This window comes from Heterodontus francisci, chromosome X (assembly GCF_036365525.1).
Source record: "Heterodontus francisci isolate sHetFra1 chromosome X, sHetFra1.hap1, whole genome shotgun sequence".
NCBI classification, from domain to species: Eukaryota; Metazoa; Chordata; class Chondrichthyes; order Heterodontiformes; family Heterodontidae; genus Heterodontus; species Heterodontus francisci.
The window spans coordinates 858-72597 of NC_090421.1; the positions used below are offsets into that span (position 1 = coordinate 858).

A 71740-nucleotide genomic window follows, 5' to 3' on the forward strand; every position below is an offset into this window, starting at 1 on the left:
AGAGAGGGAAGGAGAGAGAGTCAGAGAGAGGGAAGGAGAGAGAGTCAGAGAGAGGGAAGGAGAGAGAGTCAGAGAGAGGGAAGGAGAGAGAGTCAGAGAGAGGGAAGGAGAGAGAGTCAGAGAGAGGGAAGGAGAGAGAGTCAGAGAGAGGGAAGGAGAGAGAGTCAGAGAGAGGGAAGGAGAGAGTCAGAGAGAGGGAAGGAGAGAGAGTCAGAGAGAGGGAAGGAGAGAGAGTCAGAGAGAGGGAAGGAGAGAGAGTCAGAGAGAGGAAGGAGAGAGAGTCAGAGAGAGGGAAGGAGAGAGAGTCAGAGAGAGGAAGGAGAGAGTCAGAGAGAGGGAAGGAGAGAGAGTCAGAGAGAGGGAAGAGAGAGAGTCAGAGAGAGGGAAGGAGAGAGAGTCAGAGAGAGGGAAGGAGAGAGAGTCAGAGAGAGGGAAGAGAGAGAGTCAGAGAGAGGGAAGGAGAGAGAGTCAGAGAGAGGGAAGGAGAGAGAGTCAGAGAGAGGGAAGGAGAGAGAGTCAGAGAGAGGGAAGGAGAGAGAGTCAGAGAGAGGGAAGGAGAGAGCGTCAGAGAGAGACAGTGAGACGGAGAGAGAGACAGAGAGAGGGAAGGAGAGACAGACGGAAAGAGAGACAGAGAGAGGGAAGGAGAGACAGATTGAGAGAGAGAGACAGAGAGTGGGAAGTAGAGCTGAGCTGCTGGTGAAGACGCTCAGAGCCTGGACCTGTAATTGCTCTGTGCTGCCACTAGATAGCGGCAAATCACCACAAAACAGACTGAGATTCCCCCATTGCAAAATACTGTCTGGAGCTGAGACTGAATCCACCAGGACCCCATTAACCCTGAGAGAGTCCCCATTAACCCTGAGAGAGTCCCCATTAACCCTGAGAGAGTCCCCATTAACCCTGAGAGAGTCCCATTAACCCCGAGAGGGACCCCATTAACCCTGAGAGAGTCCCCATTAACCCTGAGAGAGTCCCCATTAACCCTGAGAGAGTCCCCATTAACCCTGAGAGAGTCCCCATTAACCCCGAGAGAGTCCCCATTAACCCCGAGAGAGTCCCCATTAACCCGAGAGGGTCCCCATTAACCCGAGAGGGTCCCCATTAACCCCGAGAGAGTCCCCATTAACCCCGAGAGAGTCCCCATTAACCCCGAGAGGGACCCCATTAACCCGAGAGGGACCCCATTAACCCGAGAGAGTCCCCATTAACCCCGAGAGAGTCCCCATTAACCCCGAGAGAGTCCCCATTAACCCCGAGAGAGTCCCCATTAACCCCGAGAGGGTCCCCATTAACCCCGAGAGGGTCCCCATTAATCCCGAGAGGGTCCCCATTGACCCCGAGAGTGTCCCCATTGACCCCCAAGAGTGTCCCTATTACAAAGAACAGTACAGCACAGGAACAGGCCATTCGGCCCTCCAAGCCTGTGCCGATCTTGATGCCTGCCGAAACTAACACCTTCTGCACTTCCGGGTCCGTATCCCTCTATTCCCTTCCTATTCATATATTTGTCAAGATGTCTCTTAACGTCTCTATGGTACCTGCTTCCACCACCTCCCCCGGCAACAAGTTCCAGGCACTCACCACCCTCTGTGTAAAGAACTTGCCTCGCACATCCCCTCTAAACTTTGCCCCTCACCTTAAACCTATGTCCCCTAGTAACTGACTCTTCCACCCTGGGAAAAAGCTTCTGACTATCCACTCTGTCCAAGCCACTCATAACTTTGTAAACCTCTATCATGTCACCCCTCCACCTCCATCGTTCCAGTGAAAACAATCCGAGTTTATCCAACCTCTCCTCATAGCTAATGCCCTCCAGACCAGGCAACATCCTGGTAAACCTCTTCTGTACCCTCTCCAAAGCCTCCACGTCCTTCTGGTAGTGTGGCGACCAGAATTGCATGCAATATTCTAAGTGTGGCCTAATTAAGGTTCTGTACAGCTGCAACATGACTTGCCAATTTTGATACTCTATGCCCCGACCGATGAAGGCAAGCATGCCGTATGCCTTCTTGACTAGATTATCCACCTGCGTTGCCACTTTCAGTGACCTGTGGACCTGTACGCCCAGATCTCTCTGCCTGTCAATACTCCTAAGGGTTCTGCCATTTACTGTATACCTCCCACCTGCATTAGACCTTCCAAAATGCATTACCTCACATTTGTCCAGATTAAACTCCATCTGTCATTTCTCCGCCCAAGTCTCCAACCGATCTATATCCTGCTGTATCCTCTGACAATCCTCATCACTATCCGCAACTCCACCAACCTTTGTGTCGTCCGCAAACTTACTAATCAGACCAGCTACATTTTCCCTGAGAGTGTCCCCTTTAACCCTGAGAGGGTCCCTATTAACCCCCTGGAGGGACAGGATTAACTCTCTCCCTAGAGGGGCAGTTTTAACCCCTTAGATCCAGTGTGTCCACACGGATGCACATCCACAAACACACACATACCGAGTTGAGGTGAACGGCGTAGATGCGTTTAAGGGGGGGGGGGGGTAGCTGGATAAACACACGAGGGGGAAAGGAATAGAGGGATATGGTGATGGGGGGGGGGGTGGAGTTGAAGTAGAGGGTGTGAGGAGGCTTGTGTGGAGAATCGCATGTTTATGTGCTGTAAATTATGCTTCATATCAGTGCAGACAACAGGAGGAATAAACTTAACCTGGATTAAAAATATTACACAGCGCAGAAACAGGCCATTCGTCCCATCTACTACGTGCCAGTGTTTCTGCTCCACACGAGCATCTTCCCACCCCCTACTTCATCTCCCCGTCCCCCATCACCATATCCCTCTACCCATTTCTCCCTCATGTGTTTATCCAGCTTCCCCCCGTCTTAAATGCATCTCAACCCACTCCCTGTGTTCGCGAGTCCCACGTTCTCACCGTTCTCTGGGTGAATTAGGTATTAACATTAGCGACATTATTGTCAGTCTTCCCCTCTCGTTCCGAGTCCCTCTCTGTCCCTGTCTCCTCCCCCATCGCCTCCGTCCCCTATAGCCTTCACCCCGCTCCCCGGCCTATTGGCCGGAGTTTTTTGATTGGATGGTGAGAGGCTACAAAATAGGGGCAGCGATGGAGGTGCATCTATCCCAGAATGCATGGCAGCAGTGAAAGCCCTCCATTCAGTCCATTGACCCTCAGGGTTGCATAGAGGCCTTTCACTAACTGCAGGAATGCTGGGAGTGCCAGCCGCCATTGCTGCTGCCAAGTGGCTCACAGTGACAAGGCATTGACATTGCAACTTCCATGCCTGCCTGGTTCACTTCATTCACCCCGAGGCTATCTGTGGGATCTTGCTGTGCGCCGGTTTGTCTTCCCTCTATGATCCTCGCTTTCAGCTGTTGGCTCAGTTGGTCGCGCCCCCTTCCCAGAGCCACAAGATCACACGGGGGGAGGAGGGCGTAAGACCCCAGTCCGGAGAATCGTGCACAGAATCCATGCTGACTTTCCCTGCACCAGTACTGAGGGAGCGCCGCGCTGTCGGAGGGTCAGTACTGAGGGAGCGCCGCGCTGTCGGAGGGTCAGTACTGAGGGAGCGCCGCGCTGTCGGAGGGTCAGTACTGAGGGAGCGCCGCACTGTCGGAGGGTCAGTACTGAGGGAGCGCCGCGCTGTCGGAGGGTCAGTACTGAGGGAGCGCCGCGCTGTCGGAGGGTCGGTGCTGAGGGAGCGCTGCGCTGTCGGAGGGTCAGTACTGAGGGAGCGCCACACTGTCGGAGGGTCAGCGCTGAGGGAGCGCCGCACTGTCGGAGGGTCAGTACTGAGGGAGTGCCGCACTGTCGGAGGGTCAGTACTGAGGGAGCGCCGCGCTGTCGGAGGGTCAGTACTGAGGGAGCGCCGCGCTGTCGGAGGGTCAGTACTGAGGGAGTGCGGCACTGTCAGAGGGTCAGCACTGAGGGAGCACCGCACTGTCGGAGGGTCAGTACCAAGGGAGTGCAAGCGAACTGGGGAAAGGAGGTGCGAGGAAAGAATTAAGTTGCTTTATTGTGTCTCAGACAACTTGTTTAGTTTTCTCTCTCTCTCTCTCTCTCTCTCTCTCTCTCTCTCTCCCGCACCTCTGACAGCGTGGAGCTCCCTCGACACTGGGGGAAAGAGCAGGGGGTCTGAATTGCGCTGTTCATCCTGAGGGCTACCACAGGAGGTATGGGCTGAATGGCCTCTCTCTATTTTTTTTATTTGTTCCTGGGATGTGGGCGTCGCTGGCCAGGCCAGCATTTATTGCCCTTGAGAAGGTGGTGGTGAGCTGCCTTCTTGAATCGCTGCAGTCCATGTGGGGTAGGTGACACCCACAGTGCTGTTAGGAAGGGAGTTCCAGGATTTTGACCCAGCGACAGTGAAGGAACGGCCGATATAGTTCCAAGTCAGGATGGTGTGTGACTCGGAGGGGAACTTGCAGATGGTGGTGTTCCCATGCATTTGCTGCCCTTGTCCTTCTATTTGGTAGAGGTCGCGGGTTTGGAAGGTGCTGTCTAAGGAGCCTTGGTGCATTGCTGCAGTGCATCTTGTAGATGGTACACACGGCTGTCACTGTGTGTCGGTGGTGGAGGGAGTGAATGTTTGTGGATGGGGTGCCAATCAAGCGGGCTGCTTTGTCCTGGATGGCGTCGAGCTTCTTGAGTGTTGTTGGGGCTGCACCCATCCAGGCAAGTGGAGAGTATTCCATCGCACTCCTGACTTGTGCCTTGTAGATGGTGGACAGGCTTTGGGGAGTCAGGAGGTGAGTTACTCGCCTCAGGATTCCCAGCCTCTGACCTGCTCTTGTCGCCACGGTATTTATATGGCTACTCCAGTTCAGTTTCTGGTCAATGGTAAACCCCGCAGGACGTTGATAGTGGGGGATTCGGCGATGGTAATGCCATTGAATGTCAAGGGGAGATGGTTAGAGTCTCTCTTGTTGGAGATGGTCATTGCCTGGCACTTGGGTGGCGCGAATGTTACTTGCCACTTATCAGCCCAAGCCTGGATATTGTCCAGGTCTTGCTGCATTTCTACACGGACTGCTTCAGTATCTGAGGAGTCGCGAATGGTGCTGAACATTGTGCAATCATCAGTGAACATCCCCACTTCTGACCTGATGATGGAGGGAAGGTCATTGATGAAGCAGCTGAAGATGGCTGGGCCTGGGACACTACCCTGAGGAACTCCTGCAGTGATGTCCTGGGGAGCTGAGGTGATTGACCTCCAACAACCGCGACCATCTTCCTTTGCGCTGGGTACGGTACCAACCAGCGCAGGGTCACCCCCCACCCGCTTCCCACTGACTCCAGTTTTGCGAGGGGCTCCTTGATGCCAGGCTTGGTCGGACGCTGCCGTGAAGTCGGGGTGGGGGGGGGGGGGTGGGCGGTGACCCTCACCCCCACCCCCACCCCTGGGGTTCGGTGTGTTTCTGAGTGAGCCTGTGCAAGTGGGCGGAGGGTGGTGAGTTGGGGGTGGGAGCTTGCAGGGTGCAGCTTCCCCCTCCCGGCCAGCGGTGGCGCTGCGGGAGAGGCGCCCGTAGCCGCGTGCGCCGGCGCGGGGGCCGGCTGCGAATGCCGTGCCCGCGACGCGCAGCAGCCGGGGGCACGCAGGCGCAGCACCGTCACCGCCGGGCGCCGCGCCAGCGCACTGGCCCCTCCCCGCGCCCTGGGCCGCGGCTCCGGGGACTACAACTCCCGGCAGCCCCCGCGCGCGCGTGTAGGCCTCAGGCTGTGGCAAATTGAGCAGGCCCCAGGCTTGAGGTGGGAGCCTGGAACTGCGCTGAAGGGAGGCGGTTAGAGGAGGGGGGGGGGGGGGTTCTGGGGGTTTTATTGGGGTTTTGGGGGTTTATTGAAGAGTCTGAGGGTTTATTGGAGGGTCTGAGGGTATATTGGGGGGTCTGGGGGTTATTGGGGGGTCTGGGGGTTTATTGGGGGGGGTCTGGGGGTTATTGAGGATCTGGGGGTTTATTGGGGGTCTGGGTGTTTTTTGGGGGTCTGGGGGTTTATTGGGGGGTCTGGGGGTTTATTGGGGGGTCTGGGGGTTTATTGAGGATCTGGGGGTTCATTGGGGGGTCTGGGGGTTTATTGGAGGATCTGGGGGTTCATTGGGGGGTTTGGGGGTTTATTGGAGGGTCTGGGGGTTCATTGGGGGGTCTGGGGGTTTATTGAAGAGTCTGAGGGTATATTGGGGGTTCTGGTGGTTTATTGGGGGGGGGGTCTGGTGGTTTATTGAGGATCTGGGGGTTATTGAGGATCTGGGGGTTTATTGGGGGTCTGGGTGTTTATTGGGGGGTCTGGGGGTTTATTGGGGGGTCTGGGGGTTTATTGAGGATCTGGGGGTTCATTGGGGGGTCTGGGGGTTTATTGGAGGGTCTGGGGGTTCATTGGGGGGTTTGGGGGTTTATTGGAGGGTCTGGGGGTTCATTGGGGGGTCTGGGGGTTTATTGAAGAGTCTGAGGGTATATTGGGGGTTCTGGTGGTTTATTGGGGGGTCTGGTGGTTTATTGAGGATCTGGGAGTTTATTATGGGGTCTGGGGGTTTATTGAGGATCTGGGGGTTCATTGGGGGGTCTGGGGGTTTATTGAGGGCTCTGGGGGTTTATTGTGGGGTCTGGGGGTTTATTGAGGATCTGGGGGTTTATTGGGGGGTCTGGGGGTTTATTGGGGGGTCTGGGGGTTTATTGGGGGGTCTGGGGGTTTATTGAGGATCTGGGGGTTTATTATGGGGTCTGGGGGTTTATTGTGGATCTGGGGGTTCATTGGGGGGTCTGGGGGTTTATTGAGGGCTCTGGGGGTTTATTGTGGGGTCTGGAGGTTTATTGGGGGTCTGGGGGTTTATTGAAGAGTCTGAGGGTATATTGGAGGGTCTGGGTTTATTTGGGGGGGGTCTGGGGGTTATTGAGGGATCTGGTGGTTTATTGGGGGGTTTGGTGGTTTATTGAGGATCTGGGGGTTTATTGTGGGGTCTGGGGGGTTTATTGTGGGGTTTGGGGGTTTATTGAGGATCTGGGGGTTCATTGGGGGGTCTGGGGGTTTATTGAAGAGTCTGAGGGTATATTGGGGGTTCTGGTGGTTTATTGGGGGGTCTGGGGGTTATTGAGGGGTCTGGTGGTTTATTGGGGGGTCTGGTGGTTTATTGAGGATCTGGGGGTTTATTATGGGGTCCGGGGGTTTATTGGGGGGTCTGGGGGTTATTGAGGGGTCTGGTGGTTTATTGGGGGGTCTGGTGGTTTATTGGGGGGTCTGGTGGTTTATTGAGGGGTCTGGTGGTTTATTGAGGATCTGGGGGTTTATTATGGGGTCTGAGGGTATATTGGGGGTTCTGGTGGTTTATTGTGGGGTCTGGGGGTTTATTGAGGATCTGGGGGTTCATTGGGGGGTCTGGGGGTTTTTTGAGGGCTCTGGGGGTTTATTGTGGGGTCTGGGGGTTTATTGGGGGGTCTGGGGGTTTATTGAGGATCTGGGGGTTTATTGGGGGGTCTGGGGGTTTATTGAGGGCTCTGGGGGTTTATTGTGGGGTCTGGGGGTTTATTGGGGGTTCTGGTGGTTTATTGGGGGTCTGGGAGTTTATTGGGGGGTCTGGGGGTTTATTGAGGATCTGGGTGTTTATTGGGGTGTCTGGGGCTTTATTGAGGGATCTGGGGGTTTATTGAGGGCTCTGGGGGTTTATTGTGGGGTCTGGGGGTTTATTGTGGGTTTTGGTGGTTTATTGGGGGGTCTGGGGGTTTATTGAGGATCTGGGGGTTTATTGGGGGCTCTGGGGGTTTATTGGAGGGTCTGGGTTTTTTTGGGGGGTTCTGGTGGTTTATTGGGGGTCTGGGGGTTTATTGTGGGGTCTGGGGGTTTATTGGGGGGTCTGGGGGTTTATTGGGGGGTCTGGGGGTTTATTGAGGATCTAGGGGTTTATTGGGGGGTCTGGGGGTTTATTGAGGATCTAGGGGTTTATTGGGGGGTCTGGGGGTTTATTGGAGGGTCGGGGTTTATTGGGGGGTCTGGGGGTTTATTGGGGGGTCGGGGTTTATTGGGGGGTCTGGGGGTTTATTGGGGGGTCTGGGGGTTTATTGTGGGATCTGGGGGTTTATTGGGGGGTCTGGGGGTTTATTGGGGGGTCTGGGGGTTTATTGAGGGCTCTGGGGGTTTATTGGGGGTTCTGGTGGTTTGTTGGGGGTCTGGGGGTTTATTGGGGGGTCTGGGGGTTTATTGAGGATCTGGGGGTTTATTGTGGGGTCTGGGGGTTTATTGGGGGTTCTGGTGGTTTATTGGGGGTTCTGGTGGTTTATTGTGGGGTCTGGGGGTTTATTGGGGGCTCGGGGTTTATTGTGGGGTCTGGGGGTTTATTGTGGGGTCTGGGTGTTTATTGGGGATCTGGGGGTTTATTGTGGGGTCTGGGGGTTTATTGGGGAGTCTGGGGGTTTATTGGGGGGTCTCGGGGTTTATTGGGGGGGTCTGGGGGTTTATTGTGGGGTCTAGGGGTTTATTGGGAAGGGTCTGGGGGTTTATTGGGGGGGTCTGGGGGTTTATTGGGGGTCTGGTGGTTTATTGAGGGATCTGGGGGTTTATTGGGGGGGTCTGGGGGTTTATTGTGGGGTATGGGGGGTTTATTGGGGGTCTGGGGGTTTATTGGGGATCTGGGGGTTTATTGTGGGGTCTAGGGGTTTATTGGGAAGGGTCTGGGGGTTTATTGGGGGGTCTGGGGGTTTATTGGAGGGTCTGGTGCTTTATTGAGGGATCTGGGGGTTTATTGTGGGGTCTAGGGGTTTATTGGGAAGGGTCTGGGGGTTTATTGAGGGATCTGGGGGTTTATTGAGGGATCTGGGGGTTTATTGAGGATCTGGGGGTTTATTGTGGGGTCTAGGGGTTTATTGGGAAGGGTCTGGGGGTTTATTGGGGGTCTGGGGGTTTATTGGAGGGTCTGGTGGTTTATTGAGGGATCTGGGGGTTTATTGAGGATCTGGGGGTTTATTGTGGGGTCTGGGGGTTTATTGGGGGGTCTGGGGGTTTATAGGGGGGTCTGGGGGTTTATTGGCGGTCTGATGGTTTATTGAGGGATCTGGGTGTTTATTGTGGGATCTGGGGGGGTTTATTGTGGGCTCTGGGGGTTCATTGGAGGGTCTGGGGGTTCATTGGAGGGACTGGGGGTTTATTGGGGGTCTGGGGATTTATTTGGGGGTCTGGGTTTTTTTTGGAGGGTCTGGGGGTTCATTGGAGGGACTGGGGGTTTATTCAGGGGTCTGGGGGTTTATTGGGGGATCTGGGGGTTTATTGGGAAGGGTCTGGGGGTTTATTGGGAAGGGTCTGGGGGTTTATTGGGAAGGGTCTGGGGGTTTATTGGGGGTCTGGGGGTTTATTGGAGGGTCTGGTGGTTTATTGAGGGATCTGGGGGTTTATTGAGGATCTGGGGGTTTATTGTGGGGTCTGGGGGTTTATTGGGGGGTCTGGGGGTTTATTGGGGGGTCTGGGGGTTTATTGGCGGTCTGATGGTTTATTGAGGGATCTGGGTGTTTATTGTGGGATCTGGGGGGTTTATTGGGGGCTCTGGGGGTTTATTGGGGAGTGTGGGTTTTTTTTGGAGGGTCTGGGGGTTCATTGGAGGGACTGGGGGTTTATTCAGGGGTCTGGGGGTTTATTGGGGGATCTGGGGGTTTATTGGGGGGTCTGGTTTTTTTTGGAGGGTCTGGGGGTTTATTCAGGGGTCTGGGGGTTTATTCAGGGGTCTGGGGGTTTATTCAGGGGTCTGGGGGTTTATTGGGGGATCTGGGGGTTTATTGAGGGGTCTGGGTGTTTATTGGGGGGTCTGGGTATTTATTGGGTGTGGGGTTTTATTGGGGGATCAGGGGATTTATCGGGGGTTGACTGGGTGTGTGGGGGTTTATTGGGGCTTTATTGAGGGGTTCTGGGGGTTTATTGGGGTACGATTTAACAATATTTGGGGTGATATTTCTTTCTCTCTCTCTCTCTCTCCGTCCCAGGTCACGAGCCGAGAGGGAGGAAGGCGGCGTTACGGGAAGAGGGGATGGAGTCTCGGGCGACGCCGCCCCCCTGGGCTGCCCAGGGCGACGGGTGCCCTCCCCAGGGGGAGGGCCTGGCCGACGCCTTCTTGCGACTGGAGCTGGAGCTCAACGCCCGCCTGAGGGAGTTGCCGTTCGCGCCGCCCGTCTGCTACGTGTACAGCCCGCTGGAGTACGCCTGGGAGCCACACCGGGCGTACGTGGAGATGTACTGCCAGGCCCCGAAGGAGGTGCTGTTCCTGGGGATGAACCCCGGCCCCTTTGGAATGGTGCAGACTGGGGTGAGAAGCTGCCGCGCGGCGTCCCGCTGTTTCCCCGGTCGTTAAGCTCTGCCCCTTCCCCTCCACCCCTCGCCACGTTCCGCCTCACACCCTCCCACCCCCTGCTACCGCTGCCTGTCAATGTGGGATGGTTGCTCGACTCTGGGGGCATCACGTCCCTCACTGTAACACTCTGATATATCCCACACCCCTCACTGTAACACTCTGATATATCCCACACCCCTCACTGTAACACTCTGATATATCCCACACCCCTCACTGTAACACTCTGATATATTCCACACCCCTCACTGTAACACACTGATATATCCCACACCCCTCACTGTAACACTCTGATATATCCCACACCCCTCACTGTAACACTCTGATATACCCCACACCCCTCACTGTAACACTCTGATATATCCCACACCCCTCACTGTAACACTCTGATATATCCCACACCCCTCACTGTAACACTCTGATATATCCCACACCCCTCACTGTAACACTCTGATATATCCCGCACCCCTCACTGTAACACTCTGATATATCCCGCACCCCTCAGTGTAACACTCTGATATATCCCGCACCCCTCACTGTAACACTCTGATATATCCCACACCCCTCACTGTAACACTCTGATATATCCCGCACCCCTCAGTGTAACACTCTGATATATTCCACACCCCTCACTGTAACACACTGATATATCCCACACTCCTCACTGTAACACACTGATATATCCCACACCCCTCACTGTAACACTCTGATATATCCCACACCCCTCACTGTAACACTCTGATATATCCCACACCCCTCACTGTAACACTCTGATATATCCCACACCCCTCACTGTAACACTCTGATATATCCCACACCACTCACTGTAACACACTGATATATCCCACACCCCTCACTGTAACACTCTGATATATCCCACACCCCTCACTGTAACACTCTGATATATCCCACACCCCTCACTGTAACACTCTGATATATCCCACACCCCTCACTGTAACACTCTGATATATCCCACACCCCTCACTGTAACACTCTGATATATCCCACACCCCTCACTGTAACACACTGATATATCCCACACCCCTCACTGTAACACTCTGATATATCCCACACCCCTCACTGTCACACTCTGATATATCCCACACCCCTCACTGTAACATTCTGATATACCCGACACCCCTCACTGTAACACTCTGATATACCCCACACCCCTCACTGTAACACTCTGATATATTCCACACCCCTCACTGTAACACTCTGATATATCCCACACCCCTCACTGTAACACACTGATATATCCCACACCCCTCACTGTAACACTCTGATATATCCCACACCCCTCACTGTAACACACTGATATATCCCACACCCTTTCACTGTAACACTCTGATATATCCCACACCCCTCACTGTAACACTCTGATATATCCCACACCCCTCACTGTAACACACTGATATATCCCACACCCCTCACTGTAACACTCTGATATATCCCACACCCCTCACTGTAACACACTGATATATCCCACACCCCTCACTGTAACACTCTGATATATCCCACACTCCTCACTGTAACACTCTGATATCCCACACTACGCACTGTAACACACTGATATATCCCACACTCCTCAGTGTAACACTCTGATATATCCCACACCCCTCACTGTAACACACTGATATATCCCACACCCCTCACTGTAACACTCTGATATATCCCACACTCCTCACTGTAACACTCTGATATCCCACACTACGCACTGTAACACACTGATATATCCCACACTCCTCAGTGTAACACTCTGATATATCCCACACTCCTCACTGTAACACTCTGATATATCCCACACTCCTCACTGTAACACTCTGATATCCCACACTACGCACTGTAACACACTGATATATCCCACACTCCTCAGTGTAACACTCTGATATATCCCACACTCCTCACTGTAACACACTGATATATCCCACACTCCTCAGTGTAACACTCTGATATATCCCACACTCCTCAGTGTAACATTCTGATATATCCCACACTCCTCACTGTAACACTCTGATATCCCACACTACGCACTGTAACACACTGATATATCCCACACTCCTCAGTGTAACACTCTGATATATCCCACACCCCTCAGTGTAACACTCTGATATATCCCACACCCCTCAGTGTAACACTCTGATATATTCCACACCCCTCACTGTAACACTCTGATATATCCCACACCCCTCACTGTAACACTCTGATATATCCCACACCCCTCAGTGTAACACTCTGATATATTCCACACTCCTCACTGTAACACTCTGATATCCCACACTACGCACTGTAACACACTGATATATCCCACACTCCTCAGTGTAACACTCTGATATATCCCACACCCCTCAGTGTAACACTCTGATATATCCCACACCCCTCAGTGTAACACTCTGATATATCCCACACTCCTCAGTGTAACACTCTGATATATCCCACACCCCTCAGTGTAACACTCTGATATATCCCACACCCCTCAGTGTAACACTCTGATATATTCCACACTCCTCACTGTAACACTCTGATATCCCACACTACGCACTGTAACACACTGATATATCCCACACTCCTCAGTGTAACATTCTGATATATCCCACACTCCTCACTGTAACACTCTGATATCCCACACTACGCACTGTAACACACTGATATATCCCACACCCCTCAGTGTAACACTCTGATATATCGCACACCCCTCACTGTAACACTCTGATATATCCCACACCCCTCACTGTAACACTCTGATATATCCCACACCCCTCAGTGTAACACTCTGATATATTCCACACCCCTCACTGTAACACTCTGATATATTCCACACCCCTCACTGTAACACTCTGATATATCCCACACCCCTCAGTGTAACACTCTGATATATTCCACACCCCTCACTGTAACACTCTGATATATCCCACACCCCTCACTGTAACACTCTGATATATCCCACACCCCTCAGTGTAACACTCTGATATATTCCACACCCCTCACTGTAACACTCTGATATATCCCACACCCCTCACTGTAACACTCTGATATATCGCACACCCCTCACTGTAACACTCTGATATATCGCACACCCCTCACTGTAACACTCTGATATATCCCACACCCCTCACTGTAACACTCTGATATATCCCACACCCCTCAGTGTAACACTCTGATATATTCCACACCCCTCACTGTAACACTCTGATATATTCCACACCCCTCACTGTAACACTCTGATATATCCCACACCCCTCAGTGTAACACACTGATATATCCCACACCCCTCAGTGTAACACTCTGATATATTCCACACCCCTCAGTGTAACACTCTGATATATCCCACACCCCTCAGTGTAACACTCTGATATATTCCACACCCCTCACTGTAACACTCTGATATATTCCACACCCCTCACTGTAACACTCTGATATATTCCACACCCCTCAGTGTAACACTCTGATATATCTCACACCCCTCACTGTAACACTCTGATATATCCCACACCCCTCAGTGTAACACTCTGATATATCCCACACCCCTCAGTGTAACACTCTGATATATTCCACACCCCTCACTGTAACACTCTGATATATTCCACACCCCTCACTGTAACACTCTGATATATTCCACACCCCTCACTGTAACACTCTGATATATCGCACACCCCTCACTGTAACACTCTGATATACCCCACACCCCTCACTGTAACACTCTGATATATCCCACACCCCTCAGTGTAACACTCTGATATATTCCACACCCCTCACTGTAACACTCTGATATATCCCACACCCCTCAGTGTAACACTCTGATATACCCCACACCCCTCACTGTAACACTCTGATATATCCCACACCCCTCAGTGTAACACTCTGATATATTCCACACCCCTCACTGTAACACTCTGATATATCCCACACCCCTCAGTGTAACACTCTGACATATTCCACATCCCTCACTGTAACACTCTGATATATCCCACACACCTCACTGTAACACTCTGATATATCCCACACCCCTCACTGTAACACTCTGATATCCCACACTACGCACTGTAACACACTGATATATCCCACACCCCTCACTGTAACACGCTGATATATCCCACACCCCTCAGTGTAACACTCTGATATATTCCACACCCCTCACTGTAACACTCTGATATACCCCACACTCCTCACTGTAACACTCTGATATATCCCACACCCCTCAGTGTAACACTCTGATATACTCCACACCCCTCACTGAAACACTGATATATCCCACACCCTTCACTGTAACACTCTGATATATTCCACACCCCTCACTGTAACACTGATATATCCCACACCCCTCACTGTTACTCTCTGAAATACCCCACACCCCTCACTGTAACACTCTGATATATCCCACATACCTCTCTGGAACACTCTGATATATCCCACACCCCTCACTGTTACTCTCTGAAATACCCCACACCCCTCACTGTCACACTCTGATATATTCCACACCCCTCACTGTAACACTCTGATATATCCCACACCCCTCACTGTTACTCTCTGAAATACCCCACACCCCTCACTGTCACACTCTGATATTTCCAACACCCCTCACTGAAACACTGATATATCCCACATCCCTCACTGCAACACACTGATATATCCCACACCCCTCACTGTTACTCTCTGATATATCCCACACCCCTCACTGTAACACTCTGATATATCCCACACCCCTCACTGTAACACTGATGTATCCCACACCCCTCACTGTAACACTCTGATATATCCCACACCCCTCACTGTAACACTCTGATATATCCCACACCCCTCACTGTAACACTGATATATCCCACACCCCTCACTGTAACACTCTGATATATCCCACACCCCTCACTGTAACACTCTGATATACCCCACACCCCTCACTGTAACACTGATGTATCCCACACCCCTCACTGTAACACTGATATATCCCACTCCCCTCTCTGTAACACTCTGATATATCCCACACCCCTCACTGTAACACTCTGATACATCCCACACCCCTCACTGTCACACTCTGATATATCCCACACCCCTCACTGTAACACACTGATATACCCCACACCCCTCACTGTAACACTCTGATATATCCCACACCCCTCACTGTCACACTCTGATATATCCCACACCCCTCATTGTAACACCCTGATATACCCCACACCCCTCACTGTAACACACTGATATATCCCACACCCCTCACTATCACACTCTGATATATCCCACACCCCTCACTGTCACACTCTGATATATCCCACACCCCTCACTGTAACACCCTGATATACCCCACACCCCTCACTGTAACACTCTGATATATCCCACACCCCTCACTGTCACACTCTGATATATCCCACACCCCTCACTGTAACACCCTGATATATCCCACACCCCTCACTGTAACACTCTGATATATCCCACACCCCTCACTGTCACACTCTGATGTATCCCACACCCCTCACTGTAACACCCTGATACATCCCACACCCCTCACTGTCACACTCTGATATATCCCACACCCCTCACTGTAACACTCTGATATATCCCACACCCCTCACTGTAACACTCTGATATATCCCACACTCCTCACTGTAACACTCTGATATATCCCACACCCCTCACTGTAACACTCTGATATATCCCACACCCCTCACTGACACTCTGATATATCCCACACCCCTCACTGTCACACTCTGATATATCCCACACCCCTCACTAACACTCTGATATATCCCACACCCCTCACTGTAACACTCTGATAAACTCCACACTCCTCACTGTAACACTCTGATATATCCCACACCCCTCACTGTAACACTCTGATATATCCCACACCCCTCTCTGTAACACTCTGATATATCCCACACCCCTCACTGTATCACACTGATATATCCCACACCCCTCACTGTAACACTCTGATATATCCCACACCCCTCACTGTAACACTCTGATATATTCCACACCCCTCACTGTAACACACTGATATATCCCACACCCCTCACTGTAACACACTGATATATCCCACACCCCTCACTGTCACACTCTGATATATCCCACACCCCTCACTAACACTCTGATATATCCCACACCCCTCACTGTAACACTCTGATAAACTCCACACTCCTCACTGTAACACTCTGATATATCCCACACCCCTCACTGTAACACTCTGATATATCCCACACCCCTCTCTGTAACACTCTGATATATCCCACACCCCTCACTGTATCACACTGATATATCCCACACCCCTCACTGTAACACTCTGATATATCCCACACCCCTCACTGTAACACTCTGATATATTCCACACCCCTCACTGTAACACACTGATATATCCCACACCCCTCACTGTAACACTCTGATATATCCCACACCCCTCACTGTAACACTCTGATATATCCCACACCCCTCACTGTAACACTCTGATATATTCCACACCCCTCACTGTAACACACTGATATATCCCACACCCCTCACTGTAACACTCTGATATATCCCACACCCCTCACTGTAACACTCTGATATATTCCACACCCCTCACTCTAACACACTGATATATCCCACACCCCTCACTGTAACACTCTGATATATTCCACACCCCTCACTGTAACACATTGATATATTCCACACCCCTCACTGTAACACACTGATATATCCCACACCCCTCACTGTAACATGGATGCATCTTTTGTTTCATTATTTCTCTTTCCTGTTCTCTTTCTTTCTCTTCCTCTCTCTCTCTCTCTCATGCTGTCACTCTCTCTATTTCTCTGGGTCTCCTTGCACCGGTGCTCACTCTTTCTGACTTCATCTCTGTCTCGGTCTCGTCTAAGTCTCTGTGCCTCCCTCTCCCTTTCTCTTTCTCTCTCTCTCTCTGCCTTGCTCACGCTCTGTCGCTCTCTCTATCACGCGCTCTCGCACTCTTGCTCTCTTTCTCTGTTGCACCTTCTCTCTCTGTCTAGCTCTCTGTCGCACTTGCTTTCGGCTCCCTCTGTGTTCTCTCTCTCTCTGTCTCCTTCTCTCTCTGTTTCCCTTTCTCTCTCCCTGTCTCCCTCTTTCTCTCTCTCTCTCTCCCTTTCTCTCTCTGTCCCACCCTCTCCCTCTTTCTCTCTCCCTCTGCCTCTCTGTCTCTCTCTCTGTCCCTCACTCTCTTGCTCTTTTTTGTCTCTCTCTCTCTGTCTGTCTTTCTCCCTCTGCCTTTCTGTCTCTCTCTGTCTCTCTCTCTGTCCCTCTCTCTTTCTGTCTCTCTCTCTCTGTCTGTCTTTCTCCCTCTGCCTTTCTGTCTCTCTCTGTCTCTCTCTCTGTCCCTCTCTCTGTCCCTCTCTCTTTCTTTCTCTCTCTCTCTCTGTCCCTCTGCCTTTCTGACCGTCTCTCTCTGTCTCTCTCTCCCACTCTGTCTCTCTCTCTCTCTCCCTCTCTCTGTCTCTCTCTGACTCTCTCTCCCTATCTCTTTCTCTGTCTGTGCCTCTCTCTCTCCTCCTCTGCCTTTCTGTCTCTCTTTCACTCTCCCTCTGTCTCCCTCTCCCTCTCTATCTCCCACTCTGTCTGTCTCTCTGTCTCTCTCTCCCAGTCTGTGTCTATCTCTCTGTCTCTTTCTCTCTTTGTCCCTCTCTCTCTCTCCCTCCCTCTATCTTTATGTCTCTCTCTCTCTCCTGCTGCCTTTCTGTTTCTCTCTCTCTCCCTCTGCCTTTCTGTCTCTCTCTCTCTCCCTCTGTCTTTATGTCTCTCTTTCTGTCTCACTCTCTGTCTCTCTCTGCCTTTCTGTCTCTCTCTCTCTACCTCTGTCTTTATGTCTCTCTTTATGTCTCACTCTCTGTCTCTCTCTCTCTCTGTCTCCCCCTCTCTCTGTCTCCCCGTCTCTCTCTGTCTCCCACTCCCTCTCTCTGTCTCCCTCGTTCTCTCTCTCCCTCTCTCTATCTTTCCCCACTCTCTCTCTCACTCTGTCTGTCTGTCTCTCTCTCTCTCTGTCTCTCTCTCTCTCTGTCTCTCTCTCTCTCTGTCTCTCACTCTCTCTGTCTCTCACTCTCTTTCTCCCTCTGCCTTTCTGTCGCTCTCCCACTCTGTCTCTCTCTCTCTATCTCTCTCTCTCTATCTCTCTCTCTCTATCTCTCTCTCTCTCTCTCTCTCTCTCTCTCTGTCTCTGTCTCTGTCTCTGTCTCTCTCTCTCTGTCTTTCACTCTCTCTCTCTCTCTCTCCCTCTGCCTTTCTGTCTGTCTCACTCTCCCACTCTCTCTCTCTCTGTCTCTCTCTCTGTGTCTCTCTCTCTCCCTCTGTCTTTATGTCTGTCTCACTGTCTCTCTCTCTGGCTGTCTCTCCCTCTCTCTCTCTTTCCCTCTCTCTTTCCCTCTCTGTCTGCCTCCTTCTCTCTGTGTGTCTCTCTCTGTCTCTGGCTCTCTCTCTCTCTCTGTCTGTCTGTCTGTCTCTCTACCTCTCTCTCTCTCACTCTCCCTCCCTCTCTCTCTCTCTCTGTCTCCCTCTCTCTCTCTGTCTCCCTCTCTCTCTCTGTCTCCCTCTCTCTGTCTCCCTCTCTCTCTTTCCCCCACTCTCTCTCTCACTCTGTCTCTCTCACTCTCTCTTTCTCCCTCTGCCTTTCTGTCACTCCCACTCTGTCTCTCTCTCCCACTCTGTCTCTCTCTCCCACTCTGTCTCTCTCTATCTCTCTCTCTCTCTCTATCTCTCTCTCTCTCTGTCTCTGTCTCTCACTCTCTCTCTTTCTCCCTCTGCCTTTCTGTCTGTCTCTCTCGGTCTCTCTCTTCCATACTGGCTCTCTCTCTCTGTCTCTCTCTCTCTGTCTCTCTCTCTCTGTCTCTCTCTCTGTCTCTATCTCTCTCTATCTCTCTCTCTCTGTTTCTCTCTGTCTCTGTCTCTCTCTCTGTTTCTCTCTGTCTCTGTCTCTCTCTCTGTCTCTCTCTCTGTCTCTCTCTGTTTCTCTCTCTCTCCCCCCCCCTCTGGCGATCTCTCCCTCCCTCTCTCCCTCTGGCTGTCTCTCCCTATCTTTCCCTCTCTCTGTCTGCCTCCTTCTCTCTATCTGTCTCCTTCTCTGTGTGTCTGTCTGTGGCTCTCTCTCTCTCTGTCTGTCTCTGTCTCTCTCTCTCTACCTCTCTCTCACTCTCTCTACCTCTCTCTCACTCTCTCTACCTCTCTCTCACTCTCCCTCTCTCTCACTCTCCCTCTCTCTGTCTCTCACTCTCTCTGTCTCCCTCGTTCTCTCTCTCCCTCTCTCTGTCTCTCTCCTTCTTCCTCTCTCCCTGTCCCTCTCTGTCTCTCTCTCTGTCTGTCTCTCTCTCTCTTTCTCTCTGTCCCTCTCTCTCTGTCCCTCTCTCTCTCTGTCCCTCTCTCTCTCCCTCTCTCTGTCTCTCTCCCGCTCTCTGTCCCTCTCTCTCCCTCTCTGTGTGTCTCTCTCTCCCTCTCTGTCCCCCTCATTCTCTCTGTCCCTCTCTGTCTCTGTTACCTTTCTCTCTCCCACTCTGTCTCTCTCTCACTCTCCCTCTCTCTCTCATTGTCCCTCTCTCTCTCTCCCTCTGTCTTTATGTCTCTCCCTCTGTCTTTATGTCTCCCTCTCTCTGTCTTTATCTCTCTATCTGTCTTGGTCTTTCTCTCAGTCTTTCTCTCTGTCTCTCTCTGTCTCTGTCTCTGTCTCTCTCTGTCTCTGTCTCTCTCTGTCTCTGTCTCTGTCTCTCTCTCTCTCTGTCTCTCTCTCTCTGTCTCTCGCTGTCTATCTCTCTGTCTGCCTCTCTCTCCCTCTGTCTCTCTGTCTCCCTCTCTCTGTCTCTCTGTCTCCCTTGCTCTCTCTTTCTCTGTCCCTCTCTCTCCCTCTCTCTGTTTGTCTCCCTCTTTCTGTCTCTCTTTCCCTCTCTGTCTCCCTCTCTCTCTCTCTCCCCCGCTCTCTCTCTCTCCCTCAGTATCTCTCCCTCTGTCTCTCTGTCCCTCTCACTCTCTTTCCCGCTCTCTGTCTCTCTCCTTCTCTCTGTCTGTCTGTCTCTCTCTCTGTCTCCCTCTTCCTCTCCCTGTCTGTCTCCCTCTCTCTAATCTCTCTCTCCCCCACTTAATCTGCCTCTCCCACTCTGTCTCCCTCTCTCTCTCTCGCCCTCTCTGTCTCCCTCACTCTGTCTCCCTCACTCTGTCTGTCTCCCCCTCTCTGTCTCCCCCTCTCTGTCTCCCCCTCTCTGTCTCCCCCTCTCTGTCTCCCCCTCTCTGTCTCCCCCTCTCTGTCTCCCCCTCTCTGTCTCCCCCTCTCTGTCTCCCCCTCTCTGTCTCCCCCTCTCTGTCTCCCCCTCTCTGTCTCCCCCTCTCTCTCTCTCTGTCTCTCTCTCTCTGTCTCTCTCTGTCTCACTCGCTCTATCTCTCTCTCTGTCTCCCCCTCTCTGTCTCCCCCTCTCTGTCTCCCCCTCTCTGTCTCCCCCTCTCTGTCTCCCCCTCTCTGTCTCCCCCTCTCTGTCTCCCCCTCTCTGTCTCTCTCTCTGTCTCTCTCTCTCTGTCTCTCTCTCTCTGTCTCTCTCTCTCTGTCTCTCTCTCTGTCTCACTCGCTCTATCTCTCTCTCTCTCTCTCTCTGTCTCTGTCTGTCTCACTCGCTCTATCTCTCTCTCCCTCTCTCTGTGTCTCCCTCCCTTTCTCTGTGTCTCCCTCCCTCCCTCTGTCTGCCTCCTTCTTTCTGTCTGTCTCCCTCTCTGTGTGTCTCTCTCTCTGTCTCTGGCTCTCCCTCTCTCTGTCTGTCTGTCTCTCTCTCTCTACCTCTCTCTCTCGCTCACTCTCCCTCTCTCTGTCTCTCACTCCCTCTATTTGTCTCCCTCATTCTCTCTCTCTCTCTGTCTCTATCCCTCTTTCTGTCTGTCTGTCTCTCTCTCTCTGTCCCTCTCTCCGTCTCTCTCACTCCCTGTCCCTCTATCTCCCTCTCTGTGTCCCTCTCTCTCCCTCATTCTCTCTGTCCCTCTCTGTCTCTGTTCCCTCTCTCTCTCCCACTCTGTCTGTCTCTTTGTCCCTCTCTCCCACTCTGTCCCGCTCCCACTCTGTCTGTCTGTCTGTCTCTCTCTCTCTCTCATATTGTCCCTCTCTCTCGCTCCCTCTGTCTTTATGTCTCTCTCTCTCTGTCTTTATAGAACATAGAACAGTACAGCACAGTACAGGCCCTTCGGCCCATGATGTTGTGCTGAACCTTTAACCTACTCTAAGATCAAACTAACTACCTACCCTTCATTCTACTATCATCCATGTACCTATCCAAGAGTCGCTTAAATGTCCCTAATGTATCTGTCTCTCTCTGTCTCCCTCTCTCTCTGTCTCTCTCTCTCCCTCCCTGCCTCTGTCTCTCTCCCTGCCTCTGTCTCTCTCCCTGCCTCTGTCTCTCTCCCTGCCTCTGTCTCTCTCCCTGCCTCTGTCTCTCTCCCTGCCTCTGTCTCTCTCCCTGCCTCTGTCTCTCTCCCTCCCTCTGTCTCTCTCCCTCTCTCTGTCCCCCTCGCTCTCTGTCCCCCTCGCTCTCTGTCCCCCTCGCTCTCTGTCCCCCTCGCTCTCTGTCTCCCTCTCTCTGTCTCCCTCTCTCTGTCTCCCTCTCTCTGTCTCCCTCTCTCTGTCTCCCTCTCTCTGTCTCCCTCTCTCTGTCTCCCTCTCTCTGTCTCCCTCTCTCTGTCTCCCTCTCTCTGTCTCCCTCTCTCTGTCTCCCTCTCTCTGTCTCCCTCTCTCTGTCTCCCTCTCTCTGTCTCCCTCTCTCTGTCTTCCTCTCTCTGTCTTCCTCTCTCTGTCTCCCTCTCTCTGTCTTCCTCTCTCTGTCTTCCTCTCTCTGTCTTCCTCTCTCTGTCTTTCTCTCTCTGTCTTTCTCTCTCTCTCTCTCTCTGTCTCTGTCTCTGTCTCTCTCTGTCTCTCTCTGTCTCTCTACCTCTCTCTGTCTGTCTCTGTCTCTCTACCTCTCTCTGTCTCTCTGTCTGTCTCTCTGTCTGTCTCTCTGTCTGTCTCTCTGTCTGTCTCTCTGTCTCTCTCTCTCTCTGTCCCTCTCTTTCCGTCTTTCTGTCTCCCTCTCTCTCTCTTTCTGTCTCCCTCTCTCTCTCTTTCTGTCTCCCTCTCTCTCTCTTTCTGTCTCCCTCTCCCTCTCTCTCTCTCTCTCTCTATTCACTGTTTTCTCTTCTCTGCTTAACACCAGGTGCCTTTCGGAGAGGTGAAGTCTGTGCGGGACTGGCTGGGGGTGAGCGGGACCGTGGGGAGGCCCACGGTGGAGCACCCCAAGCGGCCTGTGCTGGGCCTGGACTGCCCTAGGACGGAGGTGAGCGGGGCCCGCTTCTGGGGGCTCCTGCGCCGGCTGTGCGGGGACGGGGGCCCCGCGGCCTTCTTCGGCGGCTGCTTCGTCCACAACCTCTGCCCGCTGGCCTTCCTGGACGTGGGCGGCCGCAACCTGACCCCCGCTGACCTCCCGCCAGCCCAGCGCCAGGACGTGCTGGCCACCTGCGACGACTCCCTCCGGCGGGCCGTGCGGCTGCTGGGGGTGGGGATGGTGATTGGGGTGGGAAAGCTGGCGGAGGGGAGGGCCAGGAGGGTGCTAGCGGAGGGGGACACGGCCCGGGTGCGGGTGGTGGGCATCCCCCACCCTTCCCCGCGCAACCCGCAAGCCAACAGGGGCTGGGAGGAGGCCGCGACTGCTCGGCTGCAGGAGCTGGGCGTCACGAGTCTGCTGGCGTCCACTCCCGGCGTCTGAACCCCCAACTCCTCCTCCCCTTCCACTCCCCCCACACCGCCGTGGGCGCGGGGCACAGGAGGTGGGGGGGGGTGGGGGGCCGCGATTCCGATACGCTGACGCCTTAAATATCAAATAGCCGTTGTGGTAGCCCGGAGCTTGAACGTTGCTGAAAACGAAGACATTTTGTCGGAGCTTTTCGTCTTGCGCTCATCGGGACAGCCCGCAAGAATGCCAACGCACGGGAAAGCCACAGTTTTATGCTGTGTGAGAAGGGAGTGCTGATTGGTTGGCGACAGAGTCCACTTGCCAACCAATCGGCGCTCTCTTCCCACGCAGCGTAAAACTGTTGCCTTCCCGCGCGTTGGTATTCTTGCGGGCTGTCCCGATGAGCGCAAGAGGAAAAGCTCCGACAAAGTGCCTCTGCTTTCAGCAGTACCTTAAATATCGTTGAATGGATGGAGGCCATTCGGCCCATCCCGACCCTCCCGCCACCGGAAACAGTTTCTCCCTCCCTCTCTACTTCTATCAAAGCCCCCGTCGCTGTCTATCCTTTGATCTACTACACTACAATCAGCGATAAAGCTGAACCGTGATTAAGCTAATATTTTTTTTTTTAGAATAAGCTGTGCACAGTTGTGCTAAAATATCGTCGCGGACTACGCGTCGAGATTATGTTTCCACTTGTTGAGGGGGTTGTGGGGGAGTGGCGGGGTGGCGGGGTGGTGGTGCGGATGGAGAGACCAGAACTAAGGGGGGAGGGGGAGCCATCGATATGACAGTCACGACTAAATCCAACGGGGGGGTATTCATGAGAAACGTCTTCTCAGCCCTCTGGGGGTAGAGAATTCCCAAGATTCACAAACCCTCCCGAGCGAAGAAATTTCTCCCCCCCCCCCCCCCCCCCCGCCGTCTCAGTCCCAAACGGCCGACCCCTTTGTCCTGAGAGAAGACTGGCCCGTTCCGCTCGATCTTCTCCTCACGGGGCGGCCCTCTCTCATCCCAGCGAAATTGCGTTGCATCGAGAATCTGTCTCGGGGCCGCTCGTCCGCTCGAGCGTGCACTGCTCCCATTTCCCCCCCCCCCTTGCAGCCCCACGGCGCTCGCCTGGGATACTGAGCCGTCAACCGCCGGCGGTCCCCGGATAACGTGTCGGGATCTAGCTCGCTCGATTATACGTTTACACAACTCCGCTTGCTCCATGCATTTCAACTTGTTATTTGATAAGCTATGCTGGTGTAAAAACACTCAGTGATTTCCTCAGTGGGTTTCCTTTTGGAAGTCAAGGACTGGTGCTATATCTGCTTTACTCTGTATCTAACCCCCCCCGTCCTGTACCTGTCATTGGAGTCTTTTAAGAGGGAGCTTTACTCTGTATCTAACCCCCCCGTGCTGTACCTGTCCTGGGAGTGTTTGATGGGGGACAGTGTAGAGGGAGCTTTACTCTGTATCTAACCCCCGTACTGTACCTGTCCTGGGAGTGTTTGATGGGGGACAGTGTAGAGGGAGCTTTACTCTGTATCTAACCCCCCCGTACTGTACCTGTCCTGGGAGTGTTTGATGGGGGACAGTGTAGAGGGAGCTTTACTCTGTATCTAACCCCCCCGTACTGTACCTGTCCTGGGAGTGTTAGTTGGGGGACGGTGTAGAGGGAGCTTTATTCTGTATCCAACGCCCCGTGATGTTAAAATCATGTCGCATTGTCCCGGTGAAGTGCTCTCCCTTCTGCACCCTCCATTTTTTTCTGCCCTGCCTGTGTTCCAGCTGTTAGCTCTGGGACTGGTGGGGGGGGGGGTGGGGAGGGGGGTGGGTGGGGTGGGCAATTACCGGAACAGATCTGTGCTGCCTCGACCGAACAATGTACCGGAAAGTGAAAATAAAAAAAGGAAAAGAATTGAAACTGAAACCATCTTTTTTTTTTTCTCTCTGAACACTTGTTTGAATCTTGTATCCCGAGGGGAGCCTGCGAGGTTCTGATCAGGTGCCGACACTGGGGGTTAGAAACCTGGACGGCAGAGAGGAGACGTCAACGGAGGAGCTGACAGACAGTTGGGCTTGCGGTAAAATATCGGGGGCGGGGGGTGGTGGCGGGGCAGACTGAGTAAGGAAGAGGCAGAACCCATTCTTCTTTGTGGCCGCAGGATCTTCCACGCCCGCCCGAGAGGGCAGTCGGGGGCCTCGGTTTAACGTCTCATCCGAAAGACGGCACCTCCGACAGTGCGGCGCTCCCTCAGCACTGACCCTCCGACAGCGCGGCGCTCCCTCAGCACTGACCCTCCGACAGCGCGGCGCTCCCTCAGCACTGACCCACCGACAGCGCGGCGCTCCCTCAGCGCTGACCCTCCGACAGCGCGGCGCTCCCTCAGCGCTGACCCTCCGACAGCGCGGCGCTCCCTCAGCACTGACCCTCCGACAGCGCGGCGCTCCCTCAGCACTGACCCTCCGACAGTGCGGCGCTCCCTCAGCACTGACCCTCCGACAGCGCGGCGCTCCCTCGGCACTGACCCTCCGACAGCGCGGCGCTCCCTCGGCACTGACCCTCCGACAGCGCGGCGCTCCCTCGGCACTGACCCTCCGACAGCGCGGCGCTCCCTCGGCACTGACCCTCCGACAGCGCGGCACTCCCTCGGGAGAAGGGGATCAGAGGGCGAGAGGGGTTAATCTCGGACTGTCTATATTTACAAGGATGAGTGCCTGTGTCAAAGATTAATTCCTGTGTAAACTAGCTGGAGGAGGTCTAATGATCAGACACTGGATCCCAAAACTAATTAGGAGTTTGATGGGTAAGATCCGTTTGAATGACGGGTTCACTTGGGGCGGGGGAGGTCATGTCACAAGCATAGACTCGAACACAGACATACATTACTCAGACACACGTGTACACAGATAGACACAAACATACACATATACAGAAAGACACATGCACACAGATACACACACACATGCACAGAGTGAAGCTCCCTCTGTCACCTTCACTCCCACTGTACGATATTCCAAAAAGGCACCGCCTTCCCATTTAATGTACAGAACCCCATTATATATATCCCAGTGGACACAAACCACCTTCCCATTCTCTCCCACTGTACACAATCCCAGTGGACACAAACCCGTTCCCATTCTCTCCCACTGTACACAATCCCAGTGGACACAAACCTCCTTCCCATTCTCTCCCACTGTACACAATCCCAGTGGACACAAACCACCTTCCCATTCTCTCCCACTGTACACAATCCCAGTGGACACAAACCACCTTCCCATTCTCTCCCACTGTACACAATCCCAGTGGACACAAACCCGTTCCCGTTCACTCCCACTGTACACAATCCCAGTGGACACAAACCTCCTTCCCGTTCACTCCCACTGTACACAATCCCAACGGACCCAAACCTCCTTCCCATTCTCTCCCACTGTACACAATCCCAGTGGACACAAACCACCTTCCCATTCTCTCCCACTGTACACAATCCCAGTGGACACAAACCCGTTCCCGTTCACTCCCACTGTACACAATCCCAGTGGACACAAACCTCCTTCCCGTTCACTCCCACTGTACACAATCCCAACGGACCCAAACCTCCTTCCCATTCTCTCCCACTGTACACAATCCCAGTGGACACAAACCACCTTCCCATTCTCTCCCACTGTACACAATCCCAGTGGACACAAACCTCCTTCCCGTTCACTCCCACTGTACACAATCCCAACGGACCCAAACCTCCTTCCCATTCTCTCCCACTGTACACAATCCCAGTGGACACAAACCCGTTCCCATTCACTCCCACTGCACACAATCCCAACGGACCCAAACCTCCTTCCCGTTCACTCTCACTGTACACAATCCCAACGGACCCAAACCTCCTTCCCATTCTCTCCCACTGTACACAATCCCAGTGGACCCAAACCTCCTTCCCATTCACTCTCACTGTACACAATCCCAACGGACCCAAACCTCCTTCCCGTTCGCTCCCACTGTACACAATCCCAACGGACCCAAACCCCTCCCCATTCACTCCCACTGTACACAATCCCAACGGACCCAAACCCCTTCCCATTCACTCCCACTGTACACAATCCTAACGGACCCAAACCTCCTTCCCGTTCACTCCCACTGTACACAATCCCAACGGACCCAAACCCCTTCCCGTTCACTCTCACTGTACACAATCCCAACGGACCCAAACCTCCTTCCCGTTCGCTCTCACTGTACACAATCCCAACGGACCCAAACCTCCTTCCCGTTCGCTCCCACTGTACACAATCCCAGTGGACCCAAACCTCCTTCCCGTTCGCTCTCACTGTACACAATCCCAACGGACCCAAACCTCCTTCCCGTTCGCTCCCACTGTACACAATCCCAACGGACCCAACCTCCTTCCCGTTCACTCCCACTGTACACAATCCCAATGGACCCAAACCTCCTTCCCGTTCACTCCCACTGTACACAATCCCAACGGACCCAAACCCCTTCTCGTTCACTCTCACTGTACACAATCCCAACGGACCCAAACCTCCTTCCCGTTCACTCTCACTGTACACAATCCCAACGGACCCAAACCTCCTTCCCGTTCGCTCCCACTGTACACAATCCCAATGGAACAAACCCCTTCCTGTTCACTCCCACTGCACACAATCCCAAGGGACCCAAACCTCCTTCCCGTTCACTCCCACTGTACACAATCCCAACGGACCCAAACCTCCTTCCCGTTCGCTCCCACTGCACACAATCCCAAGGGACCCAAACCTCCTTCCCGTTCACTCCCACTGTACACAATCCCAACGGACCCAAACCTCCTTCCCGTTCGCTCCCACTGTACACAATCCCAACGGACCCAAACCTCCTTCCCGTTCACTCCCACTGTACACAATCCCAATGGATTCATTCACTCGGCCCCGCTCGGTCTGTCGACGCAGGTCTCCCCACTTCGGATGATTTGAGGGGCTGATTGACATTGTTTTTTTGTTGGCTGCTAATGCATTACAAACACAGGTGTCTCTGCGACAGCACAGCCCACTCACCAGACATCCAACGAAGACTTGATAATTTACAAGCATGTGCTGTTTTTGTTTTGTGTGTGTGTTTAAGTAAATGATCCTGTTGTGACTGCAATTACAACTAGCTTTTGCTTGTACGTGCACCGAATCGTAGAGCAAGGGACGAGGCTTTTCAGTGTATTGTTCCTCCGCAGGCCCTCTGAAAGACCGACCTGAGTAATCCCCACTCCTGCCCCTTCACTTTGTTTGATGGGGGACAGTGTAGAGGGAGTTTTACTCTGTATCTAACCCCCCCGTACTGTACCTGTCCTGGGAGTGTTTGATGGGGGACAATGTAGAGGGAGCTTTACTCTGTATCTAACCCCCCCCGTACTGTACCTGTCCAGGGAGTGTTTGATGGGGGACAATGTAGAGGGAGCTTTACTCTGTATCTAAACCCCCGTACTGTACCTGTCCCTGGGAGTGTTTGATGGGGGACAGTGTAGAGGGAGCTTTACTCTGTATCTAACCCCCCGTACTGTACCTGTCCTGGGGAGTGTTTGATGGGGGACAGTGTAGAGGGAGCTTTACTCTGTATCTAACCCCCCGTACTGTACCTGTCCTGGGGAGTGTTTGATGGGGACAGTGTAGAGGGAGCTTTACTCTGTATCTAACCCCCCGTACTGTACCTGTCCTGGGGAGTGTTTGATGGGGGACAGTGTAGAGGGAGCTTTACTCTGTATCTAACCCCGTAGCAGTTAACCTTTCAAGGATATTCTGATTCATTTTGAGGTGGCAGAAAGCTTAATAAATTGTGTGACTAAGAAAGGTTTAATTGGGGTTTTGGATCCCATTCTTTTCCCTGCTGTTGCAATATAGTCAAGGTTAAATCGAAATTCTTTCTCCCTTTGCCACTCGTCAGGGCCTCGGAGAGAGGGGGTGCGGGGGAGATTGAGCAGAACGGTCCCGGGAGGGGACGAGGGGCTTCAGTTAATGCCGAGAGACTGGGAGAAGCTGGGATTGTTCTTCCTCGGAGCAGGGAAGGTTAAGGGGGAGATTTAATGGAGGCGTTGGGAATCAGGAGGGGGGTTTGGATAGAGTCGAGAGAGGGAGAAACGGTCTCCGGTGTCAGGGAGGGTCGGTAACCAGAGGGACACAGATTTAAGATAATCGGCAAAAGAACCAGAGGGGGGGGGGGAGAGGAGGAGAATTTTTATTTTAATGCGGGGAGTTGTTGTGATCTGGAACGCGCTGCCTGAAAGGGCGGTGGAAGCAGATTCAATATAACCTTCAGAAAGGGGGCAATTGGGCAAATAGTCAACGGGCGTGATTCGGAAACGTCAGCTCTGGGAAGGGTAGATTTTTGTTGAGTAAGGGTTGCGAAACCAAGGCGGGGAGGTCAAATCAGACACGATCGAATTGAGTGGTGGAACAGGCTCGAGGAAGGGGGCTGAATGGACCTCCTCCTGTTCCTGTGTAACAGGTTCGAGGAGAGGGGCTGAATGGACCTCCTCCTGTTCCTGTGTAACAGGCCCGAGGAGAGGGGCCAAATGGGCCTCCTCCTGTTCCTGTGTAACAGGCTCGAGGAGAGGGGCTGAATGGGCTCCTCTTGTTCATGGTCTCTCTTGGCAACACATCCAAGACCCACAGTAACCTGGATAAAAGCCTTCACTGACTCCCTTCATTTTTTGCTTCACTCTCTCTCTTTTTGACTCTCTCTTTCTGCCTCTATCTTTCTGTCTGTTTCTCACTCTGTCTCTCGGTCTTTCTCTATATCTCTCTCTGTTACTCTCACTCTCTCCCTCCATCCCTCTTCCCCGTCTTTCGATCTTTCTCTCTCTCTCTCTCTCTCGCGCATTCTCCCTGTCTTCCTTGCTCCCTCCCTCCCTCTGTTTCTCTCACTCGCTCTCGTTGTCTCTCTTTGTCTGTCTCTCTCTCTCCCTCTCTCTCTCTCTTTGTCTCTTTCTTTTTCTCTCTCTGTCTGTTTCACTCTCTTTCTCTGTCTTTCGCTATATCACTCTCCGTCTATCTCATTCTCTCCCTCCATCCCTCTCTCTCGGCCTCTCTCTCCATCTCACTCTCTCGCAGTCTCTTTCTGTCTTTCTCCCTCCCTCTCTATTTTTCTGTCTCTCGCTCGCTTTGTCTCTCTCTCCCCCCTTTCTCTGTCTCTCTGTCTTTCCCTCCCTCTCTGTCATCCCTCTCTCTCTAATTCTTTCCTTGCCTCTCTTTTTCTTGCTCTCTCTCTCCCTCTCTGTCTCTCTCTCTCTCCATCTCACTCTCTCGCAGTCTCTTTCTGTCTTCCTCCCTCCCTCACTATTTTTCTGTCTCTCGCTCGCTTTGTCTCTCTCTCCCCCCCCCCCCCCCCCCCTTTCTCTGTCTCTCTGTCTTTCCCTCTCTCTCTGTCTCTCTGTCTTTCCCTCTCTCTCGGTCATTCCTCTTTCTGTCTCTTTCCTTGCCTCTCTTTTTCTTGCTCTCTCTCTCTCTCCCTCGCTCTCTCTCTGCCTCTCTCCCTCTCTCTCTCTCCCTCTCTCTCTCTCCCTCTCTCTCTCTCCCTCCCTCTCTCTCCCTCTCTCTCTCTCCCTCTCTCTCTCTCCCTCCCTGTCTCTCTCTCTCTGACTCCCACTATCCCACCAGGCCCTTGCTGCTCCTGATCTGATGCAAAGTTCATGAACTTTGCTTTCGGATTGCCAGCCAGTCCAGTTGCCTGACCTTTACCCTCCCACGGGTCAATGGCAGTATTTCTGCGGCCTGTCACCGGGGCACGGGAGAGGGGCGGGAATGGGTGGGTCAGCGGTTGCTGATGTAATCATCTGCTGGCGGGCAAGGGGTGCCAGAATAAGTGGGCCATTTTATCAACGAGTGCTGCCCTTTGTGTCACGATGGAATGAACTGCAAAGCTTAAGGCAGCGAGCAGATGAGTCCCAGCACACAGGAAGATCCCAGGCTGATCTCAGCCCTCGTGGAAACGAACGTCCCGCGTCAATGCTGTAACATCTCGTGTAATTACAACACCGAAACACGCCCAACCCAGTACCCGCTGTACGACAAGGGAACCCGAGCCCTTTCTGTGCAATCTGCCTCCGTGACGTGACCCCTATTAGCCCCAGAATCGCCCTGAAACCTGCTCCTAAACCCCGCTCCCGCTCTCGCTCTCCACCTGGTTCTCGTGTTCTGTATTCTCTGATTCCAGCCCCACTGTAAGGCCTGATAGCGAACACACACACGCGCGCACAGTGCGTGCGCTTGCACACGCAACAGACGCGCACGCAGCGTGCAAACACTCACACGCAACATTACACGCACTCAGACACACTGCGCGCACACGCACCCACGCAACACACTCGGGACTCACGCTCAGACACGCAACCTGCGCACATTCAGAGACACTGCGCGGACACGCAACACCACGCAGTCTCGTACACGCAACTCGGTTTTACCACTTGATATCCTGTGGGTTTTTTTTTTAGTTGATAATTTAGAGATACAGCACTGAAACAGGCCCTTCGGCCCACCGAGTCTGTGCCGACCATCAACCACCCATTTATACTAATCCTACACTAATCCCATATTCCTACCACATCCCCACCTGTCCCTATATTTTCCCTACCACCTACCTATACTAGGGGCAATTTATAATGGCCAATTAACCTATCAACCTGCAAGTCTTTGGCATGTGGGAGGAAACCGGAGCACCCGGAGGAAACCCACGCAGACACAGGGAGAACTTGCAAACTCCACACAGGCAGTACCCAGAATTGAACCCGGGTCGCTGGAGCTGTGAGGCTGCGGTGCTAACCACTGCGCCACTGTGCCACCCCCCCCCGGTTACCGGAGACTCGGGTCTGCCCAGATCTTCCTTCCCCGTCAGCTTTTGAAAGCTCTGGAGATGAGGAAATGAGAGTCGGGGGAATGATTGGGTCACCCGGCACTTTGATGGCAGTTCTCAGTCGCTGTTAATCACTCCTGTCCCCTTATCACCGTTCCCACGTCACGTAAGAGCCTCCCTGCCGATGCAAGACCCCTGCCCGCCAGCGGCAGACAACAAGGGGCTGCATTAACACGAGGCAAAGAGAGAGAGAGATAGAGGGAATGGAGAGAGAAGGAGCGATACAGTGAAAGAGCAGAGATGGCATGCAAACAGCAAAGGGAGATCCAGATTTGTTTTCTTTGAAGTGCGGTCACTGGTGTATTGCAGGAAACGCGGCGGCCAATCTGCGCACAGCAAGATCCCGCAGCCAGCAGTGCGATAAGCGAGCGGATCATCTGTTTCCGGGGACGTTGGGGCCTGCTGTTCCCAGAAATCGTGGCCAAGGGAGCTTCTTTGTCCGCCTCAGAGGGAGGCTTCAGTTTGCAGTCTCATCTGAAAGGTGGCACCTCCGACAGCGCGGCGCTCCCTCAGCACTGACCCTCCGACAGTGCGGCGCTCCCTCAGCACTGACCCTCCGACAGTGCGGCGCTCCCCCAGCACTGACCCTCCGACAGTGCGGCGCTCCCTCAGCACTGACCCTCCGACAGTGCGGCGCTCCCTCAGCACTGACCCTCCGACAGTGCGGCGCTCCCCCAGCACTGACCCTCCGACAGTGCGGCGCTCCCTCAGCACTGACCCTCCGACAGTGCGGCGCTCCCTCAGCACTGACCCTCCGACAGTGCGGCGCTCCCTCAGCACTGACCCTCCGACAGTGCGGCGCTCCCTCAGCACTGACCCTCCGACAGTGCGGCGCTCCCTCAGTACTGACCCTCCGACAGTGCGGCGCTCCCTCAGTACTGACCCTCCGACAGTGCGGCGCTCACTCAGTACTGACCCTCCGACAGCGCGGCGCTCCCTCAGCACTGACCCTCCGACAGTGCGGCGCTCCCTCAGTACTGACCCTCCGACAGTGCGGCGCTCCCTCAGTACTGCACTGGAAGTGTCTGCCTGGATTATCTGTTCCAGTGAGGTCTGAGCACAGAATCTCTTGTCTCAGAAGCAAGGATGATATTAGCTGAGCGAAGGTGCCACTATTACTTGGTGAATAGGTCTGTTGCTGCTTGTTGACTTAAGTTGGGTATTCGTTAGCGGTGTGTGTACACAAATCTTTGATGGTAACAGGACAAGTTAAGACGATTGTTGAAAGAAGCGTGCGAGCAGTCGAGGCACAGAGTACAAAAGCAAGGAGGTTACGCTAATTGGAGCCGGGCACAGGCCCGATGGGCCGAATGGACTCCTCCTGTGCTGTAAGGTTCTACGGGAGTGGGAGGGGGCAGAGAGGGTGGATGTTGAAATAATTACAGCCCTGTTAAATGAATTGAGTTAGCCGAGAGGGACTGCAACTGTGGTGAGGATTTGACCTCCTAACCTTCTCTCGCCCCGGGGATCATTTTGACCAGGTCACGCCATCGGAAGAGCTTCCAGTGGTCCACCACCCCGTCAGAATCTATTGTCAGTTTGACAAATTAGCTGGAGAGTAGACTGTCTTAAGTTGCGTTAGTGCCTCGCTGTGGAATGACGTCTACTCCCTGTCATGTCTGCGTTTCGTGGAGTCAGCTGTACCTGTCCCTGGGAGTGTTTGATGGGGACAGTGTAGAGGGAGCTTTACTCTGTATCTAACCCCCCGTACTGTACCTGTCCCTGGGAGTGTTTGATGGGGAACAGTGTAGAGGGAGCTTTACTCTGTATCTAACCCCCATACTGTACCTGTCCTGGGAGTGTTTGATGGGGACAGTGTAGAGGGAGCTTTACTCTGTATCTAAACCCCCGTACTGTACCTGTCCTGGGAGTGTTTGATGGGGGACAGTGTAGAGGGAGCTTTACTCTGTATCTAACCCCCGTACTGTACCTGTCCTGGGAGTGTTTGATGGGGGACAGTGTAGAGGGAGCTTTACTCTGTATCTAACCCCCCGTACTGTCCCTGTCCTGGGGAGTGTTTGATGGGGGACAGTGTAGAGGGAGCTTTACTCTGTATCTAACCCCCGTACTGTACCTGTCCTGGGAGTGTTTGATGGGGACAGTGTAGAGGGAGCTTTACTCTGTATCTAAACCCCCGTACTGTACCTGTCCTGGGAGTGTTTGATGGGGGACAGTGTAGAGGGAGCTTTACTCTGTATCTAACCCCCGTACTGTACCTGTCCTGGGAGTGTTTGATGGGGGACAGTGTAGAGGGAGCTTTACTCTGTATCTAACCCCCCGTACTGTCCCTGTCCTGGGGAGTGTTTGATGGGGGACAGTGTAGAGGGAGCTTTACTCTGTATCTAACCCCCGTACTGTACCTGTCCTGGGAGTGTTTGATGGGGGACAGTGTAGAGGGAGCTTTACTCTGTATCTAACCCCCCGTACTGTACCTGTCCTGGGGAGTGTTTGATGGGGACAGTGTAGAGGGAGCTTTACTCTGTATCTAACCCCCCGTACTGTACCTGTCCTGGGAGTGTTTGATGGGGACAGTGTAGAGGGAGCCTTACTCTGTATCTAACCCCCCGTACTGTACCTGTCCTGGGGAGTGTTTGATGGGGACAGTGTAGAGGGAGCTTTACTCTGTATCTAACCCCCGTACTGTACCTGTCCTGGGAGTGTTTGATGGGGGACAGTGTAGAGGGAGCTTTACTCTGTATCTAACCCCCCGTACTGTACCTGTCCCTGGGAGTGTTTGATGGGGAACAGTGTAGAGGGAGCTTTACTCTGTATCTAACCCCCATACTGTACCTGTCCTGGGAGTGTTTGATGGGGACAGTGTAGAGGGAGCTTTACTCTGTATCTAAACCCCCGTACTGTACCTGTCCTGGGAGTGTTTGATGGGGGACAGTGTAGAGGGAGCTTTACTCTGTATCTAACCCCCGTACTGTACCTGTCCTGGGAGTGTTTGATGGGGGACAGTGTAGAGGGAGCTTTACTCTGTATCTAACCCCCCGTACTGTACCTGTCCCTGGGAGTGTTTGATGGGGAACAGTGTAGAGGGAGCTTTACTCTGTATCTAACCCCCATACTGTACCTGTCCTGGGAGTGTTTGATGGGGACAGTGTAGAGGGAGCTTTACTCTGTATCTAAACCCCCGTACTGTACCTGTCCTGGGAGTGTTTGATGGGGGACAGTGTAGAGGGAGCTTTACTCTGTATCTAACCCCCGTACTGTACCTGTCCTGGGAGTGTTTGATGGGGGACAGTGTAGAGGGAGCTTTACTCTGTATCTAACCCCCCGTACTGTCCCTGTCCTGGGGAGTGTTTGATGGGGGACAGTGTAGAGGGAGCTTTACTCTGTATCTAACCCCCGTACTGTACCTGTCCTGGGAGTGTTTGATGGGGGACAGTGTAGAGGGAGCTTTACTCTGTATCTAACCCCCCGTACTGTACCTGTCCTGGGGAGTGTTTGATGGGGGACAGTGTAGAGGGAGCCTTACTCTGTATCTAACCCCGTACTGTACCTGTCCTGGGAGTGTTTGATGGGGACAGTGTAGAGGGAGCCTTACTCTGTATCTAACCCCCCGTACTGTACCTGTCCTGGGGAGTGTTTGATGGGGACAGTGTAGAGGGAGCTTTACTCTGTATCTAACCCCCGTACTGTACCTGTCCTGGGAGTGTTTGATGGGGGACAGTGTAGAGGGAGCTTTACTCTGTATCTAACCCCCGTACTGTACCTGTCCCTGGGAGTGTTTGATGGGGACAGTGTAGAGGGAGCTTTACTCTGTATCTAACCCCCCGTACTGTACCTGTCCTGGGAGTGTTTGATGGGGACAGTGTAGAGGGAGCCTTACTCTGTATCTATCCCCCCGTACTGTACCTGTCCTGGGAGTGTTTGATGGGGGACAGTGTAGAGGGAGCTTTACTCTGTATCTAACCCCCCGTACTGTACCTGTCCTGGGAGTGTTTGATGGGGACAGTGTAGAGGGAGCTTTACTCTGTATCTAACCCCCGTACTGTACCTGTCCTGGGAGTGTTTGATGGGGGACAGTGTAGAGGGAGCTTTACTCTGTATCTAACCCCCGTACTGTACCTGTCCCTGGGAGTGTTTGATGGGGACAGTGTAGAGGGAGCTTTACTCTGTATCTAACCCCCCCGTTTTTTTTTTCCCATTTTTTTTTTCACAAGGTGACCTTCATACCCCAGGCCCCATTTATATTTTCCACATCGAGGGGGCCTTTATTCCTCAGGCCCCCCTTATGTACATATTTACAGTTTTAAAATAACTTTATTAAAACCAGATAAATAAACAAAAAACTCAAATTAAAATGCCATTCTCGGCGTCGACGATGCACTCCAGTCCCTGCGGTGCCCACCGGTCGCGGAAGGCCTCAAGCGTACCGGCGGACACCGCATGCTCCTTCTCCAGGGACACCCGGGCGCGAACGTAACCGCGGAAGAGGGGCAGGCAATCGGGGAGGACGGAACCCCCGACGGCCCGCAACCTGGACCTGTGAATTGCCACCTTGGCCAGGCCCAGGAGCAGACCGACGAGGAGATCCTCCTCCCGGCCCAAGCCCCTCCGCACTGGGTGCGCAAAGATCAGGAGCGTGGGACTGAAGTGCAGCCAAAACATGTCACCCCCCTCCCCCCTGTTGGCCTCAGTCCCTCTGAGATGGGGAGAGTGTTACGGCCAGATGAGAAAGGTGTCTAGGGTTCCCTTTCAGTCTTCACCTGGTCTTACCGTAACAGGGTTAAATTTTTTAAACACCGTGTTTTTAGCTCCCCCCTTGGTGAATCCTCGTTCAACGCTTTCCAATTATGAGGCAAAGAAACCGGCAGAAAAAAGGTTTCCTTAGGTTTACAGGAGAGAAGTTGAAATTTATTAAACTTGAACTTGAACTCTAATTCGGTTGATGCCTATGGATACATGTTGCACCCGTGCCAGCATGTATACGCGATACACACATGCAAATAGAGACAGAAAAGAGCAGAAGAAAAATAAAGTGGAAAAGTTTGAGACAATATCTGAAGAGTTTTTGTTACGGTTGTTCGAGCTCACTGTAGAGTCCTTGATTGCTGGTAGATCTTGCTTTTCGTTGGGGCCCAGTATTCTTCTTAAACCTTGTTCGCTGTCGGAGACTTTTCTCTCTTGGGGTTCTTGTGTCTTCAGTGCATTCAGAGGCTTGTGAGAAAGAGATGGGAGCAGACAGGAGAGATCTTCTCAGTCCAGGAGCAAGCAGTCTTTCTCAGTTCAAACTCGCTGTGGCCAGTTCAAAAGACCCTGGAACAGCCAGTTAGTCATGTGACCAGCTGGTCTAACCAGTCCTAGATTGTATCACCTTAGCAGTCTCTGGACTGCTTATCTTACACACAATACCTGGTGATCAAGGTCCATTGTGGGTTGAATGTGTCAGGGAATGGTCCTTTGTCCTTCCAAGCACCGTCTGTTAATATGCAAATATCTTTTCCAGCCACGGCTGATCTGTTTAACAAGTCATTTCCTCACTTCAACAACAGTTTAAAGTCAATGTTCCTGACAAAATTAATGTGCCTCATTCTTGGCAGGTGGGGGACCAGCATGACAAGGGGGATAAATATCCAGGATCCTGGCTCCTGATGACAACCCAGTGACACACTGTGGAGGGTAGACGAGGATCCGATTGGGGTCAGTTGTTACCCCCTCAGTTAATAATCAAACTTATTATTGATTTTAACTGCCTAGGACAACGGAAAGATTTGTTACTTGCGTGAGTTGCTGGAGGGCTACTACACCTGTAGTACCATACCCCAGGAAGGAGTCATGGGCAGGAGAATTGTTTTGAAAATGATCAATTAAAACATGGGCAGGGCAGTGGATAGGAGGTCCAGACTAAATTTTTATGACATTCTGTCTGACATTGATCAATCTAGCCCAAAGTTCTTGCCCTTGCTTCAGTCAGTCAAATGGATTAAGAGGAAAGCTGCCTTGAATCTATTGGTTGGAAGGTGCCAAGTGAAATTATTTAATTGACTCCATTTAACAACTCAATTTACTCAACCACCAACCGAATCCAGCTCAACCCAACTGAACTCACCACAACCCAACTCAACCCAATCCAATCCAACCCAACACAACTCAACCCAACCCACCTCAACTCAAACTAACTCACCCCAACTCACCCCAACCCAATGCAACTTAGCCCAACCCAACCCAACACAACCCAATCCGACCCAACTCAACACAACTCGCCCCAACCCAACCCAACCCAACTCAGCCAAACCCAACACAACCCAATCCAACCCAACTAACCCCAACCCAACTAACCCCAACCCAGCCCAACCTAATCCAACTCAACACAACCAAATGCAATCCAATATACACAACTCAACCCAACTCAACGCAACTCAACTCAACCCAAGCTAACTCAACCCAACCCGACTCAACCCAACCTAACTCAACCCAAAACCAACTCAACTCAACCCAACCCAACCCAACCTAACTCAACTCAACCCAACCCATCCCGACTCAACCCAACCCAACTCAACCTAACTCAGCTCAACCCAACTCACTCAGCTCAACCCAACTCACTCAGCTCAACCCAACTCACTCAGCTCAACCCAACTCACTCAACTCAACCAAACTCACTCAACTCAACTCAACCCAACCCAATCCGACCCAACCCAACCCAACAGGACCCAACACAACTCAACCCAACACAAGTCAACCCACACACAACCCAACCCAACTCACCCCAGACCAACACAACCCAACCCAGCCCTGCCCAGCCTAACCCATCTCCTATTGGCTTTTGGGTCCAAGGCATGAGAGCTGTCTCTTTTTGTACTTGTTTTATTCATTCTCACCGGCAAGGTTGGCATTTATTGATATATCGAGTAGCCCATCAGAAGTCGGTGAGGGGGTTTACTTCTTGAACGGCTATAGTCCACGCGGTGAGAGAGCTGGTAGGTGGCAGCTTCAGGACTTTGGGCCAGTGAAGTAGAAAAAAAAATGCAGATTAGGAAGGGGTGGGGGGAGGGGCGGTAGGGATAGCGGAGGAGGGTTATTGGAGAATGAAAGAATAATAACAATAAGGATCAGATCTCATGTGGTTCTTGCTCCAGTGCATTGCAATCCTGCGGCAGTAAATTGTGATACCGCCAAGCTGAAAGGTGTCTGGTTAAAACGTTCTCATGTACGGTTCACTCTGCCTGCTTTTGATTATATTACTGCTCCTTGAAAGACCTGGGCCATAAAATTAATGGGCTCTCGCAAAATAAACAGATTACAAAGGGAAAATATAAAATGTTAGCTCCCTGGTGTAATAGATTACAGTCTGAACATCTAATTGCACACTTTAGTGATTTAACCAGATGAATATTTTAATAATAGCGGGCAATTTAATTTAATTAATAACCAGAAGGGGAATATTTTATTTCATTAAGTCACTGATAAATGCAACAAAAGTAAACATGGGATATATATAGATATCCATTTATCTATTGCTTATCTAAGACAGGATTCTTGGCAGTGTGGAGGAACAGAGGGATCTTGGGGTCCATGTCCATAGATCCCTCAAAGTTGCCACCCAAGTTGATAGGGTTGTTAAGAAGGCGTATGGGGTGTTGGCTTTCATTAACAGGGGGATTGAGTTTAAGAGCCGCGAGGTTATGCTGCAGCTCTATAAGGCCCTGGTTCGACCACACTTGGAATATTGTGTTCAGTTCTGGTCGCCTCATTATAGGAAGGATGTGGAAGCTTTAGAGAGGGTGCAGAGGAGATTTACCAGGATGCTGCCTGGACTGGAGGGCATGTCTTACGAAGAAAGGTTGAGGGAGCTAGGGCTTTTGTCATTGGAGCGAAGAAGGATGAGAGGTGACTTGATAGAGGGGTACAAGATGATGAGAGGCATGGATAGAGTGGATAGCCAGAGACTTTTTCCCAGGGCGGAAAGGGCCATCACCAGGGGGCATAATTTTAAGGTGATTGGAGGAAGGTTTCGGGGAGATGTCAGAGGTAGGCTGTTTACACAGAGAGTGGTGGGTGCGTGGAATGCACTGCCAGCGGTGGTAGTAGAAGCAGATACATTAGGGACATTTAAGCGACTCTTGGATAGGTACATGGATGATAGTAGAATGAAGGGTAGGTAGGTAGTTTGATCTTAGAGTAGGTTAAAGGGTCGGCACAACATCGTGGGCCGAAGGGCCTGTACTGTGCTGCACTGTTCTATGTTCTATATTTCTTCCGCTGCGACAGTGGCTACACCTCAAAAAGTACTTGATTGGCTTCGAAGGGCTTTTGTGCGCCCTGCGGTCGCGAAAGGCGCTGGGTCAAAATCCTGGAACTCACTTCCAAAAATGGGGGCTGAACTACATCGTTGCACTTTGTTCCTTACTATCGTGCACCCCCTGAAGCCCGCTTTGCCCCAAGGCTGCCCTTGTTCTCGACTCCCCGTGTACGAAGGAGGAGAGAGAGAGAGAGAGAGAGAGAGAGGGTGGGGTTCAGAGAGGAAACAGCACCCATTGTAAACAAACATATCTTCCAACTCGCCCTGCCCGATGCCACGAAGCATTAGCCAGTGCCGAAATTACATTACAAAATAAATTGGTGTGTGCATCCTCGACCTGGCCCAAAAACCTGTCAGTACAATTTTTGAGGAAAACTTTTATGGTAACATAACGTTTATTGTTTCAATTTACCAACTTACTGAGGTCTCAGCTTTGACTCAATGGGCGTTGATCCGTCAACTCTGAGTACAGTGTGCTTCATATTCTAGAAATTTGAACACATGATCTAGGCTGGCAGTCTTAGTACTGAGGGAGCGCCGCACTGTCGGAGGGTCAGTGCTGAGGGAGCTCCGCACACTGTCGGAGGGTCAGTGCTGAGGGAGCGCCGCACTGTCGGAGAGTCAGTGCTGAGGGAGCGCCGCACTGTCGGAGAGTCAGTGCTGAGGGAACGCCGCACACTGTCGGAGGGTCAGTGCTGAGGGAGCGCCGCACTGTCGGAGGGTCAGTGCTGAGGGAGCGCCGCACACTGTCGGAGGGTCAGTGCTGAGGGAGCGCCGCACTGTCGGAGAGTCAGTGCTGAGGGAGCGCCGCACTGTCGGAGAGTCAGTGCTGAGGGAGCGCCGCACTGTCGGAGAGTCAGTGCTGAGGGAACGCCGCACGCTGTCGGAGGGTCAGTGCTGAGGGAACGCCGCACTGTCGGAGGGTCAGTACTGAGGGAGTGCCGCACTGTCGGAGGGTCAGTACTGAGGGAATGCCGCATATTGTCGGAGGGTCAGTGCTGAGGGAATGCCGTATATTGTCGGAGGGTCAGTACTGAGGGAGCGCCGCACTGTCGGAGAGTCAGTGCTGAGGGAGTGCCGCACATTGTCGGAGGGTCAGTGCTGAGGGAACGCCGCACACTGTTGGAGGGTCAGTACTGAGGGAGTGCCGCACATTGTCGAAGGGTCAGTACTGAGAGAGTGCCGCACTGACGGAGGGTCAGTACTGAGGGAGCGCCGCACTGATGGAGGGTCAGTGCTGGGGGAGCGCCGCACTGTCGGAGGGGCAGTACTGAGGGAGCGCCGCACTGTCGGAGGGGCAGTACTGAGGGAGTGCCGCGCTGTTGGAGGGTCAGTACTGAGGGAGTGCCGCACTGTCGGAGGGTCAGTGCTGAGGGAGCGCCGCACATTGTCGGAGGGTCAGTACTGAGGGAGTGCCGCACTGTCGGAGGGTCAGTACTGTGGGAGCGCCGCACTGTCGGAGGGTCAGTACTGTGGGAGCGCCGCACTGTCGGAGGGTCAGTGCTGGGGGAGCGCCGCACTGTCGGAGGGGCAGTACTGAGGGAGAGCCGCACTGTCGGAGGGGCAGTACTGAGGGAGAGCCGCACTGACGGAGGGTCAGTACTGAGGGAGAGCCGCGCTGTCGGAGGGTCAGTGCTGGGGGAGCGCCGCACTGTCGGAGGGGCAGTACTGAGAGAGCGCCGCACTGACGGAGGGGCAGTGCTGAGGGAGTGCCGCGCTGTCGGAGGGACAGTACTGAGGGAGTGCCGCACTGTCGGAGGGGCAGTGCTGGGGGAGTGCTGCGCTGTTGGAGGGGCAGTGCTGGGGGAGTGCCGCGCTGTCGGAGGGACAGTACTGAGGGAGCGCCGCACTGTCGGAGGGGCAGTACTGAGGGAGTGCCGCGCTGTCGGAGGGACAGTACTGAGGGAGCGCCGCACTGTCGGAGGGTCAGTACTGAGAGAGCGCCGCACTGACGGAGGGGCAGTGCTGAGGGAGTGCCGCGCTGTCGGAGGGTCAGTACTGTGGGAGTGCCGCACTGTCGGAGGGTCAGTGCTGGGGGAGTGCCGCGCTGTCGGAGGGACAGTACTGAGGGAGCGCCGCACTGTCGGAGGGTCAGTACTGAGGGAGTGCCGCACTGTCGGAGGGTCAGTACTGTGGGAGTGCCGCACTGTCGGAGGGTCAGTGCTGGGGGAGTGCCGCGCTGTCGGAGGGACAGTACTGAGGGAGCGCCGCACTGTCGGAGGGTCAGTGCTGGGGGAGTGCCGCGCTGTTGGAGGACCTGTCATTCAGATGAGTCATAAACCGGCACCTCGAGGCGACATCAAAAAATCGACCGCACTCTGCATTTGTGCCGACAATTCCTCCTGTGTTATTAATGCTGGTTTGTTCCCAAAGCTGTCGTGAACCAGTGATGTAAAACAAGTTCAACTGTTTGTCCAGTTTAACTTGCGCTTGGGTGGAGCATGAGATGCCTTTGTGTGATTGCTGATGGTATCATCGATCAATAAGAACGCAAAGGAGTCCATTCGGCCCGTCGTGCCTGTGCTAGCCCTTTGAAAGATCGATCCAATTAGTCCCCGCTCCCCCCTCCTGCTCTTAAATCACTGAGTCACTGCAGTCCGTGTGGGGGTAGGTTACACCCACAGTGCTGATAGGAAGGGAGTTCCAGGATTTTGACCCAGCGACAGTGAGGGAACGGCCGATATAGTTCCCAGTCAGGATGTTGTGTGACTCGGAGGGGTAACTTGCAGGCGGTGGTGTTTCCCCATGCGTCTTCTACCCTTGTCCTTCGAGGCGGTAGAGGCCGCGGGTTTTAAAGATCGGACAGGGACCCATTCCCTTTCTCCTCCTGTGTTGGACTTAAGCTTCAGCGAGTGGATCTGGCGTCATGGAGTTCAGTGAGTGTGTGAAACTGTGAGATTGTAGTTCACTACTTCTGAGAGAAATTTCACCCAGTCTTCGACCTGCAGCAAAATGATGCGGTTCCGGGGAGCGACCATTGACCTGAAACGTTAACTCTGCCTCCCCCTCCTTTGCGCGCAGCCCGACCTTCTGGGTGTTTCCGGCATGTTCTGTTTTCCTATATCCTGGGATAGTATTTACCCGTCGGCTCGTATCGCCAAACAAAAATTATCTGACCGTTATCGCCGTTTGTGGGATCCTGCTGTGCGCAAATTGGCGGAGGGGGCGGCACTGAGGGAGTGCCGCGCTGTCGGAGGGTCAGTGCTGAGGGAGCGCCGCACACTGTCGGAGGGTCAGTGCCGAGGGAACGCCGCACACTGTCGGCGGGTCAGTACCGAGGGAGCGCCACACTGTCGGAGGGTCAGTGCCGAGGGAGTGCTGCACTGCCGGAGGGTCAGTGCATATATTTATCCTTGCGTTTTAGTCTGGGTTGGATATTGCATTGAGCTTCTGTTAGCGAAAACCTGTTCTGTACCCAGTAATCCTGCCCAACTTGCAAAACGATTATTATTCACCACTTAAAACCAAATGGATTTTTTCACCCATCAGTCGGTTACTCGAGGCAGAGAGAAGAGTGTGTGAGAGCGAAACTGAGTGAGGTTGTTAAACACTCTATTAATTCCCCCCATGTAACCGCTAACATTCAAACATCTGGGAAAAAACACAGTCTGCGTTTATTGCAAGATTTTACTGGGTGTAGATTTAACATAAAGATAAAATAACAGGAACACATTTAATGTCACAATAAAACGGACGCAAACACATAAAGAAAGAACATATATATGTATGTGAGAGAAATATATTAGTTTTAAATTGGATTCTGGGCAATTGTACTGCTCAATGGTGATTGTCCTGACGAATATAGTGCCAGCTAATTCGGAGCAACTCCTGGGGAACAGAGACTCGGATCAAACAGTGAATACTGCCTGATCTTTAACGAGGCATGAAGTGTCGTTTAACAGCAATTCCGCTGTTGGCTTTCATTAACTGGAGATGGCAGTGAATTGTAGCCGCGGTATTTTAAGTACGGACGGGCTTGCCTCGTGTCCCACGTGCGTTGCGCCCCCAGGAGTGTGATGGAATACTCCCCGCTTGCCTGGATGGGTGCGGCTCCAACAACACTCGGGAAGCTCGACACCATCCGGGACAAAGCAGCCCGCTTGGCCGGCACCCCATCTGCAAACATTCACTCCCTCCACCGCCGACGCACAGTGACAGCAGTGTGTACCATCTACAAGATGCACTGCAGCGACGCACCAAGGCTCCCTAGACAGCACCTTCCAAACCCGCGACCTCTACCACCGAGAAGGACAAGGGGCAGCAGACTCATGGGAACACCACCGCCTGCAAGTTCCCCTCCAAGTCACACACCATCCCGACTTGGAACTATATCGGCCGTTCCTTCACTGTCGCTGGGTCAAAATCCTGGGACTCCCTTCCTAACAGCACTGTGGGTGTCACCTACCCCACACGGACTGCAGCGGTTCAAGAAGGCAGCTCACCACCACCACCTTCTCAAGGGGGCAATTAGGGGTGGGCAATAAATGCTGGCCCGGCCAGCGACGCCCACATCCCCCGAACGAATGGAAAAAAAAGAGCAAGTGTGCAACAGGTGAGTGTGTCCTATCCCAGGCCCAAGAGCTGGCGAGTGTGCATGAGAGGAATCTGTGTCATCGGTAGTTTACGTGCCAGGTCGGTGAGTTTTTGGATGGTAATGCATTGATACCAATGTTCAAAGTGCGTGAGTACTAGATGTGAGTGTGTACCAGTTGTGTGTGCAGCAGGTGTGAGTGTGTACCAGGTGAGTGACTACCTGGTGAGTGTGTAGTGTGTGTGTGTATAGCAGGAGAGTGTGTAGCAGGAGAGGGTGCAGCCGGTGTGTGCCATGGTGAGAGGCGCAGTGTGGGTTCTGCTGGTTCCTGTGGCTGATGTCAATTTGCCGAAGGGTTGTTGGGTGGGCATTGGAATCTAGCGCCACCTCTTCCTTTCTGCTGCACCCGTCCCTCGCTCTGAAAGAAAATTTAAGTTCCGGGCGGGCAGCGGAGTTCCCTTCATTGTTTGGATCTTGGAGGAGAGAGAAAAAAAAAAATCCATCGCATGTTGTTCTCAACGAATGAATATTGGGAATTCCCAGTTTTTGGTTGGCACCACTTTGCTGTGTATAAATATGCATGTAATATATCCTTCCCGCAGGATCGGGTGTTGTAAAGAGAGCGGCTGTTTTCAATGTCTGCTTGCAGTTCGAGTTATTCCTTCCACACACACTCACACACTCAAGCATGTACATACACACACACACACTCAAGCATGTACATACACACACACACACTCACACATACAGACACACACTCACACACATACAGACACACACTCACACACTCAAACATGCACACACACTCACACACATACAGACACACACTCACACACATACAGACACACTCACACTCAAGCATGCACACACTCACACTTACACTCAAACACACACACTCACTCAAACACACACACTCATTCGCAGGCACACACCTACAGCCACACACACTAACACAGACACACTGATACACATACAGACACATATTAGACAAACAAACACACTCACATTCATACACACACTCACAGGCTCTCACACTCACACACATAGACACAACACACTCATACACACACTCACAGACACACACAGTCACACCCACGCACTCACTCTCACACGGACATACCCACAAACATACATAGACAATCACATGCACACTCTCACACACACACACTCTCTCTCTCTCTCTCTCTCTCTGTATGTGTGTGCGTGTCTCTGTGTCTCTCTCTGTTTCTCTCTCTCTCTCTCTCTGACTTTCTCTGTCTCTTGATCTTTCTCTGAGTCTCTCTGACTCTCTCTCTGTCTTTCTGCCCCTCTGTGTCTCTCTCTCCATCTGTGTGTCTCTGTCTTTCTCTCTCTCTTTCTGTATGTGTGTGCGTGTCTCTGTGTGTGTCTCTCTCTCTGACTTTCTCTGTCTCTTGATCTCTCTCTGAGTCTCTCTGACTCTCTGTCTTTCTGCCCCTCTGTGTCTCTCTCTCCATCTGTGTGTCTCTGTCTCTCTCTCTCTCTCTTTCTGTATGTGTGTGCGTGTCTCTGTGTCTCTCTCTGTTTCTCTCTCTCTCTCTCTGACTTTCGCTGTCTCTTGATCTCTCTCCGAGTCTCTCTGACTCTCTGTCTTTCTGCCCCTCTGTGTCTCTCTCTCCATCTGTGTGGCTCTGACTCTCTCTCTCTCTGTCTCTCACTATCTCACTCTCTTGCTCTCTTTCTCCCTCTCTCTGCCTCACCCGCTCTTTCCCTCACTTTCCACCCCCGGTAGCCGCGTTCACAGAGAGAAAAAATAAATAAATCGCATGCAGCCCGGAGAGGGGGGTGGGGTGCGGAATCTATCAGGGTTCCACTCCCTTGGACATTTGCAACGTAAATTCGATTCCAACAAAATTAAATTTGACAGTAAACGGCATCTTTAGGGAAACTGAAAGGAGACGTTGAGCGAGTGGAATAGATGTGGCCCCGTCAAGTCTCAGAATTGGAGGCTGTGTCATTGTGGGATTTATTTATTTTTTAACGTTTGAAGGCGCAAATTCATATTTTATCTGCGTTCACGCTGAAAGGAGAGAAACTAAAAGATTCTTTTCTGGAAAATATTGGATAAAATGGGAAAATCCATCAGACTGAAAGCAAACAAGATGGCTTATTAAATGTACCTACACTTTATTTTTTATTCATTCACAGGATGTGGGCGTCACTGGCCAGGCCAGCATTTATTGCCCGTCCCTAATTGCCCCTTGAGAAGGTGGTGGTGAGCTGCCTTCTTGAACCGCTGCAGTCCGTGTGGGGGTAGGTGACACCCACAGTACTGTTAGGAAGGGAGTTCCAGGATTTCGACTCTGTGACAGTGAAGGAACGGCCGATATAGTTCCAAGTCGGGATGATGTGTGACTTGGAGGGTAACTTGCAGGTGGTGGCGTTCCCATGTATCTGCTGCCCTTGTCCTTCTAGTTGGTAGAGGTCGTGGGTTTGGAAGGTGCTGTTTAAGGAGCCTTGGTGCATTGCTGCAGTGCATCTTGTAGATGGTACACACTGCTGTCACTGTGTGTCGGTGGTGGAGGGAGTGAATGTTTGTGGATGGGGTGCCAATCAAGCGGGCTGCTTTGTCCTGGATGGTGTCGAGCTTCTTGAGTGTTGTTGGAGCTGCACCCATCCAGGCAAGTGGAGAGTATTCCATCACACTCCTGACTCGTGTCTTGTAGATGGTGGACAGGCTTTGGGGAGTCAGGAAGGTGAGTTACTCGCCTCAGGATTCCTAGCCTCTGACCTGCTCTTGTAGCCACAGTATTTATATGGCTACTCCAGTTCAGTTTCTGGTCAATAGTGACCCCCCAGAATGTTGATAGTGGGGGATTCAGTGATTGTAATGTCATTGAACATCAAGGGGAGATGGTTAGATTCTCTCTTGTTGGAGATGGTCATTGCCTGGCACTTGTGTGGCACGAATGTTACTTGCCACTTATCAGCCCAAGCCTGGATATTGTCCAGGTCTTGCTGCATTTCTACACGGACTGCTTCAGTATCTGAGGAGTCACGAATGGTGCTGAACATTGTGCAATCATCAGCGAACATCCCCACTTCTGACCTTATGATGGAGGGAAGGTCACTGATGAAGCAGCTGAAGATGGTTGGGCCTCGGACACTTACCCTGAGGAAAAATAGGAAAGCTGTACGGGAGGGGGGTAGCCTCTGGTTCTCGACCCTCCCACCAATGGGAACAGTTTCAATGGGGAGCACGAGACATGGAGGGTCTTGAAAGCAAGGGTGAGTGTTTTGAAAGTCCGACCATTGTTTTCAGTATTGGCTTCGGAGGGTGTGCGTAAAAGAATGGAGATTGAACTGAATTGGACTATTGTTAAAATATTGTGGTCTGCCCGCTAATTAAATGATGCATTCTGACTCGTCAAACATTAACGAGGCGTTTTAAATGACCACGGACTGGTAGCTGCTTCCAGGCGGTTGTCCAGGGTTGAGTAGTGTAGTGCGGGTGGGTGGGTGGGGGAGGCATTCGATTAGACCATGCCTGATCTGTGTCATCTGTTCTCCTTGGTTCCGATACCCCTTAATACCCCTTACTCAACAAAACTCTATCCATCCCAGTGTTGAAATTTCCAACTGACCCCCCCCCACCCTTGTTCCGGACTCTCCCCCCCCTTATACGCCCTTCCTGAGGTGCGGCGGCGGGGGGTGGGGTGGTGCCCCAGAACTGAGTGCGGTCACTCCAGGTGGAATCTAATCAGAGTTTGACACAACTGACGTGTAATCCATTATTGATCAGTAGACAACGATTATGATTTGATTGAAATAAAAATCTAATCAGATGATTGAACGCAGCAGGAAACATGCAGCGCGGGGGAGGAGAGGGCTAGGGCAACTGGTGGTGTTAATTGATGGATCAGTCTTAATTAGTGCTGTTAAAAATGCTATCTCAGTCCTATTACACATTTGCACAGTGGCATATGTTGCCTGAGACGTCTGTGTGTGATGTATGAGTGTGGTTTAATTTCCTGAAAACGTTGGCTGGAAGTGATCTAGTCTGTGCTTGCCTGCGTTCCCCACTCCTAAACTCCGTTCCCTCGCTGCCGACTCCGTCCCTCTCCCTGGCCAACCGTCTCCTTTCACGACCCCGGTGTCGTGTTTTGACCCCGAGCTGAGCTCCCGACCTCACAACCGTCTCAGCCCGTCCTCTGCTGAAACCCTCCTCCGCGCCTTCGTCGCCTGCAGACCCGACCATTCCGGCGCGCGCCCGGACGGTCTCCCACATTCGACCCTCCGTAAAACTCGAGGTCATCCGAAAACCCAGCTGCCCGCGTCCCGTTTCCCCTATCACCCCCCCCCCACTTCCCGGTCAAGCGACGCCTCGATCTTAAATATTCTCATGCTCCTTTCCAAATGCCTCCACCCACACCACCTGCTCCTTATCTCTGTAACCTCCTCCAGCCGCCACGACCCTCCGTGATCTCTGCACTCCTCCAATTCCGGCCTCTCGTCCATCCCCATGATTTTAATCTCCCCCCCCCACATCGGGGGGCGGTGCCTTCAGCTGTGGAATCCTCTGCCTCTCTCCCTGCTCCTTAACACCTCGCTCTTTGACCCAGCTTTTGACCACCTGTCCTAAAATCTCCCTTTGTGTCTCGGTGTCAAATTTTGCTTTATGGATGCTTCTGTACAGAACTGTCTGGGAATGTCTTATTACATTACAGGCACTTTACACTTTGTTGTTTTTTTTTTAAAAGCTTGTAATTGGGCACTTATTGCCCATCCCCCATTGCCCTTGCGCAGGTGGAGTTTTTGCTTGGCCACTCCATAGAGAGATACAGCACCGAAACAGGCCCTTCGGCCCACCAAGTCCGCACCAGCCATCAACACTAATCCGACATTAACCGCATTGCCCTCTCCCATCCCCACCTTCCCTCAATTCTCCTACCACGGGGGGGGGGGGGGGGGGGAGGGGGGGGGGCAACTTACGACGGCCAACTTACCTATTAACCCGCAAGTCTTCGGCACGTGGGAGGAAACGCACGCGGTCACGGGGAGAGCTGGCAAACTCCGCACAGGCGGTACCCGGAACCGAACCCGGGTCGCCGGAGCAGTGAGGCTAAGGTACTAACCGCTGAACCAGTGTGCCGCCCATTTCATGTGGGGGGTGGGGGTGCAATTAAGAGTCAACCCACATTGCCATGGGTCTGGAGTCACTTGTGGACTGTGTAAGCACAACAAATTTCCTCCCCCCCCCGCGATCACTTAACCCACACAACATAATTCTATTACACCAGTCGGAGCGCGTAACAACGGTTCTTTGGGAGTTCTACGTCAGTAGAGATCTTAATAACAATAAACTAGAAGAGCGAAGAGCAGTTTAAGAATTTGATGGCCTGTTGAAACAACGGTATTGGATTGGTGAATTCTTAATCCCACGAAATGATGGCGTGACTTGGGAAAGAGGTTTTAGCAAACCAAGTCCTTGGGGATGACATCGAGTTTTCCAGCACAGGAATGGGCCATTCGGCCCATCTGCTCCGTGCCGGTGTTCCTGCTCCGCACGACCCTCCTCGTGCGTCTATCCAACCTCCCCCCACTCCTTAAATGCACCTACGCCGTTCGCCTCAACCCGCTCCCCGTGGTCGCGAGTCCCACCTTCTCACCGCTCGCTGGGTACGTACGTTCCTCCGAATTCCCCCCCACACTGGGTTCATGGGCGACGATAGGAGTTCTGGTCACCACATGACAGGAAGGATGTGATTGCAGCAGGGAGGGGTACAGAGGAGATTTACGAGGATCTTGCCAGGACTGGAGAGTTCTCGCCACGAGGTAAAGGTTGGGGAGGCAGGGGTTGATTCCTTCGGAACGGAGAAGGCCTGCAGGGGAGATTTAATTGAGATGTATAAAATTATGAGGGGTCTGGACAGAGTGGACAGGGAGGACCTATTTCCATTAGCAGAGAGGTCGATAAGCAAGAAGTAAGTAAAGTAATTGGAGTAAGGATTCGAGGGGAGTTGAGGAGAATTTTTTCACCCAGAGGGTGGTGGGGGTCTGGAATGCACGGCCTGAAAGGGTGGCAGAGGCAGAAACCCTCATCGCATTGAAACAAAACCCACTTGGATAGGCACTTGAGCTGGAAAATGGGATATGATTAGATAGTTCTTTTATGACTGGCACAGACATGATGGGCGGAATGGCCTCATTCTGTGCCACAAGTCTTTCCATGTTTCCATGTTCCTATCTTATATTGACGGCCCCCCCTAGTTCTGGTCTCCCCCCCCCCCCCCCCCACACAAGTGGAAACATCTTCTCTACGTCTACCCTGTCGAAACCCCCTTCGTAATTTTGATGACCTCTATCAGCTCACCCCCTGAGCCTTCTCCTTTCCAGAGTAAAAGAGACCCAGGCTGTTCAATCTTTCCTGATAGCTGTAGCCTCGCACTACTGGTATCATCCCGGTTTCTGCAACTTCTCCAGTGTCACTGTGCACAGTGCTCCAAGTGTGGTCTAACCGAGGGGTACGGAGACTGGAACTGTGCACAGTGCTCCAAGTATGGTCTAACCGAGGGATACGGAGACTGGAACTGTGCACAGTGCTCCGAGTGTGGTCTAACCGAGGGGTATGGAGACCGGAACTGTGTACAGTGCTCCAAGTGTGGTCTAACCGAGGGGTACGGAGACTGGAACTGTGCACAGTGCTCCAAGTATGGTCTAACCGAGGGATACGGAGACTGGAACTGTGCACAGTGCTCCGAGTGTGGTCTAACCGAGGGGTATGGAGACCGGAACTGTGTACAGTGCTCCAAGTGTGATCTGAGCACAAGTCAGATGGTAATGGAATGAGCTTTGTTGCTGAGCATGTTGGGGAATGCTGTAAGTCTGCTGTTCTGTGGGAGCACGAGATTTCCACTGGGCTGTCCCCATCGTGTCTCATTCCAAAGATTCGGTTGCTGTAGCGTTATCTAACACCTTGATTAAAGCCCAATTTATCGTATCACACTCTCCACCTCACCCGCAATCCCAACTTTCATTCTCACTCCAGCCTTTATTTCACCACAACCTCAGCCTCAGCTCAATATCCAAATTCCACTTAACTCCAAACTCAATTTCATCCCAAACTTCACCTGCCCGTGGGGTGTATTTGCAGAAGGAGCTTCACTCTGTATCTAACCCCCTGTACTGTCCCTGTCCTGGGAGTGTTTGATGAGGGACAGTGTAGAGGGAGCTTTACTCTGTATCTAACCCCCCGTACTGTCCCTGTCCTGGGAGTGTTTGATGAGGGACAGTGTAGAGGGAGCTTTACTCTGTATCTAACCCCCCGTACTGTACCTGTCCTGGGGAGTGTTTGATGGGGGACAGTGTAGAGGGAGCTTTACTCTGTATTTAACCCCGTACTGTACCTGTCCTGGGGAGTGTTTGATGGGGACAGTGTAGAGGGAGCTTTACTCTGTATCTAACCCCCCGTACTGTACCTGTCCTGGGAGTGTTTGATGGGGACAGTGTAGAGGGAGCTTTACTCTGTATCTAACCCCCCGTACTGTACCTGTCCTGGGAGCGTGTTCGATGAGGACCATGTGGAGGGTGATTTACTCACGTTCCCATATCCCCTTTATGTCATTGGTATTTAGAAATCTGTCAATCTCTGCTTTAAACATACTCAATGACTGAGCTTCCACAGCCCTCTGGGGTAGAGAATTCCAAAGATTCACAACCCTCTGAGTAAAGGAATTTCTCCTCATCTCTGTCCTAAGTGGCTTCCTCCTTATTTTGAAATTGTGTCCCCTGGTTCGAGACTCCCCAACCAGGGGAAACATCTCAGCTGCATTTACCCTGTCTATCCCTTTCAGTATTTTGTAGGTTTCAATGAGGTCACCTCTCATTCTTCGAAACGCTAGAGAATACAGGCCCAGTTTCCCCAATCTCTCTTCATAGGACAGTCCCGTCACCCCGGGAACAAGTCTGGTGAACCTTCGTTTCACTCCCTCTATGGCAATAATATCAAAGAACAAAGAACAGTACAGCACAGGAACAGGCCATTCGGCCCTCCAAGCCTGCGCCGATCTTGATGCCTGTCTAAACTAAAACCTTCTGCACTTCCGGGCCCCATATCCCTCTATTCCCTTCCTATTCATGTATTTGTCAAGATGCCTCTTAAACGTCGTTATCGTATCTGCTTCCACCACCTCCCCTGGCAGCAAGTTCCAGGCACTCACCACCCTCTGTGTCAAAAATTTGCCTCGCACATCCCCTCTAAACTTTGCCCCTCGCACCTTAAACCTATGCCCCCTAGTAACTGACTCTTCCACCCTGGGGAAAAAGCTTCTGACTATCCACTCTGTCCATGCCCCTCATAACTTTGTAAACCTCTATCATGTCGCCCCCTCCACCTCCATCGTTCCAGTGAAAACAGTCCGAGTTTTTCCAACCTCTCCTCATAGCTAATGCCCTCCAGACCAGGCAGCATCCTGGTAAACCTCCTCTGTACCCTCTCCAAAGCCTCCACGTCCTTCTGGCAGTGTGGCGACCAGAATTGCACGCAATATTCTAAGTGTGGCCTAACTAAAGTTCTGTACAGCTGCAACATGACTTGCCAATTTTTATACTCTATGCCCCGACCGATGAAGGCAAGCATGCCGTATGCCTTCTTGACTACCTTATCCACCTGCGTTGCCACTTTCAGTGACCGGTGGACCTGGATCCTTCCTAAGGTAAGGGGACCAAAACTGCACGCAGTACTCCAGGTGCGGTCTAACCAAGGTTCTATACAATTGAAGCAAGACTTCACTACTCCTGTACTCAAATCCTCTTACGATAAATGCTAACATACCATTAGCCTTCTTAATTACTTGCTGCACCTGCATGTTAGCTTTCAGTGACTTAGTGACAAGGACACCCAGGTCCCTTTGTACATCTACCCTTTCTAATCTCTTACCATTTAAGGAATAAATCATCCTGAGAAATCCAATGGGAAACCGTGACAGACGACGCCTTATCCCTTAATACCTTTGGTTCGCAGAAGTCTTATCAATCTCAGACTTAAAATTAACAATGGATCCAGCATCGATTTGCCGTTTGCGGGAGAGTCCCAAACTTTTACCACCCTCTGTGTGTAGAAGTCTTTCCTCATTTCACTCCTGAAAGGTCTGGCTTTAATCTCCACATAGAAACATAGAAAATAGGAGCAGGAGTAGGCCATTCGGCCCTTCGAGCCTGCTCCGCCATTCATTATGATCATGGCTGATCATCCAACTCAGTAACCTGTTCCCGCTTTACCCCCATATCCTTTGATCCCTTTCACCCCAAGAGCTATATCTAACTCCTTCTTGAAAACATACAATGTTTTGGCCTCAACTGCTTTCTGTGGTAGCGAATTCCACAGGCTCACCACTCTCTGGGTGAAGAAATTTAACCTCATCTCAGTCCTGAAAGGTTTAACCCGTATCCTTAGACTATGACCCCTGGTTCTGGACTCCCCCACCATCGGGAACATCCTTCCTGCATCTACCCTGTCAAGTCCTGTTAGAATTTTATAGGTTTCTATGAGATCACCCCTCACTCTTCTGAACTCCAGCTAATACAATCCTAACCGACTCAATCTCTCCTCATACGCCAGTCCCACCATCCCAGGAATCAGTCTGGTAAACCTTCGCTGCACTTCCTCTATAGCAAGAGCATCCTTCCTCAGATAAGGAGACCAAAACTGCACACAATATTCCAGGTGTGGCCTCACCAAGGCTCTGTATAATTGCAGCAAGACATCCCTGCTCCTGTACTCGAGTCCTCTTGCTATGAAGGCCAACATACCATTTGCCCTTTTTGCCGCCTGTTGCACCTGCATGCTTACCTTCAGCGACTGGTGCACGAGAACACCCAGGTCTCGTTGCATATTTCCCTCTCTCAGTTTATAGCCAGATAATAATCTACCTTCCTGTTTTTGCTACCAAAGTCGATAACCTCACATTTATCCACATTATACTGCATCTGCAACTTGTCCAAATCACTTATCCACATTATACTGCATCTGCAACTTGTCCAAATCACCCTGAAGCCTCTCTGCATCCTCCTCACAACTCACCCTCCCACCCAGTTTTGTGTCATCTGCAAATTTGGAGATAGAATTTATTTAGACTCTGCTCCCCCCCACCTCCCAAGTCCGACACTCCCCAACCAGCGGAAATCGTTTCTCTCCATCTACCCTGTCCATCCCCCTTAGTATCTTGACAATTTCATTTGGTGAAGGGAGGGTCTGTCTGCCGTTCAGAATTGGTTAGCAATAAATAATTAGGCTCCCCTTAAACAGATGCCCGCCGACAGAGATTGATCGAGAGAGAGAGAGCGAGATAACAGGGATTGGACAAGCACCAGAACAGAAAAAGATTAGCAGGGCAAAGGGTGAGGGACAGGGACGAGCTGAGCTGCTCTTGCAGGGGGCTGACAGAGGCACAATGGGCTGAGTGGCCTCCTCCTGTATTGTAACTGTTCTATGATTCTATGAAAGAACGAGTGAAAGAGAATGATTCAGGATGAGAGAGATTGAAAAAGTGGGGCGGGGAATGAGAGAGGGAGGGAGAGGGATAGAGAGGAGAGGAGAGGAAAAGGGGAGGGGAGAGAAGGCAGAGAGGGGGAGGGGAGAGGGGAAGGGGTAGCGGAGCGAGAGGATAGGGAGGGGGAGCGAGAGGGAGAAGGAGAGGAGAGAGAGGGGGGAGGAGGAGGACAGGGGGGAGAAGATGGGAGAGGGTAGGGGGAGGAGAGGAGAGGGTGAGGGAGAGGAGAAGGCGAGAAGAGGGGTTGGGAAGAGGAGAGGGAGAGGGACTGAGGAGAGGGGAGGAAGAGAGAGAAGGGAGAGAGAGGAGAGGGAGAGAGGAAAGGGAGAGGGGAGGGAGAAGAAGGGTGGAGAAGAGAGGGAGAGAGGAGGGGAGGAAGAAGGGTGGGAGCGAGAGGGAGAGAGGAGGGAGAGGGGTGGAGGAAGAGATAGAGGGGAGGGAGGAGGGGGAGGAGAGGGGGGTGAAAGGAATAGAAGGGGACAGAGGGAAGAGGGAGAGGAGAGGGGAGGGGGAGAGGGAGAGAAGAGAGGAGAGGAAAGAGGGGAGGGAGAGTGAGAGGGAGATGAGGGGGACAGAGAAAACAAAGAGGGAGGAGATGATAGGGAAGGGAGAGAAGAGGGAGAGAGGAGGGAGAGAAGAGGGACAAGAGGGGGATGGAAAGGAGTAGGAGGCGAGGGGGAAGAGGTGGAGGGAGAGGAGAGGGGGGAGAGCAAGAGGAGAGGAAAGAGGGGAGGGAGAGTGGGGGGAGATGAAGAGGGAGAAGGGAGAGAGGGGAGGGAGAGGAGAGGGAGTAGGGAGGGAGAAGGAAGAGAGGGAAGGGAGAGGAGAGAGGGAAGGGGAAGAGGAGAGGAAAGGGAAAGAGAGGGGAGAGGGGTGAGTGGAGAGGGCGAAAGGAGAGAAGAGAGGAGAGGAAAGGGAGGGAGAGTGGGAGGGAGATGAGGGGGGCAGAGAAGTCAAAGAGGGAGAGGAGAGGGAGAGGAGACAGGAGAGAGGAGCGAGGAAGAGGAGAGAGAGGGGAAGGTGGGGGGGGGGAGAGAGAGGGGTGAGTGGAGAGGGAGGGGGAAGAGGGAGAGGGAGAGGAAATGGGGAGGAGAGGGAAGAGGAGAGAGGGAGATGAAGGGGAGAGGAGAGAGAGAGAAGAGGGAAGATAAAGAGGGAAAGGAAAGGAGAGGAGAGGGGAGAGTGAGAGGATAGAGGGTGAGGAGAGGGGAAGAGGGAGTGGAGAAAGGAGAGGGCAAGGAGAGGGGTAAGGAAGAGGAGAGAGAGGAAAAGGAGAGAGGGAGGAGAGAGAGGGAGAGGAGAGAGGAACAGGAGAGAGGGAGGGAAGAAGGGGAAGAGAGAGAGGGGAGAGGAGAGAGGAAGAGGAGAGGTGGAAGAGGAGAAAGGGAGAGGAAAGTCGGAGAGGAGAGGAACGAGAGTTGCAAGAGGAAAGAGGCTAGAGAGAGAGAGGAAAAGGAGAGAGGGATGGAGGAGAGAGGAATAGGAGAGAGGGCCAGGGAAGAAGGGAGAGGAGAGGGAGAGGAAAAGGAGAGGGGCTGGAGACGGTTGGATTGCAGGTGTCTTGTAAATGGAAGAATCTCGGATTTACCAGTGCGCAGGACCTCTTCCCCGCTACCCCCTCCCCCCATTGCCATACTCAATGATAGATCAACCTAGCCCCCAGGGAAACTCCAGGGAAATCGGAACCCCCTTCTCAAAAAAAAAATGGTTCATGGTTTGGTTACACACATGTAACACAGCAATGGGTGTACCCAAATTTAACTGCACGTCAGCTCGCTCCTGACTATGTTCACCGTCATTTCCTGCGAGACCCACTGAACTGTGCTGGGAGAAGAATTTTCATTGTTTTTAAATTAAGCTGCCTGTGCCATGTCAGGAACAACAAGGAACCAGATAACGCTATCAGGAAGGGACAGAGATACCTGTCCGAATTAACGAGCTTTGAGAATCCTGACAAGAAGAGTGAGGTGACGCAGGACTTTAACGGTCTGTTGACTCCTTCTGTAAAAATACCCTCTATCTGGAAGCTGCTCAGCTCGACCGACGACACTCGGCACCAGCCCCCCCCCCACGACCCCCTCCCATTCACCCCGCCCTCCCCAACCGTTGCGGCTGCTCTTCACACGATTGAAAGTTACCGAAGGAGGCCCCGGGAAGATGGACGCGAGCAGGTCAGCGTGTGGCCGGACATTTTGGCCAAAGGCGAAATGACGATCGGATGATAAGCTCATCCCTCCCTAGGGCGGCACAGTGGCGCAGTGGTTAGCACCGCAGCCTCACAGCTCCAGCGACCCGGGTTCAAATCTGGGTACTGCCTGTGTGGAGTTTGCAAGTTCTCCCTGTGTCTGCGTGGGTTTCCTCCGGGTGCTCCGGTTTCCTCCCACAGCCAAAAGACTTGCAGGTTGATAGGTTAATTGGCCATTATAAATTGCCCCTAGTATAGGTAGGTGGTAGGGAAATATAGGAACAGGTGGGGATGTGGTAGGAATATGGGATTAGTGCAGGATTAGTATAAATGGGTGGTTGATGCTCGGCACAGACTCGGTGGGCCGAAGGGCCTGTTTCAGTGCTGTATCTCTAAAGTTGAGGGATAAACCTTGGCTGTGCAACCCAGAGGGGAAAGAGTCACTTAGTGACTAGTAAATATGGGCGGCACAGCGGCGCAGTGGTTAGCACCGCAGCCTCACAGCTCCAGGAACCCGGGTTCGATTCTGGGTACTGCCTGTGCGGAGTTTGCAAGTTCTCCCTGTGTCTGCGTGGGTTTTCTCCGGGTGCTCCGGTTTCCTCCCACAAGCCAAAAGACTTGCAGGTTGGTAGGTAAATTGGCCATTATAAAAATTGCCCCTAGTATAGGTAGGTGGTAGGGATATATAGGGACAGGTGGGGATGTGGTAGGAATATGGATTAGTGTAGGATTAGTATAAATGGGTGGTTAATGGTCGGCACAGACTCGGTGGCTGAAGGGCCTGTTTCAGTGCTGTGTATCTCTAAATAAAATAAAAATAAATAACCATGGAGGTCGACCGCGATGGGGTGATTGTACATATTTCACCGGTTTCATGTTTTGAGAATAAATAATGCTGAGCGTTTGGCAGTGCACAGCAGGGTTGGGCACTAACTTGGACTACATTCCTTATAAGGGCTGATTCACACAGATTCGTACAGAAAAAGGCGCATTCAGTGAAATATCTCTGATCAAGCAGCCTCTAGCAGATGCCCTTATGGAATATTGACAAAGATACCAGCCTGTAGCAAGGCAAGATAAGATGTTACATATACATCAGACCCAAGGAGGGTGGATAAGGGGACTTGGAAAACAGCATAAGTTCATGAGTAACCCCCCTTAGCTGTCCATGAGCTGGTCACGCAGCCCCCCAGTGTCTAGTAACCAATTTCACTGGTTCCACTAATCAATGTGTGCAATCTATAATCACTACGATTGGACCCTGTCCAGCCAGAATGGGCTAAATAACTGTTTGAAACTGTATCAGTATTGATGATTTTGGTTTGGTGGAGAGGAATCTGGATTTCCCAGTGACCTGCTCCCCGCAGGTGTAAGTTGAGTTTCTTGAGGAAGTGACGAAGATGATTGATGAGGGAAGGGCGGTGGATGTTGTCTATATGGACTTTAGCAAAGCCTTTGACAAGGTCCCGCATGGCAGACTGGTGCAAAAGGTGAAGTCACACGGGATCAGAGGTGAGCTGGCAAGACGGATACAGAACTGGCTCGGTCACAGAAGACAGAGGGTATCAGTGGATGGTTGTTTTTCTGAATGGAGGGATGTGACTAGTGGTGTTCCGCAGGGATCAGTGCTGGGACCTTTGCTGTTTGTTGTATATATAAATGATTTGGAGGAAAATGTAGCTGGTCTGATCAGTAAGTTTGTGGACGACACAAAGGTTGGTGGAGTTGCGGATAATGATGAGGATTGTCAGAGGATACAGCAGGATATAGATCGGTTGGAGACTTGGACGGAGAAATGACAGATGGAGTTCAATCCGGACAAATGTGAGGTAATGCATTTTGGAAGGTCTAATGCAGGTGGGAGGTATACAGTAAATGGCAGAACCCTTAGGAGTATTGACAGGCAGAGAGATCTGGGCGTACAGGTCCACAGGTCACTGAAAGTGGCAACGCAGGTGGATAATCTAGTCAAGAAGGCATACGGCATGCTTGCCTTCATCGGTCGGGGCATAGAGTATAAAAATTGGCAAGTCATGTTGCAGCTGTACAGAACTTTAGTTAGGCCGCACTTAGAATATTGCGTGCAATTCTGGTCGCCACACTACCAGAAGGATGTGGAGGCTTTGGAGAGGGTACAGAGGAGGTTTACCAGGATGTTGCCTGGTCTGGAGGGCATTAGCTATGAGGAGAGGTTGGATAAACTCGGATTGTTTTCACTGGAACGACGGAGGTGGAGGGGCGACATGATAGAGGTTTACAAAGTTATGAGCGGCTTGGACAGAGTGGATAGTCAGAAGCTTTTTCCTGGGGTGGAAGAGTCAGTTACTAGGGGACATAGGTTTAAGGTGAGAGGGGCAAAGTTTAGAGGGGATGTGCGAGGCAAGTTCTTTACGCAGAGGGTGGTGAGTGCCTGGAACTTGCTGACGGGGGAGGTGGTGGAAGCAGATACAATAGCGACGTTTAAGAGACATCTTGACAAAAACATGAATAGGAAAGGAATAGAGGGATACGGTCCCCGGAAATGCAGAAGGTGTTAGTTTAGGCAGGCATCAAGATCGGCGCAGGTTTGGAGGGCCGAATGGCCTGTTCCTGTGCTGTACTATTCTTTGTTCTTTGTAACCCAATAAACTGTTTGACGTTTGGAGCAGAACCCGAGTGTCGAGTGATTCTTTCAGATTCATTCCCGCTGACACTCAGTAAGGTTTGATAGCTGACTCAGTGTGTGGAGTGTACCCCATTATCCCACAAGTAACTCTTGTGTCTGAACCCCAGAATCAGCTGCACCTGGAGTATTGCATACAGTTCTGGTCCCCTCATCTAAGGAAGGATGCACTTGCCGTCGAGGGAGTGCAAGGGAGGTTCACCAGACTGATCCCGGGGATGGTGGGATTATCAGATGAGGAGAGATTGAGGAGACCGGGGGGAGGTGGGAGGTGGGGGGGGGGGGGGGGGGTGCCTGTATTCCCCAGAGTTTCGAAGAATGAGAGGTGATCTCGTTGAAGCTTGCAGGGGTCCACAGGGTTGATGCAGGAATGATGTTTTTCCTTGGCTGAGGGGTCGAGAACCAGGGGACACAGTCTCAGAATAACGGGTAGGCCATTTAGGACTGAGCTGGGGAGGAATATCTTCACTCAGAGGGTGATGAATCTGTGGAATTCTGTACCCCGGAGGACTGTGGAGGCTCAGTCATTGAGCATATTCGTGACAGAGATTGATAGATTTCTGTTAAAGATATCAAGGGATATGGGGATAGTGAAGGAAAGTGGCGTTGAAGTAGATTACCATCTATGATCCAGCTCTATGGTGGAACAGACTCGAGGGGCCCAATGGCCTACTCCTGCTCCTGTGTTCTATTGTTCACCTCCTGTTGACTGGCACCCCATCCTCTAACATTCACTCCCTCCACCGCCGACGCACAGCGGCAGCAGCGTGTACCATCGACAAGATGCAGTGCAGCAACTCACCAAGTCTCCTTAGACAGCGCCGCCCAAACCCGCGACCTCAACCCACCTAGAAGGACAAGGGGCAGCAGACCCGCGGGGAACACCACCGCCCACAGGTTCCCCTCTGAGCCGCACGCCATCCCGACTCGGAACTATATCGGCCGTTCCTTCACTGTCGCTGGGTCAAAATCCTGGAACTCCCTTCCTAACAGCACTGTGGGTGTCACCTACCCCCACACGGACTGCAGCGGTTCAAGAAGGCAGCTCACCACCACCTTCTCAAGGGGCAATTAGGGATGGGACAATAAATGCTGGCCTGGCCAGCGATGCCCACATCCCCATGAATGAATATATATATATATATATTTTAAAAAAAACACTGGATGGTTCACCCACCTCCCTGATGGCATGTGGACAGGCCCCAGTTCGAAACCACAGTTGTACCTGTTTTATTGCCAAACCCTTGTTTTTTTTTGCTCCTTGTGTGTGTGTTTTTTTTAATCTCTGTTGAAATTCCACTTAAACTCCTGGCAACACTTCTTTTGAAACAGTCCTTTGTTTCTGCGTGGGTGTGTTTGTGAACACTTAAGAGATGGAGACCCACTAGCCTGAAGGAACAACCTTTCACAACTCTCTTGGCAGATGTTTTTTCTGGCTTGCCTGAACAGAGCTGCAAAGCAGACACCTTCTCCCTAGCGCCAGGCAAAATAAAAATCAAGGTTGGAAGTGGATTCACGTGCATGTGCTGCTTTCACATTCGGGTTAAAGCCAACACTGGTGGAAGCAACTGGGTCCGGGCATCTCTCTGCAGCCGCAAAACTTTCTGAGTCCATCATCAGTTCGCTAAACACACCATAACATGTATTCTCTCTCGCCCCCTCTCGCTGCCACCCCGGCTTCCTGCACTTTCATGACTTGACATTTGGGTTGGCGCCGTCAATTGTATCTGGTGCGGAGAGACGGAAGGAGAGAGAAAGAGACAGTGAGAGAGAGTGAGAGAGAAAGAGACGGTGAGAGACATAGAGGGAAAGAGACAGTGAGAGAGACACAGAGAGAGGGAGAGAGAAAGAGACGGTGAGAGACAGAGGGAGAGAAAGTGAGAGAGACACATGCAGAGAAAGGGACAGTGAGAGAGAGAGAGAAAGAGTGAGAGACACACACAGAGAAAGAGAGAGAAAGAGAGAGACACACACACAGAAAGAGAGAGAGAGAGAGACAGAGAGAAAAAGAGATGGTGAGAGAGACAGAGAGAGAGAGAAAGAGACGGTGAGAGACATAGAGGGAAAGAGACAGTGAGAGAGACACAGAGAGAGGGAGAGAGAAAGAGATGGCGAGAGACAGAGAGAGAGAGAAAGAGTGAGAGACACACATAGAGAAAGAGAGAGAAAGAGACAGAGAGAGAGAGAGAGAGAGAGAGACACACACACACACAGAAAGAGAGAGAGAGAGAGACAGAGAGAAAAAGAGATGGTGAGAGAGACAGAGAGAGAGAGAAAGAGACGGTGAGAGACATAGAGGGAAAGAGACAGTGAGAGAGACACAGAGAGAGGGAGAGAGAAAGAGATGGCGAGAGACAGAGAGAGAGAGAAAGAGTGAGAGACACACATAGAGAAAGAGAGAGAAAGAGACAGAGAGAGAGAGAGAGAGAGAGAGACACACACACACAGAAAGAGAGAGAGAGAGAGACAGAGAGAAAAAGAGATGGTGAGAGAGACAGAGAGAGAGAGAAAGAGACGGTGAGAGACATAGAGGGAAAGAGACAGTGAGAGAGACACAGAGAGAGGGAGAGAGAAAGAGATGGCGAGAGACAGAGAGAGAGAGAAAGAGTGAGAGACACACATAGAGAAAGAGAGAGAAAGAGAGAGAGACAGAGAGAGAGAGAGACACACACAGAGGAATGAAGGATTTTTAAAAAAAAATCTTGGAATCAGGTGGATGTGAGGAAATAAAGTGACAGAGAAAGAGACAGAGAGAGAGAGACAGAGAGGCAGAGATAAACGGACTCAGAGACAGAAAGACAGAGAGAGAGACAGAGATAGAGAGAGGAAGAGACAAGAAGAGAGAGACGCACAGAGACACACAGAGTGAAAGAGATAGAGATAGAGAGGAGACACACACAGAGAAAGAGACAGAAAGGGAGAAAGAAACACACAGAGACAGAGAGAAAGAGAGCGAGACAGAGAGAGACAAAGAGACAGAGAGAAACAGAGAGAGAGAGAGACATAAAGACAGAGGGAGGGAGAGAGACAGAGAGAAAGAGAGCGCGACAGACAGAGAGAGAGAGAGAGACAAAGAGACAGAAAGACAGAGAGAGAGAGAGACAGAGGGAGAGAGACAGAGAGAAAGAGAGTGAGACAGAGAGAGAGAGACAAAGAGACAGAGAGAGAGAGAGACACACACACACACAGAATGAAGGATTTAAAAAAAAATCTTGGAATCAGGTGGATGTGAGGAGGGGATTTTATGCCTTTTTATGACAGGAAGTATCGCCCTCACCCCCCGCCCCCCCCCCCCACCGATCTGTTTGTCAGCCTCCTTTTATCTCCCAAAGTGTGACACTTACCAGTCGGGGACTTGTTGCATTGGTGGGACAGATGAGCAGCTGGCAGTTTGAAGGGAGGTAGAAGCAGAGGGACTGGCAGCCAAACAGATCAATTCTTCCGGCCCCTTCCTCTCCTCCCCACCTCACCCAATCCCACCCTCCGGAAACCCAGTGCCATTATCCCGTCTCCCAAGAGACGAGGTGGGAAATAACCGGACAGAAAGGTAGCGGTCACTTCAAACTCCAGCCTTCATCTTGGAGGCTAATGGCAACGTTTGAAGCCTCTTCCTGTGAGAAACGTTGTTAGGTTTGAAAGACGGCACAGAGCCTGGGAAAAGTGTTATCACAGTGTGTAAACAAACACCTTGGTGTTGGGTTTGAAAATACAAAACAAAATCCTGGGCAGACTCTGCCTGCTGTATGGAGTAGCTTGTGTGTGTTTGTGTAGTTGTGTGTGTTTATAATGTGTGTGTCTGTGTGTATATAGGTGAGTGTGTGTGTGTCTGTGTGTATGTCTCTGTGTGTATATATGTGTATGTCTGTTTGTATGTGTGTTTGTCTCTCTGTGTGTATATATGTGTGTGTGTGTCTATGTCTGTGTGTATGTGTACATGTGTGTTTGTGTGTATGTTTCTCTGTGTGTATGTCTGTATGTGTGTGTGCCTCTCTGTGCGTTTATATGTGTGTGTGTGTGTATGTTTGTGTGTGTATGTCTGTCTTTGTATATATGTGTCTGTGTGACTGTGTTCATGTGTGTGTGCGTTAGTGTGTGTGTGTCTGTGTGTCTGTCTGTATGCATGCTTGTGTATGTTTTTGAGTGTGTGTGTGTCTGTATTTGAGTGTGCGTGTGTGTGGTTTGTGTGTCTGTGGCTGTGTGTGTGTGAGTGTACCTGTCTGTGTATATGTTTGTGAGTGTGTGTGTTCATGTGTGTCTGTCTGTGTACGTGTGTGTGTGTCTGTGGGTGTGTGACTGTGCCGATGTTTGTGAGTGTGTGTGTGTTTTTGTGTGTTTCCGTGTCTCTGTATGCATATGTGTGTGTGTGTGTGTGTCTGTCTGTGTGTGTGCGACTGTGCCTATGTTTGTGTGTGTATGTTTTTGTATGTTTCCGTGTTCTGTATGCATATGTGTGTGTATGTATGCCTCTTTGTGTGTGTGTGTGAGTGTATCTGTGTGTTTGTATGTGAGTTTGTGTGTGTCTCTGTGTGTGTATGTCTGTGAGTATGTGTCTGTCTGTGATTGTGTGTCTGTCTATGAGTGTCTCTGTGTGTGTATGTGAGTGTGTGTGTCTGTGAGTATGTGTCTGTCTGTGATTGTGTGTTTGTCTATGAGTGTATCTGTGAGTGTGTCTGTGTGTGTGTATCTGTGTGTGTGTGTGTCTATATGAATATGTCTGTATGAGTGTGTCTGTGTGTGCCTGTGAGTATGTCTGTGTGTCTGTGCGAGTGTGTGTCTATAAACATAGAAAATTTAAAGCATAGCAGGAGGCCATCCAGCCCATCATGTCTGTACCAGCCGACAAAGAGCTATCCAGCCTATTTCCCCCTTCCAGCTCTTGGTAGTTTACGGCAAGTGCATATCCAAGTATTTTTTTAAAATGTGGTGAGGGTTTCTGCCTCTAACATCCTTTCAGGCAGTGAGTTCCAGTACTGCACGCACCCCCCCACCCCCCCCCAACCCCAAAACCCCCCCCCCCTCCCTCTGGCTGATAAAATTATTCCTCAACGTCCTTGGTTAGTGACTACTGTGCTCACGGAATGTCTATGTGTGTCCATGGGCATATTGAGGGGTACGGTGGTATGGTGGTGATGTTACTGGGATAATAATCCAGAGGCCTGACGATCCAGGTACATGGGTTCAGGGCAGAGCCTGCCACGGCAGTTGGGAGAATTTAAATTCAATTTAATTGCATAAATCTGGAATGAAAACCCACCTGGTTCACTGATGTCCTTCAGGGAAAGAAATCTGCTGTCCTTACTTGGTCTGGCCTATGTGTGACTCCAGATTGACGCGGCTAAGCAAGACACTCAGTTATGTTCAAGAAGGCAGCTCCCCACTACCTTCTCGAGGGCATGGGATGGGTAAGAAATGCTGGCCCAGTCACCGATGCCCACATCCTGGGCTTGAATGAAATACCACACTGAAGGTCTGGTTGCTAAAGTTGCTGATGGCACAAAGGTAAGTAGGAATGTAACTTGTGAAGAGGCCATAAGGGGGCTACAAAGGGATATAGACAGGTTAAGTGAGTGGGCAAAGACCTGGCAAATAGAGTATAATGCGGGAAAGTGTGAAATTGTCCACTTTGGCAGGAAGAATAAAAACGCAGCATATTATCTAAATGGTGAGAGATTGCAGAGCTCTGAGACGCAGAGGGATCTGGGTGTCCTAGTGCGTGAATCGCAAAAGGTTAGTCTGCAGGTACAGCAGGTAATTAGGAAAGCTAATAGAATGTTATTGTTTATCGCGAGGGGAATTGAATACAAAAGTAGGGAGGTTGTGCTTCAGCTATACAGGGCATTGGTGAGACCACATCTGGAGTACTGTGTACAGTATTGGTCTCCTTATTTAAGGGAGGATGTAAATGTGTTGGAGGCAGTTCAGAGAAGGTTTACTAGACTAATACCTGGAATGGGGGGGCTGTCTTACGAGGAAAGGTTGGACAGGCTAGGCTTGTATCTGCTGGAGTTTAGAAGAGTAAGAGGCGACTTGATTGAAACATATAAGATCCTGAGGGGTCTTGACAGGGTGGATGTGGAAAGGATGTTTCCCCTTGTGGGAGAATCTAGAACTCGGGGGTCACTGTTTAAAAATAAGGGGTAGCCCATTTAAGACAGAGATGAGGAAGAATGTTTTCTCTCAGTGGGTCGTGAGTCTTTGGAATTCTCTTCCTCAAAAGGTGGTGGAAGCAGAGTCTTTGAATAGGTAGACAGATTCTCCATAAGCAAAGGGGGTGAAAGGTTATCGGGGGTAAGCGGGAACGTGGAGTCGAGGATACAGTCAGATCAGCCTCTCGGCATCTACCCTGTCAAACCCTCTCAGAATTTTACACGTCTCGATGAGATCGCCTCTCATTCTTCTAAACTCCGGAGAGTACAGGCCCGTTCTACTCAATCTCTCCTCATGGGACAGCCCCCCCTCATCCCAGGAATCAGTCTGGTGAAATTCGTTGCATCCCCTCTAAAGGTAAGGAGACCGAAACTGTACACCGTACTCCAGGTGTGGTCTCACCAAAGCCCTGTACAGTTGCTGCAAGACTACCTCACTCTCATACTCCAACCTCCACCCTCCCCACCCCACCCCCCGCCGCCGCACCCACCCCCTCGGGCGGTGGGCGAGCCAGAGAATTTTTTTTTTGGGGGTTGGTAAGTAATGCAAATTACATTTGTAAATAGAACATAAAAATGGCAAGTGTAATGAGCCACCTCAGTAATGAAATAAACTGATCTACTTTGCACTTTGTGAAATGCCCAATTTGAACTGTCTGATCATTTCGCTTTTACAAATTTTATGAATTTTTTTTTTGTGGGAGGGGGAGTGGGGGAGAATATCGGACTTAAGACCACCACAAAACGACAAGATTTAACCCTTCCCCCTCCCAGGAATAGATTCTCTAATCTATTTTGTCTACGCACACACTAGCTGCCAGTTGAAAGACTTTTTCTGATGTTGAGATGATGGATGAGGGTTAGAGAAGGGGCGAGCAGAGGGGATAAAAAATCTCAGTCAGAGAGAGAGAGAGAGAGAGAGGGACGGAGACAGTCCTGAGAGTTTAGCAAACACCCGAACAAATCAGGACAAGTACAAGAGCATTGGCTATTGTCTCCAAGAGGACCGTTTATTAAAAGTGCACCAAGGGCTTGCAACAAAATTATTATTACAAAAAAAAAGATGAATAAAAATGAGAACAAACGAATTTCCCAGTATTTCCGATGCATCTCCGCCTCCCGATGACTTAAATCACAATTTACAAGACACTTGGGATGTCGATTCCAGAACTACCTTTTAAACATATATATACATATATATGTGTATATATTTTCGATTTCTCTTAACAGATATATTTCTACTGAAAGAGTTGAAATTTGAACAGCTAGAAATACATAACCACCACCAACAAAAAAAAAGGGGAAATGGGGAGAGGTTTCTGAATCTTGCAAAAATATTCCTCCAATTAAAAAATCTCATTTTCCCAGAATTAAATCTAGCACAAAGATGCAGAGAGGGAGGGATTGAAACAAAAACACACAAAACAGACCCGTAAACGTGCAAATATTCGTGAGAATCACTGACTAACGCACAAGGAAAATTCCCTTCCCTCCCTCAAACACACACACACACACACACACACACACACCAAGAAAAGTAAAACAGCTCCCGGGGTTGCAATCCCGCATGAACTTTCCCGGCGATGTCCTCTTGTTAAATTAAAAATGCCACCGGTGCTCATGAACAGATATCAGAAAGAAGACTCGGGCTCGAATTCGGGGGATGGTGGGCTTTCATCAAGTGTTGCCATCCAGTCCAGAGGGGAAGAGTGACTGAAGGTGAGATCCCTCTGAAAAGTCAAAGTGCCTTCTCCACCAGGGTCAAGTGTGTGAGGTGGCTGAAAGTGCCTAACCCCCCCCCATCCCCTTCCTCCTTTGTTACATCTCTCTCCCTCTCCCTCTCTCCCTCTTTGTCTCTCCTGTCGCTTGAATTAAAAGTGGACGGGGTCAACAAGCTGGGGACCAACTCTTAAATAAAATGTATATTCTAGTCAGCTTGGTTTCATGACTGCTGAGACATTATCAGTATCAGAGGCCTACTCTATCCTACCCTCCTCTAACCTACCCCATCTACTCTATCTATCCTACCTTACCTGCTCTCAGCTACCCTAATATACCCTTGCACCCACCCTACCCTAATCTAGTCTAACCTACCCTACCTTACCCAAACCTATCCCATTCCAGTCCACTTTGCCCTACTCTACTCTACTCCAAAATACCCTAGCCCACCCTACTTAATTCGCCTCCATCGTGCTATTCTCTGTGCCCTTCCCCAACCTATTCTCCCCGACTCTCCCTATTCTTGTCTTCCCCCATCTACAGCACCCAACCTGACACTTCCTTATAATACCCTACCCTCCCCTACTCCACCCTGCTCAATCTACTCTCCCCCTCCCCGCCTCCACCCTGCCCTCCCCTACTCCATATCCTACCCTCTCCTCCCCCACCCTATCCTCCCCTACTCGAGCTACTCTACCCTACCACATGGGACCTACACTTCCCTGCTCTGGCCTAACTCCCCCTCCCCCTTCACCCCCCCCCCTCCCCCACCCACCCCCCACCTCCAAACATTGCCACCTGGCGGGGGAGATTGGAATTCTCGAAGCAAGTGGACCAATCCAAAGAGAGAGAGAGAGAGAGAAAGAGGAAGAGAGAAAGAAAGAAAAAAAAAGGGGGTTGGATTTGGAACTTTTTGTGGGGGAAGAGGGGGGTCGGCAGGATAAAAGGCAAATGATAAATTCTTTCAACCCCAGCAAGCTGGGCCCTAAAAATAAAAGGAACATTGACCTTCAAATTAGGTACAAGCTGTTACCCATTTCACCTCCCGCTAGAATGTTCGATTTAGATCAATCGAAGATTCTATATATTATATATGTGTAAAGTCCATATATATGTTATATATGTGTACATATATATTGCAGACATATATAATATGTAAAACGTATGCCTGTAATATCAAATTATATATAACATATAAATATATATCTACTTCAGTGTCACCACATGGTTAATGCCCTATCAAAGTTCTGGCTAATTAGCCCGGGCTCACTGGAAATGCTCCTACAGATGGGTGAGTTTCGGGGCCTCCAGAGGTGCCGGGTGCAAGTCCAAGCCTGTGTAAGTGGGGCGGAGGCCACAGGCTCCGGGTGGCCGGCTGTGCTGGAAGCCGGTGGCCTGGGCGGTGCAGCTGCTGTCGCCCGAGGAGGCGCAGGAGGAGGGATGAGGAAGTCCAAGGGCGTTGGGCAGGGCCCCCGCGCAGCTCCCTCCCCCAGGGGCGTACCCGGGGCTGACCGGCAGGGTGCCGAAGGCGGCGGCCCCCCGCCGCCCGCGCAGGGAGACCGCGCCGAACTCGCAAGCGGCGGGAACGCCGCCCCCTCCCCCGCCACGCTTCTGTGCGGCGGGAGAGTGATAGAGTGGTGCCGAGCGAGCGGCGAGGCCGTAAACGTTGATGTGGGAGTTATTGTACGGGTCAGCAATTGGCGCCCGGTATCCACTCTCACTTGACCGAGCGGCGGTGGGATTGAGCGTCGGGCTGTGAGCTGGGGACGGTCCGGCGGGCGAGTTTCCTCCTCCTCCTCCCCCCACTTTCCCCTTGATGTCCTTCTTGTACTTCATACGGCGGTTCTGGAACCATATTTTGATCTGACGCTCCGACAGGTTCAGAAGGCTGGCCATTTCCAGGCGGCGGGGGCCGACAGAGGTAGCGGTTATAGTGAAATTCTTTCTCCAGTTCCACCAACTGGGCACTGGTGTAGGCCGTGCGGGCTCTCTTCCAGCCGGGCCCGGGCGGCGGGCTGCACGCTCCCTCGGCTTGCCCTGAAACGGACAATGGAAACACATTTTTACCGCACGTCAAATGTATACATAACGTTAAAGTTTAGAAAGCTGCTTGTGGGAGGATAAAGCTGGAGCCTATATTTATTGTGCAGACTGAAAGGATTACAGTGAGTGCTGATAAATGCTCAAGTAAGACCCCCCAATTAACACCCTCCACCTGCATATAATCAAACAATTGATCCACAATTAACATCAAAACAGAGAAAACATAGAAAAATAGGAGCAGGAGTAGGCCATTTGGCCCTTCACCGCCATTCAATATGATCATGGCTGATCGTCCAAACTCAGTAACCTGTTCCCGCTTTCTCCCCATATCCCTTGACCCTTTTAGCCCTAAGGACGAAATCTAACTCTTCTTGAATATATTTAATGATTTGGCCTCAACTGCTTTCCCTGGTAGAGAATTCCACAGGTTCACCACTCTCTGGGTGAAGAAATCCCTCCCCATCTCAGTCCTAAATGGCTTTACCCCTTATCCTGAGACTGTGACCCCTGGTCCTGGACACCCCCGCCATCGGGAACATCCTTCCTGCATCTAGTCTGTCCAGTTCTGTTAGAATTCTGTAGGTTTCTAGAAGATCCCCACTCACTCTTCTAAACTCTATCGTGAATACAAGCCTAATCGACCCAATCTCTCCTCATACGTCAGTCCTGCCATCCCGGGAATCAGTCTGGTGAACCTTCGCTGCACTCCCTCCGTAGCAAGGACATCCTTCCTCAGATAAGGAGACCAAAACTGCACACAGTACTCCAGATGTGTTAACAGATTAACACACAATGTGTAACTTTCCCTCTGACAGAAATGTATCACTGAGCTCACTCACCGACCTGTTCCTTATTCTAGTCGATCAGTACATTTTTCACAATTAAACTTAGATTTATATATTATATATTATATACAGAAACAAAAGACCCGCACAGAGATACACACAGACACACACATAACATAACAGAAACAAGGGATACACACACAGAGATAGATACAGAGAGGGAGAGACGCACACACAGAGTTAGATACACACCCAGATGCACACAGACAAACGCAACACAGATTCCCACCCCGCACACCTTGGCGACTCCCCCTCCACCCCCGCCTTGCTCCCAGTTCAGTCATTTCTAGGTCATTAACAATTCTGAGGCCAGAGAGACAGACAGACAGAGACAGAGACAGAGAGAGGATAAACAGAATGCATCAATACAATAGCAATCACCGGGCGCCGCCGAGGAATCTTGGTGAATAATTAGACAGGTCGACAGGCTCTGAATCTCATTAAGGAGAGGAAATAAAGGTCATGGTGCGGACCAGGGAGGGGGGGCCTCCGGGGGCGCACATCACAAGACAGGAGGGAGAGGCAGAGAAAGGAGTGTGGGAGAGTTCTTCCCCGGCGTCCTGAACTGTCTGGGAAATACTGGAATACCTGCGAGGAGGCAGCGGTCCTGGATCTGTCTGCCGTTCTGGCGGATGTCTCTCATCCACTGGTAAATCTGCTTGGGGGCGGCGCCCCGGGGGTCGGAGACTCGGGCGGCCGTCCCGCCGTCTAGGCGGCGGGGAAGAGGAAGAGGAGGAGGAGGAGGAGGAGGAGGAGGAGGAGGAGGAGGAGGAGGCGGCGGGGCGCCCAGGTTCGGGCGCAGGGTGGCGGGCGCCGACGGGTGGGCCCGCTCGCCCGCCGTGTGGGTGGGGATGTTGGCGGCGAGGAGGGGTTCCGCCGCCCGGACCGAAAGTGGGTCCGGTGGGCGGTGAAGCCGTGGGGCTCCTGAGCCGGCCAGCCCGCAAATGACGCCGGGTTCTCGTAGAAAAGGGTTTTTTGCATTGTTACCACCCTCCCCCGCCCCCCCCCCCCCCCCCCCACCCCTTCCCCCTCCCCC

General features: G+C 51.8%; 1 protein-coding gene and 1 pseudogene across 1 annotated transcript; one reads left to right on the top strand and one right to left on the bottom strand.

The window, feature by feature from the left end:
• The first annotated feature begins 5643 nt into the window (after positions 1 to 5643).
• On the top strand, positions 5644 to 23181 carry smug1 (single-strand-selective monofunctional uracil-DNA glycosylase 1). Its single transcript, XM_068024948.1, has 3 exons — positions 5644 to 5722; positions 9931 to 10250; positions 22433 to 23181. Exons 2-3 carry the CDS (start codon positions 9975 to 9977, stop codon positions 22979 to 22981), a joined length of 825 nt encoding a protein of 274 aa, XP_067881049.1. The 5' UTR covers positions 5644 to 5722; positions 9931 to 9974; the 3' UTR covers positions 22982 to 23181.
• Positions 23182 to 68624: 45443 nt separating this feature from the next.
• Positions 68625 to 71416, bottom strand: LOC137358689 (homeobox protein Hox-D3-like; annotated as a pseudogene).
• Positions 71417 to 71740: the final 324 nt, after the last annotated feature.

Excerpts from the sequence above, each read along its gene's own strand:
- smug1 (XM_068024948.1), top strand. The coding sequence starts at position 9,975 with ATGGAGTCTCGGGCGACGCCGCCCCCCTGGGCTGCCCAGGGCGACGGG. Across the intron at positions 10,251-22,432 it reads TTGGAATGGTGCAGACTGGG|GTGCCTTTCGGAGAGGTGAA; the intron begins GTGAGAAGCTGC and ends GCTTAACACCAG.